This window comes from Oncorhynchus nerka, linkage group LG9b, assembly GCF_034236695.1.
Source record: "Oncorhynchus nerka isolate Pitt River linkage group LG9b, Oner_Uvic_2.0, whole genome shotgun sequence".
NCBI classification, from domain to species: Eukaryota; Metazoa; Chordata; class Actinopteri; order Salmoniformes; family Salmonidae; genus Oncorhynchus; species Oncorhynchus nerka.
Genome location: NC_088424.1, coordinates 29,291,730 through 29,355,455, shown reverse-complemented (window position 1 = coordinate 29,355,455; position 63,726 = coordinate 29,291,730). Strand labels below are relative to the sequence as shown.

Here is a 63,726-nt window from a genome sequence, read left to right as displayed (position 1 = left end):
ATCAGTTGTGGTAACCCAGTACAAAAATGAATTCCTTTATAACAAATCCACAAATTCCATTAGTAGGGGAGCTGTGTGACCAGACTTGAAAATAAACAGTGTTAATAGCATTGATTTGACAATTACATTATTTTTGGACCAATGCATTTATTGCTCATAACAAAACACTGATTAACCATATCTTAAAGTTTACAACTTCAAAAAAGAGACCCTTACTGAGTGATGTTTGGCTTGGTTCTAGTCTCACCCAAGACAAGGCTTATCCCAGGATACATAGTTGGATATAAGACGTGCCAATAAGATAGCCAGTCTTGATCAGAGAGGGAGGTAATTGGCTCAGGAACCAAGGCTGATCTCAAGGTCTTTGTGCTTCTCATCAACAGTCATCTAATAAACAGACAAAAGCATAGAAATATAACTTCTAGAATGAGACATTTTCCATAGGAAAAAAGGTAAAGCTACAGATGTCCCTTTGAAGTGTTCTGGTTTCTTTTCTCTAAAATGACCACATAACAAAGTTTAACATGACTAGAACTAATTTCACATAGATAAAAATGTTGTTAGCTAATTAATGCAAAGGTCAACATGAACAGTAGCATAAGAGAAAATAGACACAAAAGATTTACAAAAAAAAGGTATGTACATAGGAAGATGGTTAAATATATAGTTTATTATATTTGATAATTTACACATCACAAACTGACTGTTAAGTTAGTCTTATTACATGTACTGGAATTCCAATAACAATAGTATATAACAATGCAATTATACAATGCATTTCAGTGTTTTAAACCAACTGAACTGAATAAAGTAGGGAACCTGGGACATGTATGTTTTTGAAGCACTGTATTAAACTGCCTCTGGCATCTAACAAATTCTACTCTGTGTCCGGTCCTAAAATTAAATAGAAGCTGGAAGACACTTGAGGTCCACTTGGATAACAACACAAACTAATGGACTCTTGGGGTAGGCCATTGTGTGCTCGTATGGCAAGTCTGCAGCTCCCTTGTCCTCCAATTCCCTTATGGTGCAACAGCAGTAATGGATACATTTTTTTGCCTTTTTTTTATTTATTTTTACATACTATAAATATATCAACATATGAGCGAGATTGAATTTCTTAATGGCATTTTGATCTGGTATTTACACATTTCAATCAATATTTAGAACACCACCTTGACAATGTTTGTACTCCACTAGTTTCCAATAGGGAATAGTTTACGATCACAGGGGACTTGTGCTAATGAGTGTTTTTGTAGCAGTTAAAAGCCATGGTCATGGAACAAAACCATTTGAACAACACCCACATAAACTAACTCTAAGTTTGGTGGATCATCCTGCTTGTTTGTCTATTCTATTGAAAGTGGTGATTAAGAGGGGGGCTGAGTTACAGCAGACTCCTGTGAAGAGTGTCCATTTCCAGTGAAAATGGGAAACCATGACAGAAGAAAATGTTGTCATTGATGTACATTTTTTCAGCAGTAAGCAGATAGAAAGCATGTGGAGCACTATATATAACAATGGGACATGTTCCTATTTTCCCCAAATCTCATGGAAAAGTTGTGAAAACATACACTTTTTTTCTACTTTCCAATATGTCACTTGTAAACAAAGAATTGCATTCAATTATCTTGCAATAGTTTATCTTCCAGGGACCTAACGCGAGAGGCTTTCATTACTTGATGGTTTATAGTTTCAAATCTGTGATAGGATCAATCTCTAAACAGAATTATTTGAGTACGAAGGCAGCACAATTACTGTGAACTGTCTATTACTGGGGGGTTCAAGTTAGGTCTGCTGTTCTCCTTTGAGCATTGTGATCATAGTTGAGTGGGCATCACTGAAATCTGCATTCTCTTACTCTCAATTAGTTTTAAATGAAAGAGTGGTAACATGAATATGTCTTTAAAACCCCTCTTGATTCTACTAATGAATGGACCTGGCTATGCTGATGCTACACATGCTAACCATGGCTAGCCTCTCAATTTGATATTCAGCACACCAGAACAGACTGCTACACTGAACAAAAATATGAATGCATCATGTAAAGTGTTGGTCCCAAGTTTCATGAGCTGAAATTAAAGATCCAATAAATGTTCCATACACACAAAAAGCTTATTTCCCTCAAATTGTGTGCACAAATTTGTTTATATCCCTGTTAGTTTCTCTTTTGCCAAGATCCCCCTGACAGGTGTAGCATATCATCCCCCTGACAGATGTAGCATATCAGTTATCTGACTAAACAGCATGATCATTACACAGGTGCACCTTCTGCTGGGGACAATAAAAGGCCACTCTAAAATGTGCAGTTTTGTCACACAACACAATGCCACAGATGTCTCAAGTTTTGAGGCAGCATGCAATTGGCATACTGACTGCTGAAATGTTCACCAGAGCTGTTGCCAGAGAACTGAATGTTAATTTCTCTACCATAAGCAATTTGGCTGTACATCCAACCGGCCTCACAACCGCAGACCACGTGTATGGCGTTGTGTGGGTAAGCTGTTTTCTGATGACGTTGTGAGCAGAGTGCCCCATGGTGGTGGTGGGGGGGTTATGGTATGGGCAGGCATAAGGACAACGAGCACAATGGCAATTTGAATGCACAGAGATACAGTGACAAGATCCTGAGGCCCATTGTCGTGCCATTCATCCGCCGCCATCAACTCATGTTTCAGCATGATAATGCATGGCCCCATGTTGCAAGGATCTGTACACAGTTCCTGGAAGCTGAACATTTCCCATTTCATCCATGGCATGTATACTCACCAGACATGTTACCCATTGAGTATGTTTGGGATGTTTGGGATCAACGTGTACGACAGCGCGTTCCAGTTCCCACCAACTTCACACAGCCATTAAAGGGGAGTGGGACAACATTCCACAGGCCACAATTAACAGCCTGATCAACTCTACGCGGAGGAAATTTTTAGCGCTGCATGAGGCAAATGGTGGTCACACCATTTGACTGGTTTCCTAATCCACACCCTAACTTTTTTTTTAAAGGTATCTGTGACCAACAAGTGCATATCTGTATTCCCAGTCATGTGATATCCATAGATTAGGGCCTAATTCATATATTTCCTATGAACTGTAACTCAGGAAAATCTTTGAAATTGCTGCATGTTGCGTTTATATTTTTGTTGAGTATATTACAATGGTTTAAATAAGTCGACATGAACTGAGACCACTCTGAAGTCCTTTCCATCTACATTACTAGTCTTATACATTACTAGTCTTATACATTACTAGTCTTATACATTACTAGGCTGATTAAAACCAATTCAAACACACTAATGTCACCCTGTTTAATAGAATGCAACATGAATGGAACATCAAATAAATAGTGTCGTCGACGCCTTGATATGTCCGTCACCTGAGTTCTGCTTTGGAAATGGTTTTCTTCTTATGATAGTGTTCTATTTCTAATCAGGCAATCGCTAGATCCTACTACTCTACACTAACCATGTTTGTAATAATACATGTTATTTCACAGTTTTCTGTCAAACCCCGAATATCCCACGTGCCCCCCCCCTTCCCCCCCACCCTGCTTTATGTCGTCAACAAGCAAACTCCTCAAAGTTGCCTAGAGTCGGGTGACGAGGTAACATGTTCGGCGTGAATCCGAGACTGTCCGAGTGACTCCGGAGGGTGTCACAGGTGCTCTGTAAGACAAGGGAAGGGAGGGAGGGAAGAGGAGTTCAACCGTATTAAGGGAGGGGTGATGAGGGAGGGAGGAGAAGAGGAGATCGAGAGGCACACAGGTCACAGTAAAAATAGGAGGGGATGTGACATAAATAGGAAAAAAGTGGGACAATTGAACATAACCAGAACCAAGTGGAAACAGAATAGATGTAGATAACATGACGTTAACCATCGTTGATACATCAGACAGAGGGAGAGGGTTGAAAGCATAGTACATACATTGACAAAATAATACAATACAAATGGGTGAACATTAAATTGGTAGTGTAGGGGACATTTAAAGTAGGTCAGTTATGTTTCAGGGTATGGGTAGAGAGAAGAAAGAGAAGAGGGGTATGGTATGGATGAAGAAGGGAAAGAGAAAACAAAACAGTTTTTTAGTCCTTGTCTCTATGTTAGTATCTTGATTCCCACATGTTCATCGACATCCACATGATGTCTGCATACGTTTAGTGCAACTGCGGCTGTTTCAGTTAATATATTGCTGATATGTGGGTTCAAAAGAAGCATTAGCCATACTGTAGATGTAGATAGCTATTTCAGCAGACAAAGAACCATTTAATTTGATGCAAACTGCATTGCATGCAGACCTGTGATAGCATCACAAAGGAATGCATCTAGTGATGTTATTGGACACAGATTCCAGTAAAATGGTCCCCTTAAATGGACCTTGGTGCTGAAGGAAAGCAATATGTAGATGATCCCCTGCGGATCAGCTTTTGTTGTTCCATCTACAACAAATGATGTATGTATAGACATTTATATTTTTCTCAGGAAACTGCATTTTATCCTAAGGGAAGGAAAGCATCTTTATTATTCAGTGAAAACAATAAGAAAGAAGCTAATTTTCTCATAGCAGAGTCCCAAATTGTCTTAACAGATGGAGAATCCAAACAATTCATTGTTTATAATAAACCGATAATAATCTCAGAATGAATAATCCACACAGCAAACCTATTTACGGCATTAAGAGTCATTGATTTCAGAATAGACTCCACAGAAAATACATTGTATTGTATTTAGGAAGATTGACCTAACGCAATGTTGGAAAAACAAATGTATAAAGTGATCACTACTAGTATGTTTTACATCTCTGCAAAATCACCCACCAAACCAGCTTCAGGTGAACCAACATCTCTACAAAATCACCCACCAAACCAGCTTTAGGTGAACCAACATCTCTACAAAATCACCCAACAAACCAGCTTCAGGTGAACCAACATCTCTACAAAATCACCCACCAAACCAGCTTCAGGTGAACCAACATCTCTACAAAATCACCCACCAAACCAGCTTTAGGTGAACCAACATCTCTACAAAATCACCCACCAAACCAGCTTCAGGTGAACCAACATCTCTACAAAATCACCCAACAAACCAGCTTCAGGTGAACCAACATCTCTACAAAATCACCCACCAAACCAGCTTCAGCTGAACCAACATCTCTACAAAATCACCCACCAAACCAGCTTCAGGTGAACCAACATCTCATTAACCAGAATGGAAATGATGTATGAAATGGTTCCCAGAATGTCTGAAAAGGAAGGACAGTATGGGTGGGAGGAGCTATTATCAATGGGGTTTGCTACCTGGGGGCATGATTAGGCGTGACACCAGGGCTGGTTGGGTTCTCTGGAAACTCCTGGAATAGACATGATGAAAAGAAAGATGAGGGTGACTGAAATTAAATTAAAATACAATGCAGAGCTGATAAGTAAGTAAACAAGTGGCCCCACCAAGCAAGTCTGTCTGTGCACAATGGCTAGGCTACAGCCCTGTGTAATTGATTAGTTACAGAGAAGAATGCTGCACACCAATACATAAATGTCACAGAGAGCTACCTCCATTCAGCCATTTAATTTTAATGAAAGTCTCAAAATCAGAGACATTTGAGAAAGCAAGAGACCATTCTTAGTCTCTGCCCATGTATGTTTTTCGTAATTTAAAAAAATGGTAGACATTCATTGAAATAGAAATCACTAATATACTGTATCTTTATATGAAAGGTTTGCTATTGGCGCCATTCGTCTTGCATGCCATCTAATGTACTATGTAGTCAGTAGTCTTAGAACTATCATACCACTATGTTTAACATTAATGTGCATTTCTTATTTGACTGTTTTCATATAGCACATGTCCTGATCTCATCTAGGTTGATTCATTGGGTGGTTGGAGAGGAGAGGAGGTGAATGGAGTTGGAAGTAAAGGAGAAGAGGATTGGGGAACATGACAGTAAAAGCTATTGAAGATGGCTTATCATTATGTTTCAATGCAAAGAAAGCCTCCAATAATGGATGATTACATGACATGGGTGGAGAAACAATGTTATAGTAAAACAGCATTACATCCACCTAAAGCTCCATGTCCTTGTTTCATGTTGCAGTATGTGCCTCTAGTCAGGGTATGTTACATAACATTGTTGGTTCCTGCTGATGAAAAGCATCTATAATGCTGAAGCCTGAGGAAAAACTGTTGGGATGCCACAAAGGTCTTTTTTCTACTCTACTCTGTTTTGATTTTATCTAGGATCCCCATTAGCCGACACCAGTGGCGACAGCTAGTCTTACTGGGCTCTGACACACAACGAAAAAGACATTACAGACAACATACTTTACAATTTATATATATTTAAAAACATTAACATGTAGTGTGTGTGGGCATCTATCAGTTACACATACATGTCAGTACATACACACAAGTAGGTCACACGGGGGAGAGGCTTTGTGCCGTGAGGTGTTTCTTTATATATATATTTTAAACCAGGTTTGATGTTAATTTGCGCTATATGAGATGGAAGGGAGTTCCATGCAATCATGGCTCTGTATAATACTGGATGTTTCCTTGAATTTGTACTGGACCTGGGGACTGTGAAAAGACCCGTGGTGGGTTCTGGTGGGGTAAGTGTGTGTATCAGTGCTGTGTGTAAGTTGACTATGCAAAGAAAATTGAATTTCCAACACATTCATGTTTCTTATTAAAGCAATAAGTGATGAAGTGTATTTCCTTAACTCTTAGCCAAGAGAGACTGGCATGCATAGTATTGTTGATTCACTAAGAAGCAGTTAAGTCAACAGGCATGAAAACAGGTTTGGGAGAAGGGTTTCTCTCCATGTGTCCAGATTTAGCTGTTCAGATATGATGGGTTCTGCCAGTATCAAGCTGAGAGTGATAGTGCTGACACAATGTGATACTAAAGAAACTATTCTATGCCTGGAGCGGATCTCTCATAGGGTACATCCAGTTGAAATGGTTTACTTCTCTCTCCTCTTTGTCACGTAGAATGCTCTGAATAAACCTGTTATTTCCATTTGAACAAACAAATAAAAATACAGAACCATATCTATGATATTAATTGTCAAACATCTCTTGCCTTTTCGACTGTTTAAATTACTATATACCTTTTGACTGTTTAAATTACAATAGACCCTTTAAACTGCTTTTTGTAGGATACTGTAAGTCAAACTGTATCCAAGTGTCAACATGTCCAAATCTGTAGGCTGTATCCAACTGGACATTCTATTTTACACTTAATGCAAAAAGAGCTGAAAGCCAAGTAACAACAGAAGTGTATTTTAAAGACTTCCTGTTCATTCAGTCTTAGAGTTTTTTTAATGTATTATTTGGTTTATAGGTTTTACAAAAATATCAGTAGGAGACATACCTCCTTGGCACATGCAGCTGCAGTTATCTCAGTAGTGGAGCCAGGACATCTGTATCTACCCTTTTCCACCACATCAGTTTACTGGAAAAACTCCAAGACTGAAGCAACTGTGCATGCAGATAGCTCATGCAGAAACAGAAACCCAGGGCTTTTTCACTACCTTGGAACCAGACTTTGGGTATATACAGTGCCTTCAGAAACTATTCACATCCCTTGAGTTGTTCCACATTTTTTTGTTTTACAGCCTAAATTTGAAATGGATTACATTTAGATGTTATTGTCACTGTTCTACACACAACACACAATGTCAAAGTAGAATTATGTTTTTAGACATTTTTACAAATGAAAACAAAATGAAAACCTGAAATGTCTTCAGTCAATAAGTATTCAACCCCTTTGTTATGGTAAGCCCAAATAAGTTCAGGAGTAAAATTTTGCTTAACAAGTCACATAATACATTTTTAAAACCCTTGAATGAGTAGGTGTGCCCAAAATGTTGACTGGTACTGTATGTAAATGAGATAATTCTGTATTTCATTTTCAATCAATGTGCTAAAATTTCAACAACAAAAAAATTCACTTTGTCATTATCGGGTATTGTGTGTATATGGATGAGAAAAATCTATTTAGTCCATTTTGAATTCAGGCTATAACACAACAAAATATGGAATAAGTCAAGGGGTATGAATACTTTCTGAAGGCACTGTATATAACTAAAGCAAAAGTGCTCACTTTGATTTGCGTTCCACATCTGTCATTGATTGGTCATGAAAAAGGCTTGAGATTCTGACACATTACAGTGCTTTACTTTGTTTGTAGTGCAGTGCAGAACTACAAACCAGTGCATTGTGGGAGACTCAAATTACCAGATTGTCGCTTGGACAACGCTGCGGTCGTTTCTTGCGCATGAAGTAACCCAAAACTTTATCCTTAAATACCTAAATACAAGAGTATCTAGTTAACATCACAACAAACCAGACAGTGCAAACAGTTGAAAACACTTAAAACCATATAGACAGACAACATCATTAGGACAAGGGTTTCTCGTATTTTTGATTACATTTAAAAACTTCATCATCATGAATGAATTGTGTACTTTCAACATATAACCCCAACTCTACTACTTGAGAATACTTTTAAGTGATTAAACAAATGTGAATGCCTCCACTTTACCTCATATAAGTAGTCAAATATTTCCAATATCGTTAAAACACTGGCTCCAATGAACAGACCCATCTGCCCACCAATGTCACCTGAAAAGAGGATGACAGATGAAAAGACATAAACAGGCAATCCCACAGTCAGACAGATAATAACCCATCATCACTATCAAACACTCCCTAAAACACTTCAGCGCGCAGGCCTTTCTAATTGACCTGGCCCGGGTATCCTGGAAGGATATTGACCTCATTCCTTCAGTAGAGGATGCCTGGTTATTCTTTAAAAGTGCTTTCCTCACCATCTTAAATAAGCATGCCCCATTCAAAACATTTTGAACCAGGAACAGATATAGCCCTTGTTTCACTCCATACCTGACTCCCCTTGACCAGCACAAAAACATTCTGTGGTGAACTGCATTAGCGTCGAATAGCCCCTGTGATATGCAACTTTTCAGGGAAATTAGGAACCAATATACACATGCAGTTAGGAAAGCTAAGGCTAGCTTTTTCAAATATAATTTTTCATCCTGTAGCACAAGCTGCAAAAAGATCTGGGGCAATGTAAAATCAATGGAGAATAAGAGCCCCTCCTCCCAGCTGCCCACTGCACTGAGGCTAGGAAACACTGTCACCACCAATAAATCCACGATAATTGAGCCTGTCTACCCCTACCCCGGTAAACAGCCCTGCACCCCCCACAACAACTTGCCCAAACCTCCCCATTTCTCATTCACACAAATCCAGATAACTGATGTTCTGAAAGAGTTGCAAAATCTGGACCCCTACAAATCAGCTGGGCTAGACAATCTGGACCCTGTCTTTCAACCTCTCTTTCGTATCGTCTGACATCCCCAAAGATTGGGAAGCTGCTGCGGTCATCCCCCTCTTCAAAGGGGGAGACACTCTAGACTCAAAATGTTACAGACCTATATCTATCCTATCCTGCCTTTCTAAGGTCTTCGAAAGCCAAGTTAACAAACAGATCACCGACCATTTCGAATCCCACTGTACCTTCGCCTCTATGCAATCTGGTTTCCGAGCTGGTCATGGGTGCACCTCAGCCACGCTCAAGGTCCTAAACGATATCATAACCGCCATCGATAAAAGACAATACTGTGCAGCTGTATTCATCGACCTGGCCAAGGCTTTCGACTCTGTCAATCACTGTATTCTTATCAAATCGAAGGGCCTGTTGTCCGGACCTCTGGCAGTCTCTACGGGGGTACCACAGAGTTCAATTCTTGGGCCGACTCTTTTCTCTGTATATATCAATGATGTCGCTCTTGCTGCTGGTGATTCTCTAATTCACCTCTATGCAGACGACACCATTCTGTATACTTCTGGCCCTTCTTTGGACACTGTGTAAACTAATCTCCAGACGAGCTTCAATGCCATACAACTCTCCTTCCTTGGCCTCCAAATGCTCTTAAATGCAAGTGAAACTAAATGCATCCTCTTCAACCGATCGCTGTTCGCACCTGCCCGCCCGTCCAGCATCACTACTCTGGACGGTTCTGATATGTGGACAATTACAAATACCTAGGTGTCTGGTTAGAGTGTAAACTCTTCTTCCAGACTCACATTAAGCATCTCCAATCCAAAATTAAATCTAGAAGCGGCTTCCTATTCAGCAACAAAGCATCCTTCACTCATGCTGTCAAACATACCCTCGTAGAACTGACCATCCTACCGATCCTTGACTTCGGCGATGTCATTTACAAAATAGCCTCCAACACTCTACTCAGAAAATTGGATGCAGTCTATCACAGTACCACCTGTTTTATCACCAAAGCCCCATATACTACCCACCACTGCGACCTGTATGCTCTCGTTGGCTGGCCCTCGCTTCATATTCATCGCCAAACCTACTGGCTCCAGGTCATCTATAAGTCTTTGCTAGGTAAAGCCCCGCCTTATCTCAGTTCACTGGTCACGATAGCAGAACCCACCCTTGCACGCGCTCCAGCAGGTATATTTCACTGGTCACCCCCAAAACCTATTCCTCCTTTGGCAGCATTTCCTTCCAGTTCTCTGCTGCCAATGACTGGAACGAATTACAAAAATCACTGAAGCTGGAGACTCATATCTCCCGCACTAACTTTAAGCATCAGCTGTCAGAGCAGCTCACAGATCATTGCACCTGTACATAGCCCATCTTTAAATAGCCCATCCAACTACCTCATCCCCATATTGTTATTTAAAAACATTTTTTTGGCTCCTTTGCACCCCACTTGCACATTCATCTTCTGCACATCTATCACTCCAGTGTTTAATTGCTAAATTGTAATTACTTTGCCACTACGGCCTATTTATTGCCTAACCTCTCTAATCTTACATCATTTGCACACACTATATATAGATTTTTTATATTGTGTTATTGACTGTATGTTTGTTTATTCCATGTGTAACTCTGTGTTGTTGTTTGTGTCGCACTGCTTTGCTTTATCTTGGCCAGGTCGCAGATGTAAATGAGAACTTGTTCTCAACTGGCCTACCTGGTTAAATAAAGGTGAAATAAAAATAATTAAAAACATAGTGCACAAAACGATTCCTGAAACATTAACTTAAGCTCTGTCTCTCAGCAAGATGAGGAGAGCTTTCAGACTCAGACCAGAAACTGTCCATCCAGACTTTGCTTTTCATCTGCCTCTCCTGACTGAGTGCTCTTTTCAAGTACATTCTAATAATGCATTCGACCGAGTCTTACAGGTTCAAAGAAAATAGTCTCAAAAGGAGTTTAGACCAGCAGGCATGATCACACAATGGGACAACGTGTAGTGCTTGCTGAGGATGTGATGTTCAGGCCTAGTGCGTTTCCTCTCAGTCGTAAAAACAGATCATGAACCTGATGGGAAAACTTGAAACAATCGCTCACCAAGTAACCCTGCAATTTCATACGCCTTCTTCTGTTCAATCTTCTCATAATTCAATGCCTCAAAGAAGATGTCCAGGACTAGTAAGTTTTCTCTAGAGACAAAAACAAATACATTGAAAAGGTGTTACTTTATAACGTACATCTATCTTAGAGATACAATTGATTGATTTAATTGACTAATTCTGAGACATTTTGCATTAATTTACAATAAAGGTGAACGGTGGAGACCAATATCATACTTTTATTATGATTTCTTTTAATCAAAATGCAAACCTCTGATCGTTACGTCACTTACCGTAAAACTTCAATTAATAGCCAGGGTGATTATTTGCTTAAATCACTGAACACAACAAGCGCTTAATAGATAGAGACTTCTGTTTCCTTAATGTACACAGCTTTTGCTCATTTGCATACAGTTGGAGTCGGAAGTTAACATACACTAAATACATTTAAACTCAGTTTTTCACAATTCCTGACATTTAATCCTCGTAAAAAATCCCTGTCTTAGGTCAGTTAGGATCACCACTTTATTTTAAGAATGCGAAATGTCAGAATAATAGTAGAGAGAATGATTTCTTTCAGCTTTTATTTATTTCATCACATTCCCAGTGGCTCAGAAGTTTACATACACTCAATTAGTATTTGGTAGCATTGCCTTCAAATTGTTTAAATTGGGTCAAATGTGTTTAGTAGCCTTCCACAAGCTTTCCACAATAAGTTGAGTGAATTTTGGCCCATTCCTCCTGACAGAGCTGGTGTAACTGAGTCAGGTTTGTAGGCCTCCTTGCTCACACATGCTTTTTCAGCTCTGCCCACACATTTTCTATAGGACTGAGGTCAGGGCTTTGTGATGGCCACTCCAATACCCTGACTTTGTTGTCCTTAAGCCATTTTGCCACAACTTTGGAAGTTTGCTTGGGGTCATTGTCCATTTGGAAGACCCATTTGCGACCAAGCTTTAACTTCCTGACTGATGTCTTGAGATGTTGCTTCAATATATCCACATAATTTCCCCTCCTCATGATGCAATCTATTTTGTGAAGTGAACCAGTCCCTCCTGCAGCAAAGCACCCCCACAACATGATGCTGCCAACCCCGTGCTTCACGTTTGGGATATTGTTCTTCGGCTTGCAAGCCTCGCCATTTTCCTCCAAACATAACGATGGTCATTATGGCCAAACAGTTCTATTTTTGTTCTATCAGACCACAGGGCATTTCTCCAAAAAGTACGATATTTGTCCCCATGTGCAGTTGCAAATCGTAGTCTGTCTTTGTTATGGCAGTTTTGGAGCAGTGGCTTCTTCCTTGCTGAGCGGCCTATCAGGTTATGTCGATATAGGACTTGTTTTACTGTTTCCTCCAGCATTTTCACAAGGTCCATTGCTGTTGTTCTGGGATTGATTTGCACTTTTCACACTAAAGTACGTTCATCTCTAGGAGACAGAACACGTCTCCTTCCTGAGCGGTATGATGGCTGTGTGGTCCCATGGTGTTTATACTTACGTACTATCGTTTGTACGGATGAACGTGGTACCTTCAGGCGTTTGGAAATTGCTCCCAAGGATTAACCAGACTTGTGGAGGTTTACAATTTTTCATCTTAGGTCTTGGCTGATTTGTTTTGATTTTCCCATGATGTCAAGCAAAGAGGCACTGAGTTTGAAGGTAGGCCTTGAAATACATCCACAGGTACACCTCCAATTGACTCAAATCATGTCAATTAGCCTATCAGAAGCTTCTAAAGCCATGATATCATTTTCTGAAATTTTCCAAGCTGATTGAAAACACAGTCAACTTAGTGCATATAAACTCCTGACCCACTGGAATTGTGATACAGTGAATTACAAGTGAAATAATCTGTCTGTAAACAATTGTTGGAAAAATGACCTGTGTCATGCACAAAGTAGATGTCCTAACCGACTTGCCAAAACTATAGTTTGTGGAGTGGTTGAAAAACGAGTTTTAATGACTCCAACCTAAGTGTATGTAGCCTTTCGACTTCAACTGTAGTTCATTGTTTAAGTCCACTTCCAGTATTTTAATACATTTGTTTATTTCCTGCACTAATATGTTATCATTTAAGCATTGTGTTACATGTCTTCTCTTTAAGTATACCTCTTTTAAAATAAAATAAAACTTCCTTGACAGAATAATTATTCTCCTCTTTGACTGTGCATTTTCGTCAGTTCTTACTTTTGCCACTAGAGCGTAATCCGCAACTGGAGCATGATTTCTGGGGGTCCGTACTCCCGAAGTTGTTAGCTGTTTTTATGCTAGCCAGCTAGCTAGCAGTTCTCAGCTGTTAGCAGCCAATGGCTGTCAATTTCTTAATGGCAATAAAAACAGATGATTGCCATATTTTTTCAGAGTCATTACTTAATTATTTAATGCAACAAATCTCACGTTAAACCTAGTAAACAATTCATGGTAAAATTGGAAACAATTAATTTAGACCCAGCGTTTATTTGAAACAGTCATTTATTTGCTGAAATGTGTACCATTGCCGACTATTAAAAGGGACAGGCGGCTATTTGAGACTAAATCAATTTGAAGTTGTTAACTCACTGTAACTATCCAGATACTTACCCGATGTACTGTTCAGTTTTGTTGAATTTCTTGGCCAGATATTTGGCAGAGGCTTTACTGGGTATTTTCACCATGGACAGCTCTTTGCCATAGCGTGTCATGCTGCAGGGTGTCTCACACACACAGTAGTCGTTGTCTTTCTCTACCAAGAAGTCTGTGGGGGATGACAATAGAATGGGAGTCCTGGGCCCAATTCACTACAGGCCCCATGATAAAAGGTAGTACAATTGAAAAGAAGCTGCAAAAACAACTTTGCTGCTCAGCAGTTCCTTATTTCAAAATGCTGTATTGTATAAACGCTTTCGTACTCATATCTCAAACTAAAATATTGTTTGGTGTATCTACTGATCAGTGATAACTGGTTCATATTCCTAATCCTTATTACATTACCATTGTTTCTGCCTTACCTAAAGCTGGGTCTGCACAGTCTTTGTACTGCTCTGGTGTGCATACTGTTGAGGTCCCTATTCAACACGTCAGAGAGAGAGAGAGAGAGAGAGCGGGAGAGAGAGAGAGAGAGAGAGAGAGAGAGAGAGAGAGGGGCAAAACAAAAATGTAATGTTAACATAACTACATATTCCTATGAATAACAACAACAACACAGAAAACATTATTAATCATATTCCATTGAGGAACTATGTGACGGTCAAGCCAAGATGTGTGTGAGTACCAGGCATGTGGACCATCCTGCAGTTACAGTTCTCCACCAGGTAGCGTGTCTCGCAGTCGATGCGGCAGGCTGTGATGCTGTACGTGGAGAAGAACTCAGAGTCGATGGGAGTGGACTTGCAGTCTCCCCATGGGGGAGGGAGGTACTGAAGCTGCGACAGAACAGAGCATAGATTTCCCCTCAGTATGTTGGCCACTTTCAACAACATCTAGTCAAGCCCAGCAGGAAATCCAAAATAAAAGTGCACACAAGCAGACAAAAAAACAAACATATGTATTGAACATTTAATAAGGGAACATAATTAAATAAAGACATGTTTTCTGGCTTCTGTTCACATCTATAAGAATATTCCACACAGACAACGGTGTAACTGATAAACACAGCTCACAGAAAGCAACAAGCAGACACCATGCAGAAAATCAGTGATGCAGGTCAGGTCTAGTCCTGAAAGTTTACATACACTTAGGTTGGAGTCATTAAAACTTGTTGGAGACAAAGATCGTACTTTTTGGAGAAATGTCATGTGGTCTGATGAAACAAAAATAGAACTGTTTGGCCATAACAACCATCTTTATGTTTGGAGGTTAAAGGGGGAGGCTTTGCAAGCTAAAGAACACCATCTCAACCGTGAAGCACGGGGTTGGCAGCGTCATGCTGTGGGGGTGCTTTGCTGCAGGACGGACTGGTTCACGTCACAAAATAGATGGCATCACGAGGAAGGACAATGATGTGGATATATTGAAGCAACATCTCAAGACATCAGTCAGGAAGTTAAAACTTGGTCGCAAATGGATCTTCCAAATGGACAATGACCCCAAGCTTACTTCCAAAGTTGTGGCAAATGGCTTAAGGACAACAAAGTCAGGGTATTGGAGTGGCCATCACAAAGCCCTGACTTCAATCAAATAGAACATTTGTGGGCAAAACTGAAAAGGCGTGTGCGAGCAAGGAGGCCTACAAACCTGACTCTGAGCTCTGTCAGGAGGAATGGGCCAAAATTCACTCAACTTATTGTGGAAAGCTTGTGGAAGGCTACACGAAACGTTTGACCCAAGCTAAACAACTTGAAGGCAATGCTACCCGATACTAATTGAGTGTATGTAAACTTCTGACCCACTGGGAATGTGATGAAAGAAATAAAAGCTGAAATAAATCATTCTCTCTACTATTATTCTGACATTACACAATAAAGTGGTGATCCTAACTGGCCTAAGACAGGGAATTCTACTAGGATTAAATGTCAGGAATTGTGAAAAACTGAGTTTAAATGTATTTGGCTAAGGTGTATGTAAACTTCCCACTTCAACTGTATTTGTGTATGTACCAACATTCAGAGAAGCACATAGCCCATTGGACATAACAGATAACTGAAAAAGACCTTGGTGTGGCTTAGAGATTTTCCGAACTTCTCAATCATTTTCCCCAAATCTACCCTTGACCGTCTCTTGCGTCTGCATGCATTGGAAGACTGAGTGTGACAGATACAGAGTGCCAGTAAGTCATGAAGTGACTTGAAATGGAATACTTGATTCATTCTTTATGGAACTTGATTGCCAGGCTACAGCCTCTCATAAACATTATCCATGTAGGAAATAAAACCCCAGAGAAAATAACAGGCCCTCTAGACATTAAACATTAAACACTCATTATCCAGTCTTTGTCTTCATACAAGCTGTTGAATATGGTGCAACCAATATTATTTTGCAGTTACAGTATGTTTATTTGTTTTGTTGTTTTTGTGCTTTGCATTTGAATGTTGCATACTCCTGGGATCCTCTGAATCTGGTTAATGTCTCCTAGGACTTTACTCTGGGAGGGTAATAGAACCACATTAAACACAACGATTGGCTAACAGAAGGCATTAGCCAGATGTAGATTATCCCAGCAATATACAACATTCAAATGCAAAGTCCAAAAACAACAAAACAAACTAAACATAACTGCACAATAATATTGGTTGCACCATATACACAACAGCTTTTATGAAGACAAAGACTGGATAATGAGTGTTTAATGTGTTAGCTGGAAAGGATAACATTATGTGCTGATATTCTATAGTGATGGTAGTTATGAAGAGACATAAGACAGAGATGAACCAGGAAGTGACAGTCGTTGAAATGAGGTCACTACAGCCACATGCAGGGAGGTGATTCGTCCATTCCATCATGAAGACTTGATCGGTAATGAGATTGGGAGGTTTGCTATGTACGCTACTGTACATATGGTATGCTACAGTACGCTACGTTAAGCTACAGTACACTACGGTATGCTATGGTACACTACGGTATGCTATGGTACACTACGGTATGCTATGGTACACTACGGTATGCTATGGTACACTACGGTATGCTATGGTATGCCACCCGCTGCACTTGGGAGGAAACTAACGTTTGGAAGCCTGGGGTTACAGTTGGCCGAGGGCTTCCACCCCAAAACCCATCTAGTGTGGGAGAGGAGGCTCTGAACCTTTACTCAGGCCTCATAGGACTTCTCATTTAGGGGAGGGACCAGTGAACACGTCACCAACAACAGAGAGCAGCAACAGTGATGCAACGGACAGCATCTGTCAAAGCCCTTTGTTTGGCTCTCAGATATACAGTAAGCAGCCAGCCAGTCAACCTTCATCTTACTGAGCCCCAAAACAGCTGAGCCCATGTCTGAGGACACAAACCCAAAACTGGTTCAGAAACATACATTTCTTTTCATTTCAGCCATCTCTCAATAATTGTTCTCGGCCACTTGAAGCTCGATTGTTGGTAAAAATAGTGTTCCAAATTTCCACCCCAAGTTATTATACTGTATTTGCTTGCTGCAGAATGAAGTTGTCCTTTATTTAGTTCAGACATTTCTTCCACTGACATTGGGAGACCTGTTTGTATCATGTGGTTGAAGTGAGGCAGATTTGAGTGGTTCTGGTGAATGGAAGTATAATCATATATTGATATAATGATCAATCCCTCCGAAAAGGGTTTGAAAAGCATGAAATAATCAAAAGAATATGGGGTTAAACATTTTTAGCAATCAATTTGGATTCATTTGAGATGGTGTTACTAGTATGGTTATTATAATATTTTTTTGAACCTTTATTTAACTAGGCAAGTCAGTTACGTAAAAAATCTTATTTACATTGACGGCCTACCCTGGCCAAACCCTGCCCTAATCCGGACAGGGCTGGGTCAATTGTGCGCCGCCCTATAGGACTCTTGATCATGGCCGGTTGTGATACAGCCCGAGATTGAACCAGGGATTGAACCATAGCACTGAGATGCAGTGCCTTAGACCGCTGCACCACTCAAGAGCCTATGATAGATGATTCCTATCAGATTTAAATGGCACACTAATCAATTCAGTACAATTATTATAAATGAATTGCTCTAGTCATAAGAGCAGATGAATTTACATATCACCTTATATATCTACTCACAGCTACTTTACAAGGGAAGTCGATTGAATTCAGAATTCAGTGTTGTTGGGATTGTTGTGTCCAATTGTCTGTTTTAGAGATGCACTGCACCGATAACCCTATGTTGTTCTGTTGAATATGGCGTGAGGGGGTTTGAAGAGACTTGTGACTTGTACCAAATAATATCTTCTCTGGGATCAAAGGCTTTTTTGAATAACTTGTGGTTCAAGGTGTAATTCTAGGTATTATAATTAATTTCTGATGAGTTTGTAACTCATTCAGTAGGAAAAGTGCCACAAACCCCTACTCAAGAGAAACTGAGTTCTGACACCTAATGAGATTTGTATCTTCAATGGGTGTATAAAATGTGACATTGTGACATCAGTGACACTTTGCTGAGGTCCTTTATAATAAAGTGGTTGCCAAAGAAAATATCTATCAAAAGATCACAGCTGTATTTCACTGTCCTGTCACTGTTTTCAAACCACAGGATTTCACGAGCTGCAGCCTGAGTGGCATGTTATTGCAATAGATTTTATTAGATTTTATTTTATGGACAAAAAACAATGTGCAATGCAGGGCTAGCTCTAGCCTTTTGGGGGCCCTAAGCAGGTTTTGTTGGGGGGCCCCCACCTTGCGGAAAAACATTTTAGTGGCCCCCTCTTGAGAAAATTTCAATTCTCCACATTTTGCCATGGGCCATAGAGAAAATGTTGTAGTTTTAAAGCAAGTGTTCTGCTATTCTCTACATTTTGCAATGGGGAGAGAAAACTGCAATATTATAACATTTCATTCAATTCTACTCATTATGCCATGGGGCAGAGAAAATTATTTAGCAGTTTTAGAGCAAATTTCCTGAATTTCTACCGATTTTGACATGGGCTTGAGCGGAATATTTGCAGTTTTAATTCACATTTCCTGCAATACAACACATTTTGTAATTTCTTATGCCATGTTAATATGATATCTGAGTGAGAATGACCAAAAAAATCTATGGGGGCCCCTGGAGGTCAGGGCCCCTAGGCACGTGCCCTGTGTGCCCGGTCAGTATTTAGCCATGATTACTGCAGGTTTAGATAGCTGGCTAGACTAACTACCAATCTAAAAGTTGTTCGCAAACATGGCTAATTGAGTGACTGTCAGTGACAGACTTAACAAGAGAAAAACTGCTGATGCACAAACAAATTCTGAAGTTACACCTGGTGTATTCTACTATTCTTACTCTCAATAGAGTCCATTGAGACCGTCTATGTCACTTATGCGTGGAACCGGTGCTGGTGCACTGTTTGTAATACTATTTTCTATCCTCTTTAAATGATTATGCCATAGTAGAAAACATTCCTTCGACACATTTTGATTTGTCTGGGTTTTGATGTGAAAAACAATGTGGGTATTATGGACATGCACCTGTTCTATTATTGAAGGAAGTGTTGGGTGCTAAACTCGAAAGAACACTGCGAAGAGAGTCTATTAACGTGACCTATGGATCTGGCAAACAGACCATTGTGACCACATGGAATACACATGGAATACAGACTTATTAGAGACATATTAAAATGACTCCCGTGGTCCTGAAATCTGCCCTAATGGAAGACTACATTGATTTTAATATTCGTGTCTGACAACTGGATAATGGATACTATACTGAACAGAAGTATAAACGCAACATGCAACAACTTCAAAGATTTTACAGTTCATATAAGAGTTACAGTTCATATAAGGAAATCAGTCAATTTAAATATATTAATTAGGCACTAATCTATGGATTTCACATGAATGGGAAGACAGATACGTATCTGTTAGTCACAGATACCTTTAAAAAAGGTAGGGGCGTGGATCAGAAAACTAGGAAGTATCTGGTGCGACCACCATTTGCCTCATGCAGCGCAACACATCTCCTTCAGATAGAGTTGATCATTCTGTCGATTGTGGCCTGTGGAATTCTGCCCCACTCCTTTTCAATGGCTGTGCGAAGTTGTTGGATATTGGCGGGAACTGGAACACACTGTCATACATGTCGGTCCAGAGCATCCCAACAGGCTCAATGAGTGACATGTCTGGTGAGTATGCCGGCATTTTCAGCTTCCAGGAATTGTGTACAGATCCTTGCTACATAAGGCCATGAGGTGATGGTGGCGGATGAATGGCAAGATAATGGGCCTCAGGATCTCGTCACAGTGTCTCTGTGCATTCAAATTGCCATCGATAAAATGTAATTGTGTTCATTGTCCTTAGCTTATTCCTGCCTATACCATAACCTCACTGCCACCTTGGGGCACTTCTTTCACAATGTTGACATCAGCAAACTGCTTGCCCACACAACACCATACACGTGGTCTACGGTTGTGAGACCGGTTGTACATACTGCCAAATTCTCCAAAACAACGGAGGCGGCTTATTGTAGAGAAATGACCATGAATATCTCTGGAAACTGCACTGGAGGACATTCCTGCAGTTAACATTCCTGCAGTGCTCCCGAGTGGCGCAGTGGTCTAAGGCACTGCATCTCAGTGCAAGAGGCTTGGGAGTGATTGGGAGTCCCATAGGGGGTGGCGCACAATTTGCCCAGTGTCGCCGGGGTAGGCCGTTTTTGTAAATAAGAATTTGTTCTTAACTGACTTGCCTAGTTATATATATTTTTTTAATTAAAACGTGCCAATTGCACGCTCCCTCAAAACTTTTGAAATCTGTGGCATTGAGTTGTGTGACAAAATTGCACATTTTAGAGTGGCCTATTATTTTTCCCAGCAGAAGGTGCACATGTGTAATGATCATGCTGTTTAATTAGCTGCTTGATATGCCACACCTGTCAGGGAGATGTACTATCTTTGCAAAGGGAAAATGCTCACTATCAGGGATGTAAACAAATTTGTGCTAGAAATTTGAGAGAAATAAGCTCTTTGCGCTTATGGAAATTTGGTAGGATCTTTTATTTCAGCTCATGAAACATTGTACCAACACCAACACAATACTTGTGGCGTTTATATTTTTGTTCAGTGTAGATGTTGCTGCTCCGTTACGACTGTTCACAGTGCCCAATACATATAGGCTACTGTATAGGACTGTGGTTACAGGCACTGTCTGTAGCCTATAGCTAGGTCTTTTTTTCCATCTGAAATGTATCCATACAATGTAAATGAAATCCTCTGGAAATATTTTTGATTCAATGTACCAGATGCTCCATCATTCATGATTTGTATTTATTTAGCATGTGGAATTGATTTGAACGAGAGAGAGAGCATCTGAAGCAATGACATTTCTGCTGAATTCTGTGCTAATCTTGGGAGGCATTTCTGACTACACTTCAGTCACAGCCGGTAATTCACAAAGCTTAATGATTTTGTTGGTCCTCTCTTACTCAAAGTCATGATAATTGTGGTACCATTGCCTTTTCGTTACACCACAAAATGTAACTCTATTGTTCTTTGTATTTTATGAAATGCAAACCAAAGTCTCCCGAATGTTATTTTTCTCTCTACATAGTATTATTATGCATGACTAAATCCAATCTATGTACACATGTAGGATCTTAATTTGAGCCAGTTTGCTACAGCAGGAAAATAATCCTGCATCAACAGGAAATGTGAATTATTATGTGGATTATAATTCATTTATACGTTTTTCATAAGGGAAAATCAAAAATGACAAACCTCAGAAGCCTGCATTGCAGGAACGTCTTCATGCAACAGGGTGATCAAATTAAGATCTTACATCTGTAGCATATATTATGCTATTGTTCTCTATCAAACTGGTATCAGCGACAGCAAGATTATATGGAAAATATACCTTTGAGCTGTCAGAGATTGCGTGTGAACTGCCTGGGGTACTGTAGCTCTGGCCACCAATAACAGTGTAAATACATTTACAGGCAATGTCTGCTTTGTACATCCAATCTGTCTCTCCTTCTGTATTCCTTGTTGGATACATACTAGGTAGCAAATATTATATTGTTACTACTTCAGTTCAGAATCATTAGACGGTTTCTGTTCAGATTTAGCGATTGTGCTGGTCGCATGTTATTACGTGCATTATACAATAAGATAAACAGAATATATTTTTCTCCAGGCTCTGAGACACAGATGTAGAGCCAATGACAGGAGAAGGAAGAAGGGTTGGGGCTTTGGATAAAAACACAGACAAAAGCAGAGCGAGAGGAGGATTGAAGTAGAAAAAAAGGAAGGAAGGAAGGGATAGGTGTTTGTGCAAAAGGCTAAGCAGTATGTACCAGTTGCTGCTGACATGACACAAAAGTTTGAAAACCAGGGGCCACACCAAATCCCAGCTGGTCAATGAAGGGAGGTTCATCCTGGCTGTGAATCTGAACCTTGATGCCTGCTTCGTACGAGGTCTCATCTGTGGATACATACAACAGCAGGCTAGAGAATGTAACAACAGAAACCTCTGCTGATCGGTGTTCCCTGGTCAGAGACATTGCTTGTTGTGTTGGGAATGAGATATGTGTCTTTACTGGATATTGGACATCTGTTGTGATAAAGCCACGTGTTGATAATGCAGTGCTAAGAATGAACTATTTTTCCCAGGACGGAGACAATAAATGTTGTGTTGGATAAGTTGTTAAACTATATGTTGTTGTAATAGTGTACAGGTCAAATTCAGCACTAGGAAGGAACCTTGAATGAATGCATGTCAGTCGGCTGGTTGATTTGTAAAGTTCATTCTACCAATGTCCCAAAATCCAAAGTCATTATTGTATTTATGGACAGATCAGTTATTGTGGTACTAATTAAGTGGTGTCATACCACTGGGTGCTCACCTGTCTCTCCCCAAACAGGTAAGTATTCATCTTGTTGGATATCTAACATGATCTCCAGCCCATTTCCTGTCCCGCCTTTCAACGTTGTCAACATCGGGTTGCCATCCAATCCAGAGTTGAACGTGTAGCATTTTCCGTACCGCGTGTAAATCTGCAAGAAGAAGAAGAAGGTACATGACATTAACTCAATGCAACAACATTGTTTTGACATAGCGACAACACAGACAGTAAACAGCACAGTCACTTTGAGCAATGGTTGCTCTCTGTGTAGACCAATGTAAACTGCGGTTGGGGATAGGGTTGCTGGGCAGGAAAGCTTTGCAGGTAATTATCTGAGAAAACACTGAACCAAACAAGATACTAGAATGATGAATGAATAAATAAATTAACACCTCTACTGTGGCAACTGGCAATCTTTACCCAGACCCATTTTTTAAAATTTCCCCTGAGTAATTTAGATACTTCTTTAGGATGTATTTTCCATTCAAACTGAAAGTTCTAGTTAATCCAAAGCAATATAGCCAAAACCCAACCTCTTCCATCCCACAAAACACTAAATTAGATTGTTCAAATACAATTTATATTAGGAAGTGTCTTATAGACCCCTTCGAAAGCATTAACTTGTACCAATGTATCTCAATGGTAATCTATAGATGTAGAATCTTAATTGGATCACCCTTTTGCAGGATAACATTTCCAGGAAATGTACAACTTGCAGTAGATGTAATGTTTTAAAAGGCTTCTGAAGCATGTCATTTTCACTTTGAAATTTCAGACTTGACTTTCCCTTAAGAAAATGTATCAACCCCTACAAAATATTATAATCCACATAATAATTCACATTTCCTGTTGCTGCAGGATTGTTTTCCTGCTGTACAAACTGGCTCAAATTAAGATTCTACATCTGTACAGAAATTGGATTCAGTAATGCATAATAACATGTAGTGAGAAAAATAACACTGACTGGTTGGCTTTTCATAAAATACAAAGAACAATGGCAAGCTGTTGTCAAATTCCTTTTGTATAAAAGTAAATCCATTTCCTTTGAGTGTGAAAATAATATTTTGTGGTGTAACAGAAAGGCAATGGTAGCAGACTCTGAGTAAGAGAGAACAAAATAAATAATTAAGCTTTGTGAATTACAAGCCATGATTTAGGTGTATTAAGAATTGGCTCCCAAGAGCAGCACAGAAGTCAGCAGAAATTCCACTGCTTCAAATTGCTGTAGCAAACTGTCTCAAATTAAGATCCTACATCAGTACTATTAAGTATTGGTACAGACAAAATTTAGCCTGCAGCAAATAGCCAGCTGGTTTAACTGATTCAGAGATATACAGTGCTGATATTCCAGTATAGCACCACCATGTTCTTTTAGCACCATCTCTCACACATTTCATATTGACGTTCCATTTTTATTTTTATTTTTTATTTTTACAAATTCTCTCAGATGGGCGATTTTGCTTTCATTTGTGCCAGCAGAGCAGAAATAATCATTAGGAGCCTCTTAGAATGCTGAATCTGATTTTGCATAACTGACACACGTGGCTGGTGAGCTATAACTTAAAACTAAAAGTTAAAATAGATAAAAGCGATAATGGCTTTAAATTCTCTATGCATTTTGCTGTGTAAGTGATTTAATTTCACCGAGGTGGAATTGATTGGTCATGCAGTGCTCTAAGGGTTTTATCTATACTGTCATACAGTTATCACCGACATGTACAGTGGGGGGAAAAAAGTATTTAGTCAGCCACCAATTGTGCAAGTTCTCCCACTTAAAAAGATGAGAGAGGCCTGTAATTTTCATCATAGGTACACTTCAACTATGACAGACAAAATGACAACAAAAAAATCCAGAAAATCACATTGTAGGATTTTTTATGAATTTATTTGCAAATTATGTTGGAGAATAAGTATTTGGTCAATAACAAAAGTTTATCTCAATACTTTGTTATATACCCTTTGTTGGCAATGACAGAGGTCAAACGTTTTCTGTAAGTCTTCACAAGGTTTTCACACACTGTTGCTGGTATTTTGGCCCATTCCTCCATGCAGATCTCCTCTAGGGCAGTGATGTTTTGGGGGTGTTGCTGGGCAACACGGACTTTCAACTCCCTCCAAAGATTTTCTATGGGGTTGAGATCTGGAGACTTGCTAGCCCACCCAGGACCTTAAAATGCTTCTTACAAAGCCACTCCTTTGTTGTCCGGGCGGTGTGTTTGGGATCATTGTCATGCTGAAAGACCCAGCCACGTTTCATCTTCAATGCCCTTGCTGATGGAAGGAGGTTTTCACTCAAAATCTCACGATACATGGCCCCATTCATTCTTTCCTTTACACGGATCAGTCGTCCTGGTCCCTTTGCAGAAAAACAGCCCCAAAGCATGATGTTTCCACCCCCATGCTTCACAGTAGGTATGGTGTTGTTTGGATGCAACTCAGCATTCTTTGTCCTCCAAACAAGACGAGTTGAGTTTTTACCAAAAAGTTCTATTTTGGTTTAATCTGACCATATGACATTCTCCCAATCTTCTTCTGGATCATCCAAATGCTCTCTAGCAAACTTCAAATGGGCCTGGACATGTACTGGCTTAAGCAGGGGGACACGTCTGGCACTGCAGCTTTTGAGTTCCTGGCGGCGTAGTGTGTTACTGATGGTAGGCTTTGTTACTTTGGTCCCAGCTCTCTGCAGGTCATTCACTAGGTCCCCCCGTGTGGTTCTGGGATTTTTGCTCACCGTTCTTGTGATCATTTTGACCCCACGGGGTGAGATCTTGCGTGGAGCCCCAGATCGAGGGAGATTATCAGTGGTCTTGTATGTCTTCCATTTCCTAATAATTGCTCCCACAGTTGATTTCTTCAAACCAAGCTGCTTACCTATTGCAGATTCCGTCTTCCCAGCCTGGTGCAGGTCTACAATTTTGTTTCTGGTGTCCTTTGACAGCTCTTTGGTCTTGGCCATAGTGGAGTTTGGAGTGTGACTGTTTGACGTTGAGGACAGGTGTCTTTTATACTGATAACAAGTTCAAACAGGTGCCATTAATACAGGTAAAAAGTGGAGGACAGAGGAGCCTCTTAAAGAAGAAGTTACAGGTCTGTGAGAGCCAGAAATCTTGCTTGTTTGTAGGTGACCAAATACTTATTTTCAAATAAATTCAAATAAATTGCAAATAAATTCATTAAAAATCCTACAATGTGATTTTCTGGATTTTTTTTCTCATTTTGTCTGTCATACTTGAAGTGTACCTATGATAAAAAATTACAGGCCTATCTCATCTTTTTAAGTGGGAGAACTTGCACAATTGGTGGCTGACTAAATACTTTTTTGCCCCACTGTATATTCATAACCACAGGACAGGTGATACATCAGTAAGGTACTGTATGGGCACAATTATCCATGACAGTGTTCATACACATGGGTATATTACACATCCAAGATCATGGCACGAAACCCGCTTGCGTCTGCCTGCTCTCTCAGGTGGTGATTAATTCAGCAACAGGGCTTGTCTTGACCATGCTAGTGTCTGTAAGTGGCTATTAAATACTGACATATTATGCCCCAGCTCAAATCAAATGGTAGTTGGCATTGTGAAAGGATTAAATAGTGGGGATTTATCCATCATAAGGCCTTATTCGTTTGATGAGAAAAAATACTCCCAACAAACAGGTGTACCATGTAAAAGGTACACCTGTTTGTTGGGAGTATTTTTTCTGGCTTAATACTCTGGTCCCACAGATATACATCAGAAGAGAAACAGGTAGCCCAGTACTCTGTAGCCATGGGCTACAGATTTCCCTTTCGATATCCATTGTGGTGAACGTTTTAGGGAGAGTGATGATGGGGAAGAGAGAGATGACTCTGACAGCGTAACAAAGCCTCTCTCTAGATATCAGTCAGGCTTCCATGTCCCGTCTTAGATAGACCAACATCGGCTCAGACGGACATGACGAGGATTCAGTTTCCTCTCTCCTCCTGTCCATAATGAGGCCCTCGGAGCAACTGGCCCCTGCACAAAATGGCAGCTGGAATTCAATGTTTTGTTGTTGTTGGTTTGACCTTTGAAAATGTGCTGGTTTAATATAAAATAATCCCTAGGATGAAGCTTTACAATGCCTCACAATGAAGTACCAAATCTTTGTGGAAAATCTCTTTGTCAAAGCTGTCAAAAGACGGAACCTAAAGAGAAAAGTCCTCCTTTAGATGGAATCTCATTAAATCCGATAAAACTTGAAATGACAGACGATAAAAATCTCTGGATCTGTCAGCTACTTAAACGCAAATCCCAAATTGTCTATTCATATTTTTTCTAAACCTGTGCTATTGATAAATTGGTCATGTCTACTAAGCAGTTGAATGTGACTAACAATGACATCCATTTTCTTTTCATGTCAAATTTAGCAGCAATCTGTTTGAAGAGTGCTAATAGCTTTGAGGTGAAATGATTGAGAGTAGCTGACTGTTATAATTATAGACCGGTGCATTCAGGGGCTTATTTTCACTGATAAGCCTAAAGCAATCCACCTCTCCGAGGAATAAGCTCATGAAATGGATGCACACAGTCAATAAACTTCCAGATATTTAATATGAGATGCAGAAACTTGAATTTTGTACATTTATAATGGTTGAATTATTGATGCCTTCATTAGTCTTCCCTGAAGCTGCCACTGTGGTTTGAATAGCAGTTACTAAAAGGATCATGTTTGGAGATGGAGACAATGTGAATGTGGTAGGATTCACTTTGTTATACCGTACCACTGCGGCTCTAAAATCATCTAGCGTGTTAACAATATGTAAAGAAATGGATCAATAACCTTCTCTAAACTGTATTTGGATGATTTGGATTCTTACAATTCACTGAACAACTATTATGTTTAATAGGCTCAAGAAAAGACTGCAATACTTTATGTGAAGGGTCCATAATAAATGTTTTATAAGGCATTTCTAAATCATTTCCAAACAGTTTGCGCACCATTTATTAATCATTACTCCCACATTTGAAAATCTTAGTAAGCTAATTATTCACAAATGTATATATATATATATATATATATATATATATCCTTAAATAGCCTATATTGTGTGCTTATTCTTTTACCAGGTACTGCTGGAATGTCTACCAATGGCATGACAATCTTCTTGTGAGAAATAACACTGGAGACTCCAAACATTTATAAAGTATTTATAAAGCATAAATAGCGCTCATTTTAGACTAGGGGCTGCAAAAGTACTTTACTAATGCTTAATAAATAGTGATCACACACTTTATAAATGCCTTATAAATGTTTTATAACAGACCCTTCAAATAAGTGTTACCAAAAAGACATGGCATGTTTACCAAGGACCAGACAAATCATCTGACTTGATACCAGCAGCTACCTTCAATCCTCCTGCCTAGAGATTACCTGCTAGAGTGAATATCATTCAAACACACCCTTGAATTAATTATCATTACCATGTACACAAAATGCCATCAACAACACCTCTCAAACATTGGTCTCTATATCTCTAGACTACGTTACTTTACATACAGTGGTGAAGTTCTGATGGGTGCAGTTCCCCCCCCGGAACCTGCATTCCAGCAACATGTCCTCCAGTTGGTGGCCCAGCCTGCCAATCATCTCAGTTGTGTTGACATGGTAATGTGGAGACGGGGTGTAGCCATTGAAGTCCAGCAGGTTGAGGAGGCTGTACTTGTGGTTGTCCCTCAGAAGAGCCAGGCTCCTCTCCATGACCGTGTGGTTCTGATGCATCAGGTCCATCCAGTAACCGCTGTGGTATAGGTCAGCCTTGGTCAGACTGGACACCCGGAACAGGTTGTGGTTGCAGAAGGTCACAGCCGGGAAGGACATGTTGTGAGCCCACACCATCTTGATCTTGGTGACGGCCGGGAAGGACATCAGGTAGAGGATGCGGTTCCAGGACCAGGTGAACAGGAGACCCATGCACACAAAGAAGGCCAGGAGCCAGAGGACCCGCTGGGGTAAGGTCTTGTCTGGGGAGAAGACAAACTTCAGCCCGTGGACCTTGGTCCTCCTCATGAAGGCTATGGTGATCTCCATCCATGACTGTTTCAGCATGCTCTTCTTCCTCCTTCCTGTTTTGTTCTGGATAGTGGTTTCCTGGGCATCGTTAGGTAGAGACCCCAGGCTGTTTAATTCTGATGTGGGGGCAGTTAACATCATGATCTCCGTCCAAAGGCAACCTGTAAGGTTCAAGCCAAAATACAGTCTTCTTAGGCAAGCTTTAGGGTTTTCATTTTGCATACAGTGGCTTCCTGGAAAATCATAATGGGTTTTCTGGTTGAACTGGTGTCATCAATTCCAGGAAAAAGTGAAAAAGAATATCCTTTTCGATGCTCCAGATAGACTCAGCTGTCCAGTACTTAGGCTTGATAACTTCACGATTTAATTCAAAAAATAAAATGGAATTACATTTTTTAAAGAGAAGATAACCAACACCAGTCTCTCATCAACAGATGGGTGTGATAATACTATGTTGCAGGTACAGGCATGTAGTTCAATTCCTGAAGCAATCAGTCACTTAGGAAATCTGTAAACACGTACCCCTGTTGCTCAGATGTTGTCTCTCTTTTTCTTCTTCACCTTCCTCTTCATCTCCACAATGAGACAATAGTTCTCCCAGTTTCCAGTGGTTTGTGCCTTTTGTGCGCAAGCTGCCTAGAAAGCTATTAACTCCTCCCTTTTGCTCAGCTGGAAGATATGCTTTTGTCTGTGGACTTGCAGCAGGAATATATAGCTACTTTCCCCCCTCACTCTCTTTTCTCTACAGTCGAATGGGAATAAGGTGGAGCCACTGAGTGAAATTGTTTTCCTCCAGTGATAGAATAGGCACAGATGCGAGGAGGGGAAGGGGAACGGTATTTCGAAAATACAAGCAAGAATACAGCAAAAAGTCCTATTGCAACAGGGAATGCCTTGGTTCCATTTCCATCTACTGCTACCTACACTCTGCTACAGTAGTGCTGCAACAGTAGCAGCTTGTTTACTGGGATCCATGACAACTGTATTATTGATAAACCAGAGAACAGTAAATCAGATACTAGCCAATATACATAAACTCAAATTACACCCTCAGAATTCTAGTTGAAAATCAATCAAATGCATTTATAAACTTTGATATATCAGTCTCAAGGGCTTTTACCGTAATCAGGCAGTATCAAATGTCACTTTTACCACTTGTTTTTGATTCTTTGGGTCTTAGACAGTTCTACATGTTAGTTTCACAAATAAAGTGCAATGCTGCCAAGGAACTCCTACACAATTAACAGATATGAAAGAAGCAGCTTTATTTTCATTGAATCAGAGCCTCTCAGAACCTCGAGAGCCAGCCAGGCAGAGGAAATTGGACCCAAGAGTATTGAGAGCCATGTCATTTTACGACATAATCAGCACAACACTTTTGCATGCGTGGTAGTTTTTCCCCACTGGAGTATAATAGACATAATATTCTGTTAATTGGGAAAAGTCCTACAGTATTTGTAGCAGATATTTATTGAGGGCTTAAAACACTGAGACAGATGTTCAAAGACTGCAGCAGAAACTCTCTTGAACTACCCAGTCACCTGTATCTAAGTGGTTACAAGTTGGGAGCATGTCATGCATTTGTTACTGCAATGGAGCAAACATATTTTAATACATTTTAAATCAAGTTTAGGGTGGTGGAGAGTGAGTCAAAGGGTTAGTTGAACCACACCTTGTTTCTAGGAAACCATACACAAAATCAACCATGTGACCAAACATCATTATATGGAGTCTGTGAAGGAAGAAACCACATGGACAAAGTGATACTCAATTTAGGTCCAAAAAACGAATTTTCACAAAGTCAAATGAAATGGTTAGGACATCTGCTTTGTGCATGACACAAGTAATTTTTCCAACAACTGTTTAAAGACAGGTTATTTCACTTATAATAATCACTGTATCACTATTCCTGTGGGTCAGAAGTTTACATACACTAAGTTGACTGTGCCTTTAAACAGCTTGGAAAATTCCATAAAATGATGTCATGGCTTTAGAAGCTTCTGCAGACCTCCACAAGTCTGGTTCATCCTTGGGAGCAATTTCCAAATGACTGAAGTGTCACGCCCTGGTCTTAGTATTTTGTGTTTTCTTTATTATTTTGGTCAGGCCAGGGTGTGACATGGGTTTATTATGTGGTGTGTTTAGTCTTGTTTTTTTGTGTAGGTATTGGGTTTGTGGTATAGTGGGGTTATCTAGGAAAGTCTATGGTTGCCTGAAGTGGTTCTCAATCAGAGGCAGGTGTTTATCGTTGTCTCTGATTGGGAACCATATTTAGGCAGCCATATTCTTTGAGTGTTTCGTGGGTGATTGTTCCTGTCTCTGTTACTGTGTTAGTTTGCACCAGTATAGGCTGTTTCGGTTTTCGTGTTACGTTTCTTGTTTTTGTATTGTTCGTGTTTATTCGTTATTAAACATGTATGAAAATTACCACGCTGCATTTTGGTCCGATCCTTGCTACACCTCTTCGTCAGAGGAGATAGAAGAAAACCGTAACATGAAGGTACCACATTCATCTGTACAAACAATAGTACGCAAGTATAAACACCATGGGACCACACTGTAGTCATACCGCTGAGGAAAGAGACGCATTCTGTCTCCGAGAGATTAACGTACTTTGTTGTGAAAAGTGCAAATCAATCCCAGAACAACAGCAAAGGACCCTGTGAAGATGCTGGAGGAAACAGGTACAAAATTATCTATATCCACAGTAAAACGAGTCCTAAGTCAACATAACCTGAAAGGCCGCTCAGCAAGGAAGAAGCCACTGCTCCAAAACCGCCATAACAAAGCCAGACTACGGTTTGCAACTGCACATGGGGACAAAGATTGTACGTTTTGGAGAAATGTCCTCTGGTCTGATGAAACAAAAATAGAAATGTTTGGCCATAATGACCATCGTTATGTTTGGAGGAAAAAGGGGGAGGTTTACAAGCCGAATAACACCATCCCAACCGTGGCAGCGTCATGTTGTGGTGGTGCTTTGCTGCAGGAGGGACTGGTGCACTTCACAAAATAGATGGCATCATTAGGATGGACAGTGATGTGGATATATTGAAGCAGCATCTCAAGACATCAGTCAGGAAGTTAAAGCTTGGTCGCAAATGGGTCTTCCAAATGGACATTGACCCCAAGCAAACTTCCAAAGTTGTGGCAAAATGGCTTAAGGACAACAAAGTCAAGGTATTGGAGTGGCCATCACAAAGCCCTGACCTCAGTCCTATAGAAAATTTGTCGGCAGAACTGAAAAAGCATGTGCGAGCAAGGAGGCCTACAAACTTGACTCAGTTACACCAGCTCTGTCAGGAGGAATGGGCCAAAATTCACCCAACTTATTGTGGGAAGCTTGTGGAAGGCTCCCCAAAACATTTCACCCAAGTTAAACAATTTAAAGGCAATGCTACCAAATACTAATTGAGTGTATGTAAACTTCTGACCCACTGAGAATGTGATGAAAGACATAAAAGCTCAAATAAATCATTCTCTCTACTATTATTCTGACATTTCACATTCTTAAAATAAAGTGGTGATCCTAACTGACCTAAGACAGGGACATTTTACTACGATTAAACGTCAGCATTTGTGAAAATCTGAGTTTAAATGTATTTGGCTAAAGTGTATGTAAACTTCTGACTTCAACTGTATATCTGAATGTAGGCATACATTTAAGATATACAGTACAATATACCACACTCCCATTCTATGAATTTAACTTTGATTTACCAGCAGGACACCATCCCCCACATACCCCAAGGCGACTCAACTTACCCTGTCCCTATGCTCAATTTACCCCATTCCCTGGGTAAATGGTGCCAACAAACCAACAAGCTACAGTCTTACAAAAAATGGTTCCAAAATGGTTCTCTGGTTGTACCCATAGGAGAACCCCTTTTGGTTCCACGTAGTGGCCTTTTCAGTTCCATGTAGAACCCTCTGTGGAAAGGGTCCTACGTGGAACCAAGAAGGGTTCTACCTGGAACCATAACAGGTTTTTCAAAGGTTTTCCTATGGGGATCTAGATAGCACCGTTCTTTCTATGAGTGTATGTTTTCAAAACAGTTAAATTGACATGAATTCTGTTTATTTCCAGAGATACACATTATCCTGAAATATATGTAGATATATCTGTCAGAAAAAATACTATATTTCCATTGATGTAGTGATGCTGAATGTAAAAATGGCTCAACATACCCCACAGCAAATAATCCTTAGATATACTTCTGTGACTTTCTCCTTGGAACCAGGTGTCTGTCTGTGTTTGTAATTTTGAGCTGATCATCCCTGTGGTGAGTGTGATACTGAAATAAAGCATCCATTTAATAGTAAAAGATGCCCATCTCCTATATTCATAAACAGGCAAGACTAATTCTTTAAACCATACTTTGTGGATTCCCCAAATCTCATTAAGCAAAAAGGCTGTGTCAATCCATAGTCCTGAATACTAAACAGGATATGATAAAATCTCTCCCGGTTAGGAGGGGAAGACTGGGTGAAGAGTTGACTGGAGTTTGAGGGCTTACAATAAATGTTTGTTGGAGCTATAAAACCATAAGCGATTTGAAGCACTGCCTAAATCTTTAGCTTCAATGACCTTTTTCTTGCACAGTCCAATAGAGTTCTTTTAACAAACACAAGTTCTTATCTGATCATTAAATGCCTGCCTGTGGTCTTGTCTAACCAGCTTTTTAATTACGCTTTCCCTCCCCGTTCTTTTTGCTTCAAGAAAAAAGTACACTTGAATATTTAACGAGCCCAGATTACATTTATTTCTCTGATAATTTTGTCTAAAAACAATTTGAATAAAAATGAATGGCATGAAAACATCTGTAGACTGAAGGTTGACTGACTACTGACTAGGGCTGATGCGGTGACCGTATTTACCGCCACCCTGTGGTCTCAAGTCATGAAGGCAGTCAAATTCCACATGACCTTTTAGTCACAGTAATTTGGCTTCTCCAAGCTCTGATGCTGCTGCTGGTCATTAGTAGCCTACCAAACTTGCTAACTGCCTGGTCCCTCTAATCACTCTGACATCAATGCAAATGTATTTGAAAATTGAATCAAATACTTCATGAGGGCTCATGAGCTTCTCAACATTTCTATAGGCTATGCCGGCTATTCCCAAACTGAATGCCTGTCGGGGGTGCGCCAAAAAAAAAATGTGATTCACATTTTCAAACATTTTTTCTCACCTGAGTAGCCTCGTTTCACTGCCTAAAATAAAATTAAACCATCTAGTGTTCAGCCAAATAACAACAAAATGTCAAATACAGGTAGCCTAGTCAAATGATTAACATCCAATCACATTAGCCGTTACACTCTCACGGGAATTCCACTAATTGTCCAAATGTAGCCAAACGTAGCTGCTGCTCATTCCGTTTGCTCGAAAATGTATAAATATGGAAATAAAGTAAGGCCCGCGTCCATAGAGACACATATCACCTCTACTGGTAGTACTGCTACAACCAGTACTATTACACCTGCACCTTTCGACGACACAAATTGTTCTGCTTTCACGAGCACATCCAATGCTAGCATGAGTAATTCTACATTTGTTGCTAGCCCAGCTAGCATGGGCACTGACAGTTGTGAATCTGATGCAGCTGAAGAGCTACTGCCCACTTACCCGGGAAAGCACCGAACAACAGATTGGACATTGGACCATTGAAGAGGCACAAATATGTTCACTTATATTGGGAGTAGTGCCTTTCCTCAGCCACAGTGTGTTATATGTGCAAAAGTACTTTCTCACAACTCGCCGAAACCATCACTCTTGCGCAGACATTTAGAAACAAAACATGCCAATTCTAAAAAATAAGCCACAGGAGTTTTTTTAGCAAGAATTAAGATGACTTTGGAGTAGTAAGACATGTATAAAAGCAACAGATATAAGAAGGGTCCAGAAGCATCTTATGGTGAGCTACTGAGTGGCTAGGACAGGCAAGCCCCATGCTATTGTGAAGGACTTCATTCTTCCTGCTGCCGCGGATATGGCTGGGACAATACAAACAACTGGATTCGTTATTCGTTTCATAACCTGCCTCTGTGAAAATTTAATTTAATCAGAAGCCACTGCCAGATTTCTGGATAGGGCTGTGCTCAGAGTTTCCTGCCTTGGCAAATCATGCTGTTAAGACACTGATGCCCTTTGCAACCACGTACCTATGTGAGAGTGGATTCTCGGCCCTCACAAGCATGAAAACTAAATACAGGCACAGACTGTGTGTGGAAAATTATTTAAGACTGAGGCTCTCTCCAATACAATACAACATTGCAGAGTTATGTGCATCCTATCAAGAACACCCTTCTCATTAACCTGTGGTGAGTTATTCACAATTTTCGATGAACAAATGAGGTTTTATATGTAAGATGGCTAAATAAAGAGTAACATTTTTGATTATAATTATATTATTATTTGTGCCGTGGTCTTATAAGGGCTCTTTATCACTTCCCACGAGCCGGGTTGTGACAAAATCTCTCACTCATTCTTATGTTTAATAAATTTATCGTATAGTGTGTAGGCTTACAATGATGGCAAAAAAACAAACATTTGAGAGTGCACTGACCCTTGTGCTAGAGGGTGTATGCAGCTGAAGGTTGAATGTTTGAAGGGTTACGGGACTATAAAAGTTTGTGAACCACTGGGCTATGCAATTGTGGGAGAAAACAGAGTGAAGCTGGTAATAAAATGAAGAGGATCCCATCAGCTTTCTATGGGCTAGGCCTACTATATTTATATCTCAGCTTTCCTAATATTAAGCACATTGCTTCTCTTTACAACAGGAGTGTAGCCTACCTGGCTGGCATGAAAATTAACCACTGGGAAAGCGTCCTCCATTTGCTACTTAAGTGCATAAATGAAATGGCACAAGATACAAGATTTTTTTGCGACTTGTTCGAATCATAGTCACAAACATCATGTAGCCTAGCCCATAGGCCTATACGTTTTAATGATTTTTTGTATCACAACTAAGGTGGCCAAATAACTTCTTAAAATTAGGCAGTCGAATCTGCTTTACAAGCGGTGTAGAGCCTAACTGGCATATATAAACAGGGCGTGAGTTTCAAGTTAGGGGAAGATAACGGTCACCATAAAAATGCAGCTTTATAATAAAAGCATTACATGTATAATTGCATTTGCAGTCACTTGTTGTAATGGTGTTTTCTGCTAATGGAACAGCCTAATAGTTCACCAACGTTTTAAGCTCAATGTTCTAATCTGTTGCATCAGCCACATTACATGAAAACGTTTTTTGATGCTAGTGGTTGTATTAATATGGGATCTATGGCATCCTTCAACTGTCCCAGACTGTTTGGAAAATGTCTTTCTCGCACAGAATAGAACAGGTTGACTTTTGTACTATGGGGGATAGTAGATTGACATAGGCTAGTCGCGATAGCCTGTGAAAAAGATCTGATTATTTGACAGAGTGAGAGATGCTTCGGATTGCACACACTCAGGGAGAAGTGCACAATGCAGCACTCCAAACGGAAAAGGTATGGATTTGTTTAGGCATGGGTTTTTTAGGGTGCAATATGGCCACAAAGGGGATGCCGCTGTGAAATTCGAGGCATTATCAAGTGCTTGTCAAATTTTGAATGAGAGACTACTGGAGTGTGTACAGCCTACGCAAAAAAACTAAGCAGAGCTCAAGCCTTTCAAGCAATTTTTTTCAAATCATCATTAGTCGCATCATGCAGCCATACAATGTACTAAAAATCAAAACATGTAGCCCAGTGTTTGTAGAACAACTAAAATGACATTAATACCTTTAAATGAAGCATATAGGAGGACCTGTTTCTTTGTTAACCGCTCAACACAGAATAGCTGCATGTGCGCACTCCCTCAAATCATTTGGAGAAAATATTTTGTATTCTTCATACTGTAAAATTATATAAAATAATACCTCGGAATTCTAAGCAAATCTTCTCTGTTAAATGAACTAGTGTAGCCCACAGCCATTTGGCATAGCCACGTCGGGACCTAACATCAGAACAACTCAGAGTATCATGGTACTATTATGTTCTACTGAAATAGACTACATCTTCTTCATATCATGCTCCTTTAGACCAGTCTTAAATAAATAATGGATTTATTGTGTAGGCTATATTACATGGATTTATTAGACTTTATAAAATGGCTTGTAGGCTATGTGTGGAAGCGAGGAGATGTTAAATGTGTTTTATTAAAGATATACCCCTTAAATATGCACTATACAGGCCTCTCCCTGACATTTCCTGGTTGACAAAATTCTAATAGTTCGCCTAATTTCAGTTTATGTGACAAAACAAGCAAGTATAGTGTAGAGAATCATTGTTCCATCTAAACCGCTGTGAAATAGATTTTCCATAACCAAAAATATTGTATTTTTAACTGTTTGAAGCTAGTGTACAAAGCTGAAAGTAAAAGATGCAGGAAACTTAAGAACAGGAAGCATGTAAAAATAGCAAACATCAAACAGATCTGCTGCTTCTTAGACCTACTTTCAATGAGAATCACAGATCTATAACACACATTTCGATGTGAATTTGGTCGGGTCGACCAGAAAGTTACATATTTCAGCTTTAATTGAAACACGAACGAAGCAGTCACCCCACCTCTGGTTTGATAAAAAACTGATGGATGGGACTGGAGAAATGTAATCACTCAAATTCATTGACAGAACTATAGATGCAAAGGCTGACTATCTATGATATCAGTATTATAGTTTTAGTCATTAGAGGCTTTACAAGAGGCTTTACAGTGTTTGCTTTACTTTGTTAACTAACATTGTAGTAAAACAAGCTTAAAATCCAAGTGCTTCACTATCCAAGTGGGTACTCATGGTACCAATACACTTTACAAAGAGAAGGATTAAATATAGTTAATCTATTCCAACATTCCCACTCATCTACTCATAACTGTATATAATCAGATCTTTCAATAATATTCTGCACTGATCAAGTCAAATCTAATTTTATTTGTCACACTCGCCGAATATAACTTACTTACAAGCCCTTAACCAAGCCCCAGTTTTAAGAAAGGAATTAAGAAACTATTTACTAAATAAACTGAAGATAATAAACAGCGAGCAGCAGCAGTGCTAAAACAAGGGGGGGGGGGGGGGGGGTAAATGCAAATAGTCCATTTGGCTATTTAATTAATTGTTCAGCAGTCTTTTGGCATAGGGGTAGAAGCTGTTAAGGAGCCTTTTGGACCTAGACTTGGCGCCTTAAGGTCAGACTTTTATTTATTTTTATTTCACCTTTATTTAACCAGGTAGGACAGTTGAGAACAAGTTCTCATTTACACTGTGACCTGGCCAAGATAAAGCAAAGCAGTGTGACACAAACAACAGAGTTACACATGGAATAAACAAACATACAGTCAATAATACAATAGACAAATCTATAAAAAGATGCCGAGCAGTTGCCATACCAGGCGGTGATGCAACCATTAAGGATGCTCTCAATGGGGCAGCTGTAGAACTTTTTGAGGATCTGGGGACCCATGCCAAATCTTTTCAGTCTCCCGAGGTGGAAAAGGTGTTGTCGTGCCCTCGTCACGACTTTCTTGGTGTGTTTGGACAATGATAGTTCGTTGGTGATGTGGACACCAAGAAACTCTCGACCCGCTCCACTGCAGTCCTGTCGATGTGAATGGGGGCGTATTCGGCCCTCCGTTTCCTGTAGTCCACAATTATCTTCTTTGTCTTACTCACATTAAGGGAGAGGATGTTGTCCTGGCACCACACTGCCAGGTCTCTGACCTCCTCCCTATAGGCTGCCTCATCATTGTCGGTGGCCACCGTTGTGTCGTCAGTAAACTTAATAATGGTGTTGGAGTCTTGCTTGGCCATGCAGTCGTGGGTGAACAGGGAGTATAGGAGGGGACTAAGCACGACTGAGACAGTCAATTGTTGTGAAATTCCTGCAGCTCTGTCCAACACACAAAGCCAAGGCACTTCTTAATAAGCAAAGTGGCATCTCAAAATTTTAACAGATATTCAAGTGGATTTGAACTTTCCACATCTCAAGCTACAAACAAACTCCCAGCAGCAATTTTTTTGACATTTCCAGAGGGTCTTTTTTCCCCAGTGATATCATTTAATGACACTTGCCTCAGCCTCACTGTGGAAAAAGACATCCAGGCTGTAGCATAAAACTGAGTGTGAAAGATGGAGCGATTCACAGGGTGCTCCCACCCTGCATGATGCATTTTCTTTTACAAGTTGCAGTTTTAATGGTGAATCTTTAAAAAAAATTAACAGTGAACAACTGCTTACATTAATAATATGCAAAATGTTTATATCTGTCTTTCCCACATGCTTGAAATACCATAAAGATTTCACAACTTTCATTTCTGCATTTTCTCCAGTCAACAATTGACTATTGTCTTCATAACTTAATCTCTATCTCTTTCTAACTATAAATCATGTGTTAAGAGTTTGTTATCCATAGCTGGCAAGTGGATTGGTCAAAGATTGGTCCAAACACTTACTGTATTCTGTGTTTATGTTCAAAAATCATTTTTACGGATGAGACTGTCATCCAAACTGAGATTTTTCTGTTATGAGATCTTCTCAAAGGCAGCGTTCAATTTATTCATGAAAATTACCAGCTCAAGGGCAATCATTAATGACTTTTCTGCTCTTTAAAATTGGAACCGCTACCCCAGCTATTGAAAATACATTTCTATCGCCTAAACATTTGCATTATCATTTTTCAAAGTGGATCTAACAATAAATTACCATTTAATTAAACATTTACACAGTATGCATAATTTGAAGACTACCTTGTAAACCGATTTACCTTAGAAATTAAACCCCATTGAAGTCTGCAATGCTAAAGGTAAGGGTGCATTTAGGGCCATATATGAAGCCAATCAAGCCATAGAACCCTTCTTTGTTCTATCTAACACCATTTCATCTACAGTAGCAGCGTGATTTCAATTCCAGGACTGTGTCCACACCTTGAGAGTAACTCAACCTCAGCTATACCTGTGCCGTGTGTCAGACAGAATCCTCCCTGATCATGTACAGTTGGTTTGAAGACCCAGAGGACTCATTAAAAGGCCAGAGGAGCAGAACATGGTTTGGACTGTATGGAGAGAGCTAGCTCCTTCAAGGGCCAGTGAGAAGGAATGCTAGTTGCTTCACACATCACATCCTTCCCTAGCTGGCACCAATTAGACACACCTCAAAAATACAGAGAGGGAGGGGGGATGGAGGGTAGAGAGAAATAGAGAGAGGGAGGGGGGAGAGAGAGAGAGGGAGAGAGAGAAGGGAGAGAGAGAGAGAGGGAGAGAGAGAGAGAGAGAGAGAGAGAGAGAGAGAGAGAGAGAGGGGGAGGGGGGGGTGGAGAAAGGAGGGAAGGAGATGGAGGAGGTGAAGTGTGGATAGTGGTTTAGGACTCATTCATTCTCTGATGATAGTCTGCCGTCTGAACCTCAATACAAATTTTATTGGGAATGAATCTGCAAACCTAGAAAGAAAAACATCTCACATGTTGTCCTAACTACTGGGATTTATAGGGTTCTAACAATTAAAAAGAGACAACAAAAAACTGTGAAAGTGCATCATGTACCATCAACCCATCAATTCATCCTAGCAGATTGTGACTCCGGCCTCTTCTTTTGTCGAAGAGGGACATCTTGTGGCCTGTTTTTAAATGAACCTAACCTCCTCTGGCCAAGAGAGGGATCAACACATCCACTCTACATTCTACAGATGGAACGCAGGGAAACCAAGAATAAATTCACATCAAAGACTACTTCCTACTGTAATGTTATTCATGTAAAATGTACAGTTAGGGTGAATATTGAACCATCCTACCTCAGAAAAAGGACATTTCACATTGTTGCGGATTTTATGCAACCGTACAGAACATTTTTTGGGGGAACCGTTGCTATTTGAAAGATTAACTTCAACCTATCTACACTGCAGAACATATTTGTTAAAAGCTTCTTGAAGACTTAACAACAACTGTCATCTTTTAAAAAGCTCCTATTTAGTTATTCAGTGGGGAACGGGGTCTAAATTCAAAATAATTACTACGTTGCTCTCAAGTCTAAAATGATCTCTCTCCCAGACAGAGAGAGGTTTTTTCAGGTAAGAAGAGGCCAGGAGTCAGCAGCCAGCAGCGTTACTTATTTGAAATCAAATTGCCAACATCTCTGCCTGAGTGGGTGTTGTGTGTATTCCCTGGGTGAACTGAGCCTGAGCCCCGAGCAGAGCAGAGCAGAGCAGAGGAGAGGCAGTCTATATCAATAAATACCAGATGCAGTTGCCTTCACACACCCAGCAGGCAGCATTCATCTAAAGGAAACATAACCCACTGGGCACAGACATCAGTTCAACATCTGGTTTTGATTTACAATTGATTGAGTTGTCAACAAACCTGAATTCAACGTGAAATCAACAAAACATTTCACCATGTCATTGGATTTAGGTTAAAAGTTGGGTTAAAAAAAAAAGACATGTTGATTCAACGGCATCACAACATTGATTCAACCAGGGTTTGTTTCACCAGTGGAAAGTGTTCTGTCTGTCAAAGACTTCTAGTCCATAGCTTGCAGTCACACTTTGAAAGATTCCTCATTCCTTGAATTCTCTCATCCTCTCCAACACATCATCTATTACATGGATCAAGCCCCTTCTGGTGTGGTAGTGCGGTAGTGCTTTCATACATCCCAATGCATTGGGTTTGGGTTGTTCACATTCAACTTTTGAGGTTTCTTCTTGAGATCTGACTTTGAAAACTAGTTTGCTCATTCTACACAAAATCAAGTGGACTAAGCACTTGCCTTGTGCATAGTATGCTGTAGCTATTTAAAATCCAATAATATACCGTTATGATTCGACAGGCACTTGTAACCACAAAACCTGTGCATGAACAATATTTCATTGCCTAATCTAAATGTAAAGCATTTGAAAGAGCATAAGTTACTATAAGTACCTCATCAGTCAACGCGACCAAACTAGGGGAAGTGGGTTCGGGAATAATGTGAACTTTCTGGTCATTGTCTGATCTCCCACTTCCCCACAGTACAAGGCCACGGAACCCCTTGGGGAATCTCAATTTACAGGGAAGTAGATACACAATACCACGGAAGGTGCTACAAGGCTGTGCATGGATCGGAGATTCCATTAGAGGGAAACCAAAGCCAAATATTGACCTGAAGAGATAACAGAGGTAACTCTATATCAAAGGTGATTTGATATCAAATGATGATGAAGACTCCAGTCTAGTGATTCTGCCCTATGATAATCTGAGGAAAACATTATGTACAAGGTAGACAGTGGATACTGAGCCAACTTCATAAAAACTATAATCTATCTAATATGATAAAATAGCGGTGTGACTGCTATTTGTTGTGGATGAATGTACTCACGCTTGGGTCTAATGTCTCAACCTTACAAAATAATGAGGTTAAATGGTCTGGTCACCTAGCTCTTCCACATTCTGACCTCTGTTCGATGTATCTGTCTCTCTCTCTCACTCTCATAGTCATTGCACTTAGACTTAGAGTAACCATAGCTCGCTAGTTCTATGGCCTTGTCTTCATTCTATCTCTCTTGAGTCCTGTCTGCTTGTACCCATCCCTTCTCCTTCTCGTATGCTATTGACATCACAGCCTTATAATCTCTCTCTCTCTCTCTCTCTCTCTCTCTCTCTCTCTAGTAGTCTTACTCAATTACATTTTAAATTTAAGGGCTTTATTGGCATGGAAACATATATTAACATTGCCAAAGCAAGTTAAATAGATAATAAACAAAAGTGATAAAGACATTTCAAAAATCAGATTATGTGCAAATAGTTAAAATACAAAAGGGAAAATAAATATTTCTGCTGTGATGGCACACTGTGGTATTTCACCAATAGATATGGAGTTTATCAAACGTTTTCGTATTCTTTGTGGGTCTGTGTAATCTGATGGAAATATGTTTCTCTAATATGGTCATACATTTGGCAGGAGTTTGGGAAGTGCAGCTCCGTTTCCACCTCATTTTGTGGGCAGTGTGCACATAGCCTGCCTTCTCTTGAGAGCCAGGTCTGCCTACGACGACCTTTCTCAATAGCAAGGCTATGCTTGCTGAGTTTGTACATAGTCAAAGCTTTCCTTAAGTTTGGGTCAGTCACAGTGGTCAGGTATTCTGCCACTGTGTACTCTCTGTTTAGGGCCAAATAGCTTCTAGTTTGCGCTATTTTTGTTGTTGATTCTTTCCAATGTGTCAAGTTATTCTCTTTTTGTTATCTCATGATTTGGTTGTGTCTAATTGTGTTGTTGTCCTGGGGCTCTGTGCCGTCTTTTTGTGTTTGTGAACAGATTCCCAGGACCAGCTTGCTTAGGGGACTCTTCTCCAGGTTCATCTCTCTGTAGGTGATGGCTTTGTTATGGAATGTTTGGGAATTGCTTTCTTTTAGGTGGTTGTAGAATTTAACGGTTAATTTCTGGATTTTGATAATTAGCGGTTATTGGCCTAATTCTACTCTGCATGCATTATTTGGTGTTTTACATTGTATTTGGTGTTTGCCCCAGACCTCACAACCATAAAGGGCAATGGGTTCTATAACTGATTCAAGTATTTTTTGCCAGATCCTAATTAGTATGTTGAATTTTATGTTCCTTTTGATGGCATAGAAGGGCCTGCTGCCTTGTCTCTCAGATCGTTCACATCTTTGTGCATGTTACCTGTGCCCTGATGTTTAGGCTGAGGTGTGTATAGTTTTTGTGTGCTCTAGGGCAACGGTGTCTAGATGGAATTTGTATTTGTGGTCCTGACAACTGGACCTTTTTTGGAACACCATTAGTTTTGTCTTACTGAGAATTACTGACAGGACCCAGGTCTGACAGAATCTGTGCAGAAGATCTAGGTGCTGCTGTAGGCCCTCCTTGGTTGGGGACAGAAGCACCAGGTCATCAGTAGACATTTGACTTCAGATTATAGTAGGGTGAGGCCGGGTGCTGCAGACTGTTCTAGTGTCCTCGCCAATTTGTTGATATATATGTTGAAGAGAGTGGGGCTTAAGCTGGACCTGTGGAAAGAAATGTGTGTGCACATTTTAACTGCACATTTATGTGTAAGGTACTCAGAGTGGTCTTCTGGTCCGACATAGGAGGAGCGCACACCACCCACCACTTTCGAGTATATTACTTGCTAATGTTCAGCCTCTGGATAATAAAGTTGACAAGCTTAGGGCAAGAATTTCTTTCCAGAGCGACATCAGGGATTGTAACATACTCTGTTTCACGGAAACATGGCTCTCTCGGGATATACTGTCTGAGAACGTCCAGCCAGTTCGGTTCTCAGTTTATCGCACAGACAGGAATAAATATCTCTCCGGGAAGAGGAAGGCCGGGAGTGTATGTTTCATGATTAACGACTCATGGTGTGATTGTGATAACATACAGGAACTCAAGTCCTTTTGTTCACCCGACATAGAATAACTCACAATCAAATGCCTACTGTATTATCTCCAAAGAGAATTCTCTTCAGTTATAGTTACAGCCGTGTATATCCCCCCTCAAGCAGATACAACGATGGCTCTCCAAGAACTTCACTGGACTTTATGCAAACTGGAAACCACACGCATTTATTGTAGCTTTTATTGTAGCTTTTAACAAAGCAATTTTGATAAAAAGGCTGCCAAAGTTCTATCAACACATTGACTGAGTACTCGTGCTGCTAAAACACTCGACCACTGACTTCCGGGATGCCTACAAGGCCCTCGCTCAACCCTCCTTTCGGCAAATCTGACAACAACTCCCTCCCTCCCTTCCTATAGGCAGAAACTCAAATGTACCCGTGCTAAGGACTATTCAACGGTAGTCTGACCAATCGGAATCCACGCTTCAAGATTGGTTTGATCATGCGGACTGGGATATGTTCCGTGTAGCCTCCGATACTCCGACTGAGTTTATCAGGAAGTGTATAGGAGATGTTGTACCCACTGTGACTATTAAAACCTACCCTAACCAGAAATTGTGGATAGATGGCAGCATTCACACAAAACTGAAAGCGCAAACCACCTCATTTAACCATGGCAAGGTGACTGGGAATACGACAGAATACAAACAGTGTAGTTATTCCCTCCGCAAGGGAATCAAACAGGCAAAACGTCAATATAGAGACAAATTGGAGTAACAATTCAACAGTTTAGAAACGAGACGTATGTGGCAGGGTCTACAGACAACCACAGACTACTAAAGGAAAACCAGCCACGTCGCGGACAACGATGTTTTGGGTCTGGACAAGCTAAACACCTTCTTCGCCTGCTTTAAGGATAACACAATGCCATCGTCACGGTTCGCTACCAAGGACTGTGGGCTCTCACTCTCCATGGCCAATGTGAGTGAGATGTTGAAGCGTGTTAACCCTCGCAAGGCTGCCGGCCCAAACGGCAACCCTAGCCACATCCTTTGAGCATGCACAGACCAGCTGGCTGGTGTGTTTACGGACATATTCAATCTCTCCCTATCCCAGTCTGCTGTCCCCACATGCTTCAAGATGGCTACCATTGTTCCTGTACCCAAGAAAGCAAAGGTAACTGAACCAAATGACTATTGCCCCGTAGCTCTCACTTCTGTCATCATGAAGTGCTTTGAGAGTCAAGGATCATATCACCTCTACCTTACCTGCCAATCTAGACCCTCTTCAATTTGCTTACCACTCCAACAGATCCACAGACAATGCAATCACCATCACACTGCACACTGCCCTATCCTGTTTGGACAAGAGGAATACCTATGTAAGAATGCTGTTGTAACGGTCGTCGTATGAAGAAGGTGTGGACCAATGTGCATCGTGGTAAATGTTCATATTATTTTTATTTAAACTGAACACAAAACAAAATAACAAAGAGACTGAATGAAAATCGAAACAGTTCTGTATGGTGAAACACAGAAAAAAACTACCCACAACCCATAGTTGGAAAACAGGCTGCCTAAGTATGGTTCTCAATCAGAGACAATGACAGACAGCTGTCCCTGATTGAGAACCATACCCGGCCAAAAACACAGAAATACAAAAACATAGAAAAAAGAACATAGAACGCCCACCCTAGTCACACCCTGGCCTAACCAAAATAGAGAATAAAAAGACACTCTATGGCCAGGGCGTGACAGCTGTTCATTGACTATAGCTCAGCATTCAACACCATAGTACCTTCCAAGCTCATCATTAAGCTTGAGGCCCTGGGTCTGAACACCACCCTGTGCAACTGGGTCCTGGAAATCCTGATGGGCCGCTCCCCAGGTGGTGAAGGTAAAAAACAACACCTCCACTTCGCTGATCCTCAACACTGGAGCTCAACAAGGGTGCGTGCTCAGCTCCCTCCTGTACTCCCTGTTCACCCATTAAAATAACCTCTCACTCAACATCAACAAAACAAAGGAGATGATTGTGGACTTCAGGAAAGAGCAGAGGAAGCACCCCCATATCCACATCCATGGGATCGCTGTGGAAAAGTGGAAAGCTTCAAGTTCCATGGCGTACACATCACTGACAAATGGAAATGGTCCACCCACACAGACAGTGTGGTGAAGAAGGCGCAACAGCGCCTCTTCAACCTCAGGAGGCTGAAGAAATTTGTCTTGACACATAAAACACTCACAAACCATTCCATGTCCACAATTGAGAGTGTCCTGTAAGTCTGTATCCCCGCCTGGTACGGCAACTGCACCGCCCGCAACTGCAGGGCTCTCCAGAGGGTGGTGCGGTCTGCCCAACGCATCACCGGGGGCAAACACCTACCCTCCAGGACACCTACAGCACCCGATGTCACAGGAAGGCCAAAAAGATCATCAAGGACAACAACCACCCGAGCCACTGCCTGTTCACCCCTCTATCATCCAGAAAGCAAGGTCATTACAGGTGCATCAAAGCTAGGACAGAGAGACTGAAAAACAGCTTCTATCTCAAGGCTATCAGACTGTTAAATAGTCTGTACATAGACTTGAAATCACTGGCCACTTTAAATTAAACAGTAGTCACTTTAATTCTGTTTACATATTTTGCATTACTCACCTCATATACTGTAATCTATTCAATTCAACTGTATCTTAGTCTGTGCCGCTCTGATATTGCTCGTCCATATATTTATATATTCTTAATTCCATTCCTTTACTTAGATTTGTGTGTATATGTAGGGAAAGGGAAAGGTGGATACCTAGTCAGTTGTACAACTGAATGCCTTCAACTGAAATGTGTCTTCCACATTTAACCCAACCACTCTGAATCAGAGAGGTGTGGGGGGCTGCCTTGATCAACATCCACGTCTTTGGGTTCCTGGGAACAGTGCCTTGCTCAGGGGCAGAACGACAGATTTTTACCTTATTGTCTCAGGATTCGGTCCAGCAGCCTTTTAGTTACTGGCCCAATGCTCTGGGTATATGTTGTGAAATTGTTAGATATTACTTGTTAGATTTCACTGCACTATCAGAGCTAGAATCACAAGCATTTTGTTACACACACAGTAACATCTGCTAAACGTGTATGTGACCAATAAAATTTGATTTGATTTGTGTATATGGATTTTATAATGTTTTTCCCCAACACCACTTTGCATCCATTTGTATAGTAGACACTCATGCCAAATTGAGTCAAAAGCTTTTTGAAATAAGCAAAGCATGAGAAGACTGCCTTTGTTTTGGTTTGTTTGTTTGTCAATTAGGGTGTGCAGGGTGAATACGTGGTCTGTCGTACGGTAATTTGGTAAAATGCCAATTTGACATTTGCTCAGTACATTGTTTGAGTGTATGAGCATGCTAATGATAATGCAGAGGATTTTCCCAAGGTTGCTGTTGACGCATATCCCACGGTAGTTATTGGGGTCAAATTTGTCTCCACTTTTGTGTGTTGGGGTGATCAGTCCTTAGTTCCAATTATTGGGGAAGATGCCAGAGCTGAGGATGATGTAAAAGAGCTTAAGTATAGCCAATTGGAATTTGAGGTCTGTATATTTTATCATTTAATTTAGGATACCATCAACACCACAGGCCTTTTTGGGTTGTAGTTTTTGCATTTTGTCTTGTAGTTCATTCAACGTAATTGGAGAATCCAGTGGGTTCTGGTAGTCTTAAATAGTTAATTCTAAGATTTATATTTTATCATGTTTATGTTTTTGCGGTTTGTTCTTTGGAGATTGGAGAAGTGGTTTATCCATACATCTCCATTTTGGATAGCTAACTCTTTCCCAGAAGTGGTTAGAGTCTATGGATTCTTCTTCTTCAGCTAATTTCTGTCCCTTCTTTTTCTGTAGTGTATTTCTGTATTGTTTTAGTGATTCACCATAAAAAAGGCATAGGCTCAGGTTTTCTGGGTCTCTATGTTTTTGGTTGGATAGGTTTCTGAATTTCTTTCTTAGGTTTTTGCATTCTTCATCAAACCATTTGTCATTGTTGTTCATTTTTCTTAAGTTTCTGCTTGGAATTTTTTGATTTGATAGGGAAGCTGAGAATTCAAATATACTGTTTTTAGGTTTTCTACTGCCAACTTTACAGCTTCACTATTACAGTGAAACGTTTCGTCCATGAAGTTGTCTGAAAGGGGTTGAATTTGTTGTTGCCTAATTGTTTTTGGTGGTTTCCACACTACTTTCCTTCCATCTATAGCATTTCTTAATATTATTCAGTTCCTTTGGCTTTCATGCCTCATAATTTAGTATTGCTCTGTTCAAGTAGACTGTGATTTCTCTCTGTCTGCCACCCTGGTGTCACCCCCCCCCCCCCTCTCTCTGACAGACCAGAGGTGGCATTCCCATTCCAAACCCTTTTCTCACCCCAACCCGAGGCCGCCCAACAGTAAATGAAGGTAGCTCGCTATATTGCAAGAAGTGAATGAATAGCATATTTGGAGTTGCTGGGGCACAAGGACCGTCTGGGAGACACAGACGCTGCAACGCTGCAAAAAATCCACCCGAAGGCATTTTAAAAGTTATCCTTATCCTCAAGAAAGTGACAACTTGAGACGTCGACGGTTTGGAAACATCCATCAGACCACACAAAATAATCGATTACAGAAAAATGCATTAGTGTATTTACCCACCATCTTGGCACATCGTTGGTACACTGATGCGCAAACCCAACGTTTGATAGCGATGACATTACGCAACGCCAACTTCAGCCTGAGCACAGCATGTATTCACTGACAGCCAGGCTGATTTATGTGATCAGGGTTCTCGCTCCCTGCTTCAGACTTGTGAGTCAGGTTGAGCCGAACACAGATGTCTCTGAGTATTAATGAGCCTATCCATCAAACTCCACCTCAGAAGGTAGCAGATCTGGGTTTAAATACTATTTGAAGTCTTTTAAATACTGTTATGTTCGCTTTAGCCTACCTAGAGGGCCAGATGGGAGGGATTTATTGTGTTGTGAATATTCTATTGGATCCATTGCGCCAGCCAAGTAAATCATGCCCTGATAAAGTATTTGAAAATGCTTCAAATAGTATTTGAACCCAGGTCTGGAAGACAGCCGCTATGTGATACAATGAGTGGGCAGCGTGAGATAGGTTCACTTTGATAATTAAATAAGGGGTTATGAAATTTACTTTGGGCCGATCTACAAACGTCTCTGTTTAAATGTTTGGAGACTCATGCAATCTTTTTTCTTAATTTAAGATGGAATACTTAATAAGACCTATCAGAAAGGACATGTACACACCCGAACGCGCGCACGCACACGTACTATACAAAACACAAACACACCTTTGCTACAGATATAAAATGCTTACTGTGGCATTACAGGAAAATGTACATGACACCAAAAATAAGTCACAGATTCACATTTGTAAAACCAGGCAGTGGGATATATTTTAGTTTCTCTAATAATGACTACAACAAAGTCCAGGGAGAGACAATACCATTGAAGCGTTTGTACTTAATACGGTAACACATTTATATTTAGCTCTTGGCTGAGATATATATCTGCCATCTGCCAGCATCTTTCTACTTGATACTGTTTCTTCTCCAGTGAATTCCTGCACCCAGAAACATTCCTTCACTACTTGCAGAGGAAATAATTATTCCTGGTGCCTTGATATTTCTCTCCCAGACTCCTCAATATTATCGCACCAATATCTAACTCATTAACGGAAACATCTGCCGTTTCCCCAACTGCTGTAGTCATGCTGTGACATGGCTCATGCTTCCTCTCTCTCTCTTTCTTTCTCTCACACACACACACACACACACACACACACACACACACACACACACACACACACACACACACACACACACACACACACACACACACACACAAATCAAATGTATTTGTCACATGCTTCGTAAACAACAGTGAAATGTTTACTTACGGGTTCTTTTCCCACAATGCAGAGTTAAAGCTAAAAAACATGTTTTTTTAATAATGTGAAAATGTATGCATGCGCATTTTATCACATTTTATTGGTTGCCTACACATATTTAGCATATGTTATTGCTGATGTCGAGAAATGCTTGTGTGCCTAGCTCCAACAGTACAGTAATATCAAACAATACACAAAAATACACATAAATCTAAGAGTAAAAGAATGGAATAAAGAAATATAGCAATATTAGGACAAGTGTGTGTGTATATATATGTATATACAGTATATACACAATGGGGAGAACAAGTATTTGATACACTGTCGATTTTGCAGGTTTTCCTACTTACAAAGCATGTAGAGGTCTGTAATTTTCATCATAGTACACTTCAACTGTGAGAGACAGAATCTAAAACAAAAATCCAGAAAATCACATTGTATGATTTTTAAGTAATTAATTTGCATTTTATTGCATGACATAAGTAATTGATCACCTACCAACCAGTAAGAAATCCGTCTCTCACAGACCTGTTAGTTTTTCTTTAAGAAGCCCTCCTGTTCTCCACTCATTACCTGTATTAACTGCACTTGTTTGAACTCGTTACCTGTATAAAAGACACCTGTCCACACACTCAAATCAACAGACTCCAACCTCTCCACAATGGCCAAGACCAGTGAGCTGTGTAAGGACATCAGGGAAAAAATTGTAGACCTGCACAAGGCTGGGATGGGCTACAGGACAATAGGCAAGCAGCTTGGTGAGAAGGCAACAACTGTTTGCGCAATTATTAGAAATTGGAAGAAGTTCAAGATGACGGTCAATCACCCTCGGTCTGGGGCTCCATGAAAGATCTCACCTCGTGGGGCATCAATGATCAAATCAAATTTATTTATATAGCCCTTCGTACATCAGCTGATATCTCAAAGTGCTGTACAGAAACCCAGCCTAAAACCCCAAACAGCAAACAATGCAGGTGTAAAAGTACGGTGGCTAGGAAAAACTCCCTAGAAAGGCCAAAACCTAGGAAGAAACCTAGAGAGGAACCAGGCTATGTGGGGTGGCCAGTCCTCTTCTGGCTGTGCCGGGTAGAGATTATAACAGAACATGACCAAGATGTTCAAATGTTCATAAATGACCAGCATGGTCGAATAATAATAAGGCAGAACAGTTGAACCTGGAGCAGCAGCACAGTCAGGTGGACTGGGGACAGCAAGGAGTCATCATGTCAGGTAGTCCTGGGGCACGGTCCTAGGGCTCAGGTCCTCCGAGAGAGAGAAAGAAAGAGAGAATTAGAGAGAGCATATGTGGGGTGGCCAGTCCTCTTCTGGCTGTGCCGGGTGGAGATTATAACAGAACGTGGCCAAGATGATCATGAGGAAGGTGAGGGATCAGCCCAGAACTACACGGCAGGACCTGGTCATGCTTCACAGAGTTCAAGTAACAGACACATCTCAACATCAACTGTTCAGAGGAGACTGCATGAATCAGGCCTTCATGGTGAAATTACTGCAGAGAAACCACTACTAAATGGTACCAATAAGAAGAAGAGACTTGCTTAGGCCAAGAAACACAAACAATGGACAGTAAATGTAAGATTTTTGAGTGTCTTTGTGAGACGCAGAGTAGGTGAACTTTTGATCTCCTCGTGTGTGGTTCCCACCGTGAAGCATGGAGGAGGAGGTGTGATGGTGTGGGGGTGCTTTGCTGGTGAGAATGTCTGATTTATTTAGAATTCAAGGCACACAGAACAAGCATGGCTACCACAGCATTCTGCGGCAATAAGCCATAAGATGACCTGGCTTCCACAATCACCTGACCTCAACCCAATTGAGATGGTTTGGGATGTGTTGGACCACAGAGTGAAGGGAAGCAGCCAACAAGTGTTCAGCATATGTGGGAACTCCTTCAAGACTGCTGGAAAAGCATTCCAGGGGAAGTTGGTTGAGAGAATGCAAAGAGTGTGCAAAGCTGTCATCAAGGCAAAGGGTGGCTACTTTGAAGAATCTCAAATATTACATATATTTAGATTTGTTTAACACTTTTTATGTCTTCACTATTTTTCTACAATGTGGAAAATAGTCACACAAAAAAAACCTTGAATGAGTAGGTGTCCAAACTTTTGACTGGATATGTATATCAATCAATCAATCAATATCTTTATTGTCCCAATTGGGAACTTTGTTGTGCAGTCACGTTTCAACAATAAAATCAATATTAAAAACAGTGACAACCATACAACAGATATGCACATAAGATAAATAATGAGCTCGGTTTCAGTCTTAAAATCATATTGGCCTAAGGTGACATGTGGGGTGGTGATTCCTCCTCTGGCCTCATCGTGCATTGTCCATTCACAATGAATGCCGGAACCTTGTGTTACTATGAGCAGACAAATAAACAGGTAGTTGAAACTTCCTGATTCTACCAGTGAAATGCGCTTGTTCTAGGTTGGGTTGAGGAGATTTCTAATGTTTAGGACAAAACATAATGTTGTTAATATAATAATGACTGTATACAGTGGCAGAGCTAAGATGAATTGTCCCTTTAACCTTAGCTCCATGATGCACGTTAGAGGAGTCATCTGAATTCAATCACCTCTTACTGTATCTCCCCACTACTGTCAGATCATCAGGCAGAGGAGAGGAGGATGAGAAATGAGAAGGAGAGGAGGAGAAGGAGAAGGACAAGGAGAGGGTGAGAAAGGAATAGGAGAGGAAGGGAAGGATGAGAAGGAGGAGAAGGAGGTGAGATGAGATAGAGGAAGGGAGGGGAAATGAGTAGGAGATTAGATGGAGGATAAAGAGGAGTAGGTGGAGAGGAGAGGAGAAGGAAGAGGAGAGGGGGAGAGGAGAAGAGAAGGAGGAAGGAGTGGAGAAGTGGGAGAAGGAGGAGAAGAAGGAGAGGAGGAGAGGATTCATGCAGCCAGAACCTGGCTGAGACAGAGAGAGGAGATCTTCATGAATCTTTAATCAGGCTCCTCTATACTTAGGCCTTCTCAGCTTCTCCAATTTCGGACATTTAGATGAAATCTGCTCTTCATATTGTGAGGACGTGATAAGCCAAGGTCAGCACACTGACTAAACACAGACACATAAAAACCTGCTACTTCTGGCCCCTCTATATGCCTCAGTTAGCTTAGTACGGTAAGTGCTGTATTTATCTCAATTAATTTAGCTCAACAACAAACAGCATTATGGTTATTTTTAGAGTTCTGAAAGTGAAAAGAATAATGCTCCATTACAATACCTACAAAACCCCATTTTTAATTCTCTGTCTTAATGGACTTACTATACATGGATTCAAATACTTGCCTATTATTTCTATGTGAATGGTGACAATGCATGGAACACTAGAGGAGTCTGTGTCGGCACACGTTTAACAGTGGGGCATCATTTTTCAATTTAGACCTTTGTCTCCCCACACAGAACCTTAATGGCCACGGTGAGGCGTCTATGTAATTATGATAAGTCATTTGCCTCTCAGTTTCACTTCTGCTGCTGTACAAAGACACTGCGCTGCATGACAAACTCCTCCTGGTTCTAGGCTTTCATTACTCAAATCAATGGCCCATTTCATCGAAATACAATCCTTCCCCTGTATCCGCAGCAGGACGATTAAGTTCCATTCAAATTCTGCTGACATGATTTTATCTCCTCTGCAGGGGGTTATGGGTAAAGAAAAAGACTGAACCAGACAGAAATGACAGGTGAAATGTTAGAGAAAATAAATGTTCCTCAGCTTACTGCAAATCAAAATGCTGTGTTGTAAAAGACTTGTGAACATAAAATGTACCTGAAATGTTTTAAGTTCCGAAGGTACAGTAGTTTAAATATCTGAGTGTTTGTCTTAGTTACTGCTGACAAAGCCTTCGAGATGATTAAAAGATTTCCATGGGCATTTTCAAAAGAATAACAGTGATATATTGAAACCTCTACTGTACTGGAAATCAGCATATGTTTGCTTCATAATGCATGATGAATGGGCTCAGAAGAGATTTGGTCCGGCCATCTGACACCTTAACAGTTTACATTTCAGAGCAGATACAATTTTAGAAATGGCTAGTATTCCCAACTGCTAAGAAAAAATGACCCTTGTTAATAAAATGAGGGACAAAAACTTGTGGCAACTGTTTAAGAAAGTGGTTTGGCATTGCACCGTATAGGGATTGGCATCACACCGTAGGAACTGGCATTGCCTACTAGGGATAGATACAAATCCCGCCTTATATTCACGACTGAGACAGAAAAATTCACACTTTGTCTCGTACCTGAATTTTAATCACCCCAGAGCTACGTACAATATTCCTTTAATCAACATGCCAGGATTGCTTTCCAACAATGGCAAATGCTTAGTCCTAATGAGCAGCTTGTGAATTTTAATCATCTACTCCACAATTTGAAAAGGAAGACATATTTAACATATTTGTTAACATATTTTGAATGTTTCAGTCATATTTACCCCAAAGGGTATTACTGTACTGTAAAATACGTAGTCTGCATCTACTGAGCTCATCAACTTTTTTTATTCTTATATTTTCTTATTGTAGAAGCATTATTGAGAGGGAACCCACAAGTAAACACTTCGTTGCACTGTGTATACCATATGTATCCTGTGCGAGAATAAACTTGATCTTGAACTTAAGGTGTGGTGGGTATCTCTTCTCATGACCGCCTTGGACACAGCTGGAATGACGTAGAACGAAATTAATCTTGGCCACAATAAATCTCCTAATTTAAATCTCCTGACATTCATAAACATCATTCATAAACATAAATTAAATTATAATTAAACTCACCATCTGGTATATCTTCAAAACTATCTCTTGAAGCAACAAACTACTTGAATTACTACAATTAAACAGAAAGACCCCCTACAGACTTTAAAAGTACCTACACAATTATATTACCTTATATTCAAATGTATTCATAACTTAAGCATGAGACAGGAACCTCTTTCAAAAAATTAATTACAATCCATCGCCTGGGTGCATAGGCTCGGTAAGGCTTTAGTTCTTCAACTCATTGACAGCATCTGTCTGGTTTTAATATATTTCATAACTGAGTGTACCCAATTAGATCCCTGATTTAGATCTATTATAACATTGTTGGAAATGTCATGTAGCTCTTTCTGTCTGGAATTCTGGAGTCTCGGAAAGATCAATAATAGTCCTCCGTGGATCAGTGCTTACTACTTTACTCTGACAGATCCCCTTCAGTTGAAGCCGCTGATACCCATAGACTGCCTCTGAGACTGCCCCATCCATCCGTTCTTACCGTTGTAAAGTTCTCCGGACCGCACTCCCTCCCTCTGTATTTGCAGTCGAGCAGCATCTCGTCTATGTTGTGACTTGTCCGCTGCACAAACTCCAGCATGTTGAATGTCTTGCTGGGGAAGAACTTACTGTTGTCTGTGGGCGTCCCCAGTGCAGCCAGGAAGTCATCAAAGTCTCCCTGCTCCACGCCGAGCATCCCGGCCATCCAGAACAGGTCGTTCCTCGTCATCTGGGACTTACGGAAGCTGTTATAGTTACAGAGAGTAATGGCTGGGAAGGGCATTACAGGGCTGTCCATCTCGTCCAGGATGGTGACGTGGGGGTACTGGTAGTACAGCATCACCATTCCTGCCACCTGGTAGAGGAAGGAAGACAGGGAGCTGGTAAACGCGATGGACCAGAGAAGACGCCGGATGGTCACCCCACCGGGAAGGAAGATGTGGCTGAGGCCGTGGAGAGTGCAGTTGGCCCCGAACACCGTGATGTCAGAGGGCCCCCGGGGCTGCTCTTCTTCCTCTGTCGGGGAACCCATCCTCCTAAATCAAGTAGCGAATTTGATTTGATTTTTGATTTGAATGTAGGAGTTCCTTCACAACCCCAATGTCTGCTTTGTTGGCCTGGGAAAGCTCTAAAAGACACTTCCATTCAACTCCAACTTCTGCTAATGTACACAAACTCCTGGTGCTCAGAGAGACCGTTGGTGGCAGGGAGGTTGTCCAAAAGTAAAAGGGGCGAAGGCAATAGAACCAGGAAGGGTCCAGTTTCCCCAGCACCCAAGGGAGAACAAGGGGTGGGTTATCATCAGAAGCAGGAAAGGAGAAATGGATTGCTGAATCAACCAATCCTTTGCGAGATCTTAGAGGGCACATTGAAGAGCAGGAGATAGAGTTTCATTAGGATATGAGACATAGGGCTGGGTGGGGCAGAGGGTTCAATCAGAGACACAGACACCACAGCAATGACGCACATTGAATTGAATTATAGGAGATACGGGACTAGAAATTCACAGGCGGCACATATAAGAAAGTGCTATATGCCTAGAAGAAACGTAAAGAAACGTCTTTGGATCTCAATGTTCTCTGCATGATGTGGCTACAAGGTCATGATCAGCATGGAGTTATAATGTTATTGAATAGACAGACACTGGAATTCATATTTTCACTGGCAGCATAACGGTACTATGCTACAGAATACAGGAGAAGTCAGGTATCAATACTTGTATAAATGTATCATTAAATTATTTTTTATTTTTTTTGCTTCTTCAATGATTCTGTCTGGCCTGACTCATCTAGCAAACCAGTTCCATCCAATGACTTTAAGGCTGTTCCACAATCTAATGAAAAAACATGTCTGCATCGCCTGTATGCTTCTCCAAAACCAAAACGTCAACTAGAGGGAGCTGGACTCTTAACTTTGCTCAGCAGTTTACAGTGTGTCTTATTCTGCAGCCTCCCTACAACATACATAATTAATGAGGACTAAGGTATAATGGGGACTAGGCCGATGTGATGCAAGCCTGGCCAAGGCCATTATCATAGGCATCTGTTCCCATTCAAAATTTGATCTGGTGCAGACATGCTAGGGCAGATTTTCAGGTTAAAGAAATGTCTAGGTTACTGAAGAGCGCTATCAAATTGTTTATGAGCTTTATGTTTTAGCAAACATAACTATATATAGACATGTTCAATCTTTATTATTATTATTATGTTTATAATTGTAATTCAGTGTGATGTAGATCATAGGTGGGCAAGAGAATTTGGTCAAAGAGCTAGGTGAACTATATCAAATATACTCTTGTATTTGAAGAGCCAATGTTTGAGTTGGTTTTACAGCCACTGTGGTGAAGTGATTTTCCTGTGGAGAATTTCAACAGTGGGAAAGGGCTTAGAATAATCTCTGTTCCCTTTGTCCCAACGCAGGGAACAGACAGGACTGTGCAGGAGGGTGGCTGTGAACACTATCTTTACAATAGTCAGAAAATAAATCCCATTCCACCTTGGGCTGGCAGCACAGACCATAGAGTTTGTAAGAAAAGTGGTTGAAACTGAATTAAGGTTTAGGTGAGGGTTATCAGGGTTCCAATCACAACGCTGTTGTGAACCCAGAAATGATAGTATATGATTTTGAGTGACATGTTTACACTGAGTTGCTCTTATACCTATGTAATAACGCTGTAAATACTCTAGTAAAAACATAACAGTGAAGATGGCCTATAAAACAGTAAGTAAAATGAACAAAAATATAAATGCAACATGTAAAGTGTTGGTCACATGTTTCATTGGTTGAAATAAAAGATCCCAGACATGTTCCATATGCACACAAAGCTCATTTCTCTCAAATGTTGTGTACAAATCTGTTTTAGTGAGCATTTACATCCACCTGACATATGTGGCATATGAAGAAGCTGATTAAACAGCATGATCATTACACATGTGCACGTTGTTCTGGGGACAATAAAAGGCCACTATAAAATGTGCAGTTTTGTCACACAGAGCAATGCCACAGAAGTCACAAGTTATGAGGGATCGTGCAATTGGCATAAAAACTGCAGGAATGTCTACAGAGCTGTTGCCAGAGAATGCAATATTAATTTCTCTACAAACTTTGTTTTCGAGAATTTGGTAGTACGTCCAACCGGGCACATAACCGCAGTTCATGTGTAACCACGCCAGCCCAGGACCTCCACATCCAGCTTCTTCACCTGTGGGATCACCTGAGGCCAGCCACCCAGATAGCTGATGAAACTCTGGGTTTGCACAACCAAATCACTTCTGCACAAACTTTCAGAAACAGTCTCAGGGAAGCTCATCTGAGTGCTTGTTGTTCTCACAAGGGTCTTGACCTGACTGCAGTTTGGCGTCATAACCAACTTCAGTGGGCAAATGCTCACTTTTAATGGCCACTGGCATGCTGGAGAAGTGTGCCCTTCACGGATGAATCCTGGTTTCAACTGTACCAGGCAGATGGAAGACAGCGTGTATGGCGTCATGTGGGCAAGCAGTGTGCTGATGTCAACGTTGTGAACAGAGTGCCACATGGTGGAGGTGGGGTTATGGTTTGGGCAGGCAATGAACACAATTGCATTTTATCGATGGTAATTTGAATGTCGTGCCATTCATCCGCCACAAACTCCTCATGATTCAGCATGATAATGCACGGCTCTATGTCGCAAGGACCTGCACACAATTCCTGGAACCTGAAAATGTCCCAGTTCTTCCATGGCCTGCATACTCACCAGACATGTCACCCATTGAGCATTTTTTGGCATGCTCTGGATTGACATGTACTACAGCATGTTCCAGTTCCTATGAATTTCCAGCAACTTCCCACAGCCATTGAAGAGGAGTGGGACAACAATGAACAGGCCACAATCAACAGGCTGATAAATTCTATGCGAAGGAGATGTGTCGCGCTGCATGAGGTCAGTGGTGGTCACACCAGATACTGACTGGTTTTCTGATCCACAATCCTACCTTTTAAATTTTTTTTATCTTTGACCCGACAAGTGCATGTCTGTATTTCCAGTTACAGTTGAAGTCGGGAGTTTACATACACCTTAGCCAAATACATTTAATCCCAGTAAAAATTCCCTGGTTTAGGCCATTTAGGATCTCCACTTTATTTTAAGAATGTGAAATGCCAGAATAATAGTAGCGAGAATTATTTATTTCAGCTTTAATTTCTTTCATCACATTCCCAGTGGGTCAGAAGTAAACATAAACTCAATTAGTATTTGGTAGCATTGCCTTCAAATTGTTTAACTTGGGTCAAACGTTTTGGGTAGCCTTCCACAAGCTTTCCACAATACATTGGGTGAATTTTGGCCCATTCCTCCTGACAGAGCTGGTGTAACTGAGTCAGGTTTGTAGGCCTCCTTGCTCGCACATGCTTTTTCAGTTCTGCCCACAAATTTTCTATGGGATTGAGGTCAGGGCTTTGTGATGGCCACTCCAATACCTTGACTTTGTTGTCCTTAAGACATTTTGCCACAACTTTGGAAGTATGCTTGGGGTCATTGTTCATTTGGAAAACCCATTTGCGACCAAGCTTTAACATCCTGACTGATGTCTTGGGATGTTGCTTCAAATTATCCACATAATTTTCCCTCCTCATGAGGCCATCTATTTTGTGAAGTGCATCAGTCCCTCCTGCAGCAAAGCACCCCCACAACATGATGCTGCCACCCCGTGCTTCATGGTTGGGATGGTGTTCTTCGGCTTGCAAGCCTCCCCCTTTTTCCTCCAAACATAATGATGGTCATTATGGCCAAACAGTTCTACTTTTGTTTCATCAGACCAGAGGACATTTCTCCAAAAAGTTCAATCTTTGTGCCCATGTGCAGTTGCAAACCGTAGTCTGGCTTTTTTATGGCAGTTTTGGAGCAGTGGCTTCTTCCTTGCTGAGTGGCCTTTCAGGTTAGGTCGATATAGGACTCGTTTTACTATGGATATAGATACTTTTGTACCTGTTTCCTCCAGCATCTTCACAAGGTCCCTTGCTGTTGTTCTGGGATTGATTTGCACTTTTCGCACCAAAGTACGTTCATGTCTAGGAGACAGAACTCGTCTCCTTTCTGAGTTTATGACGGCTGCGTGGTCCCATGGTGTTTATACTTGCGTACTATTTTTTGTACAGATAAACGTGGAACATTCAGGCGTTTGGAAATTGCTCCCAAGGATGAACCAGACTTGTGGAGGTCTACAAATCCACTGGTGCACCTCCAAATGACTCAAATGATGTCAACTAGCCTATCAGAAGCTTCTAAAGCCATGACATCATTTTCTGGAATCATTTTCAGCTTTTCCAAGCTGTTTAAAGGCACAATCAACTTGTATTTAAACTTTTTAAACTTCTGACCCACTGGAATTGTGATACAATGAATTGTAAGTTAAATAATTTGTCTGTAAACAATTGTTGGAAAAATTACTTGTGTCATGCACAAAGTAGATGTCCTAACCGACTTGCCAAAACTATAGTTTGTTAACAAGACATTTGTGGAGTGGTTGAAAAATGAGTTTCAATGACTCCAACCTAAGTGTATGTAAATGTATGACTTCAACTGTATGTGAAATCCATAGATTAGGGCCTAATTTTTCTTTTTCAATGTACTGTTTTCCTTATATGAACTGTAACTCTGTAAAATCGTTGAAATTGTTGCATGCGTTTATATTTTCTGTCCAGTGTAGATCCCTTTAAACAGCAAACACACACCACATGCTTACTCCAAATGGGACAACACTACTGTGTGTCTCCAGAATATTATATTTGCAATTATGAGAGCAAACGTCACCCATGGGAGGCCTAATCTTGAGTTTGTGGTGATGTGAAAGCACATTTCAGTATGTGCACCCTGAGTGGAGTACAAGTCCCTGGGACTCTGTGATCGATATGGCACCAAGAGTTTTTCACACGCTGGAAGTTAGCTTTAGGTGCATGGTTAATACCCTGCCTCCAAACATCATCACATCAGTAGAGTAGGACTTTTTTGCAGCAGGGCTGGCTGGCCAAACTCTTTTTATTTTCTTCCCTACAGTGGGGCGAGAGAAGCTGGAGCAGAGCTGCATTCACACGTGTGGAGAATACTGATCTCTTCGGAGACTAAGTGCCCCTTCTCATCATCCACTTTGTATCCCGGCCCAGCCATGCGATGGAGGTGTCAGGCAGACCTGGTGTAGTGTATCTATAGCTGGCTGAGCACATGCTATCAGCAAACTACAAGGCTGCTATTTTCATAATACTGAAAGGGCATTTGAATAAGCAGCATTGAGGGAGATGTTCTTTCTCTCTATTCTTTACATGATAATTACTTTCTCACCTGTTTTTTACAAGACCCCATCATCATCATCTGGAGAAACACCCTAGAAACTACGTGCCCCCAACTGTGCCCCCAACTGATTGTGTTTTTTGTTTGTTTATCTGCGATGTTTGTAACTTATTTCTTTACTATTTTTGTACATAATGTTGCCACTACCATCTCTTATGACCTAAAATAACTTCTAGACATCAGGACTGTGATTACTCACCACGGACTAGAAGAATCCTTTTTCTTCTTTTACGACTCTGACGAGCCCGAGGTGGAGGGTATACGGCTCCCCCGGGAACAGGCCTCGACCAAGGGATCTGCGTGAAGAGGAGGTGGAGAAAGAGAGGCCGGAGGGCGGGCTGCCTTCTGAGGAGTCAGATGCGATCGAATAAACCCCCGCTCCCCTCAGTTCTGCTCCAAACTTACAATCTTTGGACAATATAATTGACAAGTTGTTGGGAATATTTAACTACCAACGGAACATTAAAACTGTAACATTTTATGCTTCACGGAGTCGTGGCTGAACGACGACAATATCAACATACAGCTGGCTGGTTATACGATGAACCGGCAGGATAGAACAGCGGCGTCTAGGAAGAAGGGGCGGCACAGCTGGTGCACGATATCTAAGGAAGTCTCGAGCCATTGCTCGCCTGAGTTTCTCATGATAAGCTGCAGACCACATTACCTACCGAGAGAGTTCTCATCTATATTCTTTGTAGCTGTTTACATACCACCACAGTAAGAAGCTGGCACCAAGATAGCATTGAATGAGCTGTATTCCTCCATAAGCAAACAAGAAAACGCTCACCCAGAGCTGGCACTCCTAGTAGCCGGGGACTTTAATGCAGAGAAACTTAAATCAGTTTGACCTAATTTCTATCAAAATGTTAAATGTGCAACCAGAGGGAAAATAACTCTGGACCACCTATACTCCACACACAGAGATATATACAAAGATCTCTCTCGCCCTCCATTTGGCAAATCTGACCATTATTATATCTTCCTGATTCCTGCTTACAGGGCAAAAATTAAAGCAGGAAGCACCAGTGACTAGATCAATAAAAAAGTGGTCAGATGAAGCAGGTGCTAAGCTACAGGACTGTTTTTCAAGCACAGACTGGAATATGTTCCGGGATTCCTCCAATAGCATTGTGGAGTACACCACATCAGTCGTTGGCTTCATCAAACAGGCAAAGAGTCAATACAGGACTAAGATCGAGTCGTACTACACCAGCTCTGACACTCGTCGGATGTGACAGGGCCTGTAAACCATTACAGACTACAAAGGGAAGTACAGCCGAGAGCTGCCCAGTGACACGAGCTTACCGGACGAGCAAAACTACTTCTACGCTTGCTTTGAGGCAAATAACACTGAAACATGCATGAGAGCACCAGCTGTACCAGAAGACTCTGTGATTACGCTCTCCGCAGCTGATGTGAGTAAGACCTTTAGACAGGTCGACATTCACAAAGCTGCACGGCCAGACTGTCACGCCCTGGCCATAGAGAGGCTTTTTATTCTCTATTTTGCTTTGGCCAGGGTGTGATTAGGGTGGGCATTCTATGTCCTTTTTTCTAGGTTTTGTATTTCTATGCCTTGGCCTGGTATGGTTCTCAATCAGGGACTGCTGTCTATCGTTGTCTCTGATTGAGAACCATACTTAGGTACCCTTTTCTCCCACCTGTTTTGTTTGAAGTTAACTTTGTAGTTGTTCAGGGCACATAGCCCAAAGCTTCACGGTTGTTTTTTTGTTCTTCGTTTTGTCGTCATTTTTAAATAAAGTTCAAATGTACGCTTACCATGCTGCACCTTGGTCCAGTCCTTCAGCCAGCCGTGACACAGGCAGATTACCAGGACATTTACTGCAAGCATGCGCTGACCAACTAGTGTCTTCACTGACATGTTCAACCTCTCCCTGTCCGAGTCTGTAATATCAACATGTTTTAAGCAGACCACATAGTGCCTGTGCCCAAGAACACTAAGGTAACCTGCTAAATGACTACCAACCTGTAGGACTCATGTCTGTAGCCATGAAGTGCTTTGAAAGGCTGGTCATGGCTCACATCAACACCATCATCCCAGAAACCCTAGACCCACTCCAATTCACATAACGCCTCAACAGATCCACAGATGATGCAGTCTAATTTGCACTCCACACTGCTCTTTCCCACCTGGACAGAAGGAACACCTATGTGAGAATGCTATTAATTGACTTCAGCTCAGCATTCAACATCATAGTTAAGCTAAGGACCCTGGGACTAAACACCTAACTCTGCAACTGGATCCTGGACTTCCGGACGGGCCACTCCCAGGTGGTAATGGTAGGTAGCAACACATCGGCCACGCTGATCCGCAACACAAGGGCCTCCCAGGGGTGCATGCTCAGCCCCCTCCTGTACTCCCTGTTCACTTATGACTGCACAGCCAGGCACGACTCCAACACCATCATTACATTTTCAGATGACACAACAGTGGTAGGCCTGATCACCT

General features: G+C 40.9%; 2 protein-coding genes across 2 annotated transcripts; both read right to left on the bottom strand.

Moving 5' to 3' along the window:
- Window positions 1–3,551: 3,551 nt before the first annotated feature.
- On the bottom strand, window positions 3,552–56,216 carry LOC115114559 (acid-sensing ion channel 1C-like). Its single transcript, XM_029642914.2, has 11 exons — window positions 55,431–56,216; window positions 22,834–22,984; window positions 22,285–22,412; window positions 14,657–14,807; window positions 14,394–14,450; window positions 13,987–14,140; window positions 11,402–11,493; window positions 8,540–8,619; window positions 8,233–8,304; window positions 5,295–5,347; window positions 3,552–3,665 (listed from the first exon to the last, which is right to left on the bottom strand). The coding sequence occupies exons 1-11, from the start codon at window positions 55,959–55,961 to the stop codon at window positions 3,587–3,589; spliced, it is 1,548 nt and encodes a 515-aa protein (XP_029498774.1). The 5' UTR covers window positions 55,962–56,216; the 3' UTR covers window positions 3,552–3,586.
- LOC135565694 (acid-sensing ion channel 1C-like) lies at window positions 27,908–29,474 on the bottom strand. The gene is made up of 2 exons (XM_065013492.1): window positions 29,395–29,474; window positions 27,908–29,033 (listed from the first exon to the last, which is right to left on the bottom strand). Exon 2 carries the CDS (start codon window positions 29,011–29,013, stop codon window positions 28,342–28,344), a length of 672 nt encoding a protein of 223 aa, XP_064869564.1. The 5' UTR covers window positions 29,014–29,033; window positions 29,395–29,474; the 3' UTR covers window positions 27,908–28,341.
- Window positions 56,217–63,726: the final 7,510 nt, after the last annotated feature.

Bases quoted from the DNA above. Each gene is read 5' to 3' on its own strand.
- LOC115114559 (XM_029642914.2), bottom strand. From the start codon at position 55,961: ATGGGTTCCCCGACAGAGGAAGAAGAGCAGCCCCGGGGGCCCTCTGAC. The intron at 22,985-55,430 runs GTAAGAACGGAT...TTCTTCTTGCAG, and splicing joins GTCCGGAGAACTTTACAACG to ATTTACACGCGGTACGGAAA. The intron at 3,666-5,294 runs GTAGCAAACCCC...CTTGTCTTACAG, and splicing joins ACGCCTAATCATGCCCCCAG to AGCACCTGTGACACCCTCCG.
- LOC135565694 (XM_065013492.1), bottom strand. From the start codon at position 29,013: ATGATGTTAACTGCCCCCACATCAGAATTAAACAGCCTGGGGTCTCTA.